Source organism: Dermacentor silvarum, chromosome 8 (genome assembly GCF_013339745.2).
Source record: "Dermacentor silvarum isolate Dsil-2018 chromosome 8, BIME_Dsil_1.4, whole genome shotgun sequence".
In the NCBI taxonomy this organism is placed as follows: Eukaryota; Metazoa; Arthropoda; class Arachnida; order Ixodida; family Ixodidae; genus Dermacentor; species Dermacentor silvarum.
This window is the reverse complement of record NC_051161.1, coordinates 149,812,929-149,877,900: the sequence shown is the minus strand read 5'-3', so window position 1 is coordinate 149,877,900 and position 64,972 is coordinate 149,812,929. Positions and strand designations below refer to the sequence as shown.

The following is a 64,972-nucleotide window of genomic DNA, read 5'->3' as shown; positions in this document are numbered from 1 at the left end:
CAATGGCAGCCCTAAAATCACTCTTATCAGCTCTGCGCCGCAGCCGACATGAACAAATGGTAGCTGAGATACGATTTCGATACCATCAAGCGGTGGACAAAGGCCACGACATTGTATTTCAGTGGCTACCTGAGCACTGCAACATTACTGGCAAGGAAGTGGCGATAGATAAACTTTAATTCAAATATAGTTTTGTCTTGCCCCAATGGGGCATCGCTAATGGTCGGGGCCCCTAGTCCAGGGCTCCGCTGGCTCTTGCCATCTTCTCTGCTCTCTGGATCAGCTTGAGCTGGTCGTCGAGGGCCGAGCTGGACAGCAGTGCCTCCCATTGCTCCCTCGTGGTGTTCGTGTCATGGTGTTCTATGTTGTGTAGCGTGCACTCCCACGTAATGTGGTATAGGGTTGGTGTGGCCCCACACCACGGGCATTCGTCCCTGTAGGCTGTGGGGTGCAGGCGATGTAATATGTGTAGGTTCGTGTAAGTGCCTGTCTGGAGCCTACGCCAGGCAGCGGCATCCTCCGTCTTTAGTATTCGATGGGGTGGGGGATATCGCAAGCGACTCCCTCTGTGGTAGTTCAGGATTGCTGAATACTCGGGGTCAACTGGGTCAGGGTCATCTGCAGTCGGCGTGATGAGTGCTCGGTTATATGCAAATTCTCGAGCTGCTCTGTCGGCATACAGGTTACCCGTGATGGCAGCGTGACCCGGTATCCAAATGATGGTTATGATGGTGTTGTCGTCAGTGTCCTCCTTAGGTATTTGGGCTAGGACTTGTGCCGCAGGTCTTGCGATTCTTCCCTGTAGGAAGTTGCGGCAGGCCTGCTGGGAGTCCGTGAGGATCGTCAGTGGTTTTTTTGCGTGTTGACCTTCGCGGATGGCTAACGCGATGGCCAGTTCTTCCGCTTCCGTGATCGTGCAGGGGCGGGTCGATGCACTGGAGGTGACGTGGCCTCGGCGGTCGCATACCACTGCCACTGCGCCCTTTTTATTCGTTCCGTACATAGCGGCGTCCGTAAAACGGGCCGTGGTATCGAACCTGAATGTTTTCTCTATGTATTGGGCCCTTGCTTTCTTCCTTCCGGAGTGTAGGTTAGGGTCCATGTTGCGTGGTATTGGGGCAATGTGATACCTGTCCTGGACGTGACGAGGTATCGTGCAGGTTTCTTGGGTTCGTGTTGTGGCTTTGAAGCCCAAAGTTTGTAGGACCTGCCGGCCCGTGTGAGTCCGCGCAAGTCTCTGTTGTTGTGAGACGTGAAGGGCTTCTGTGAGTTCGCTGAGGGTGTTGTGTAACCCCAGCGCCAATAATTTCTCAGTCGATGTACTCATCGGCAGGCGGAGAGCGGTCTTGAAAGCCATCCTCAAGAGCGTGTCGGCCTGTTTCGTCTCGGATTGTGTGAGATGGTAGTAGGGCAGGCTGTATGTGATTCTGCTCACCACCAGGCTTTTGACCAGTCGGAGTGTGTCCCCTTCCTTCATGCCTCTATTCTTCGATGTTACACGGGATATCATGCGTGATATCGCCTTGACACTGGTTTTGAGGAGCGTAAGGGTGTGTGTAGCACGCTGGTTAGACTGCAGCCACATGCCCAACACCCTGAGCAATGACGTTTCTGGTATGAGGCTCCCGTTGAGGTGTACCTCGATTTTTCGTGTTGGGTCTGTGGGGACTGTGTGGTTACCCCGGCCTCGCCAGACTCGTATGAGTTCAGATTTCTCGGGCGAGCATTGTAGTCCCCGTTGGCTGACGTATCCTTGGATGAGGTCAGCTGCAGTTTGCAGCCGTTCTTCTTTTTCAATAAGGGACCCTGTTGTGGTCCAGAGTGTTATGTCGTCTGCGTAGAAGGCGTGGCGGAGGCCTTCTACGTCCTGCAGTTTTCTTGCGAGGCCGATCATGGCGACATTGAAGAGCGTGGGTGAGATGACTGCTCCTTGTGGTGTGCCCTTGTTGGGAGGGTGGTATACTGCAGTCTGGATCTCCCCAATCTTCAGCTCTGCCGTGCGGTGGCTTAGGAAGCTCTGAACGTACTTGTACGTTCGCTCACCGCAGTTGGTGTTGGCGAGCCCTTCTAGGATTCCTTGGTGGCTGACGTTGTCGAAAGCTCCTTTGATGTCGATTGCTAGGAGGGCATGTTCGCCGCTGCGGGGAACGTTGCTGAGGACTTCTTCCTTGATTTGCAGTAAAACGTCTTGTGTGGACAAGCCTCCGCGGAAACCAAACATGGTGTCTGGCAGGTGCTTGTTGTCTTCTAAGTGTCCCTGTAGTCTCTTGTGTATGATTTTCTCGTACACCTTGCCGAGGCAGGATGTGAGCGAGATTGGTCTCAGATTTTCAATTGCCAATTTCTTCCCCGGTTTGGGTATCATGATTATGCGTGCGTGTTTCCACATCGCCGGCACCGTACCTTGTTCCCAGTGTTGGTTGAGAAAGGCCGTGAGCGCGGAGATGGACTTGTTGCTAAGGTTTCTGATCATGGCGTTCGTGATACGGTCCGTGCCCGCCGCTGTGTTACGGGTGGTGGCTGCGATGGCCGCTCTCACCTCGTTTTCTGTGATGGGTTCGTCCAAAAGTGGGTTGGGTTGTCCCATGTATGGTGTTGTACATGGTTGCGTGGGAGCTGGATCTCCATAGCACTTGTTCTTGATGGCGTCGATGAGGTCTTGTTGGCTGCCTGGGTAGGTGTGTAGTAGCCGCTCCAGGGCCTTGTGCCCCTCTCCTTTGGTTTTGGTGGGGTCCAGGATGGCTTTGAGTATGTGCCACGTTTTGGCGGTACCCAGGGTGCCACCGAAGGAGTCGCAGAATCGATACCAGTTCGCCGAGGCGAGTTGCATGGCATATTCTTCTGCTTCCGCTGTTATTTGTGCTATGCGTGTCTTCAGTTTCCTGTTGTACTTCTGTGTTTTCCAACGGCGGGTGAGACCTCGTTTGGCGTCCCACAGGTGTAGTAGGTGGGGATCCACTTCTGGGGTCTCTTCCGTTCTGGCGATTTCCTTTGTATGGTGTTGTTTCTGTCGACGGAGGTTGTCGCACCAGTCTTCCAGGTTCGTGATTGTGTCTGTGTCCTGTTCTTGGGCTTCCCTAATTTTTCGCCAGTCAGTGATTTTGGCTGTGCCGATCTGCCTGCGTAGGCGTCCGGTTTGTAGCGTTATGTTCAGTATGTAGTGATCGCTGCCTAAGTTTTCGAGTGTGTTGAGCCATTCGGCTCGCGTGGTTTGTGTGATGAAGGTGAGGTCGGGAGTGGTGTCGCGTGTTACGCTGTTCCCTTCCCTCGTCGGAGTGTTCGGGTCTGTGATCAGTGTGAGGTGACTCTGTTCCATTAGTGTTTCTAGCTGGAGACCCTTCCAGTCCTGCCTCTGATACCCCCATAGCGTGTTCTGAGCGTTGAAATCGCCCATGATTACCAGAGGGCGATCTTTGGCAAGGCGGAGAGTGTCCCTGAAGAGTTTGTCAATGTTTGCCCGCCTTTGGCTGGGGGGCAGTAGACGTTTAGATCAAAGGCACTCTTTGTCTGATTGCCTTTGTACACGAATTCTAGGAGTACATGTTGTACGTCTACGTCGTGTATATATGTGTGTTGTATAGTTGTTATGTTTTTGTCCACGAGTGTGGCTACCTTCCATTTGTCGTCTTGACTTGCGTGGTATTCCTCGTAGCCATGTAGTGTTGGTCGGGTACCGGGCTCTTGTAGGGCTATGACCCCTGGCGGCTTTGAGGATTGAGCGATCAATTGTGTCAGTAGCCCTTTTTTCCTTCGGTACCCACGGCAGTTCCATTGCCAATTTCTAAGTTTTCTTTGACTTGCTTGTGTGGTCTAGGCATTGTTGGGTGTTGTGGTCGGTGATGTTATGGTCGGTGATGGGTGTTGGTGTCGGTTATGTCCTGCCGCAGGTGTGACTTTGCAGAGGTTCTGTCGTAGTGTTTTTCGCAGTTTTATGGAGTGAAGCTGGCCCTTAAGCTTGCTGTCTACAGCGGCTTCCATGTGCTTGATTGCTGCCTCTGTGCGTTGTAGGGCAGTCTGTGTTATTTGTTCCATCTGGGCGCGTGTAGCATCCATGAAGGCTTGCATCTGGGTTTGAATGGCATCGACATTGGTTTTTAGGTCAATGATGGCCTGGTGTGGTGCCATCTCTTGTGGTTTTTGTGTGAGCTGTATCACTTGTTGTTTGAGTTGTCTGTTTTCTTGTGTTAGTGTTTGTATCTGTGCGCGCATGCTCGCGAGTTCCTGTTCGAATTTCGTGGGCGGTGGCGTCTGTGGTTTTTTATACGAGGGGGAGGCTACTGCTGCCCAGCTTACCTCTTGTTCTTTGGTGTTGGTTCTCTTGGGTGAGGCTGCCTTGGTCTTCCGTTGGTTTTGCTGGGACCCCTTATCTTTGGGCGCCGCTATGATGGGTGTACCCTGCTGCTGTTGCTTGGACGTCGACTGAGATCGCCGTCTGGGCGACCGGAAATGAGGCCGGGGCCGCGAACAGGAGCGGGACCTGGACCTCGGGCTGGAACCGGACCGGGATCTGCAGGTCATCGACAACTCCGAGTAGTCGGAGTCGGAGTCTTCCCGCTCGGAGCTGAACCACCGTGGGCGGGGATGTCGTTGGGTTTTGGGGGCGGTGGTGGAGGCTGGTTTCCCTCGGGGGCGAATGCGCTTTAGTTTATTGTTGCAGTCTTTTGCGGCCGTGAGATGGGCCCCTCCGCACAGGGCGCACTTCGGAACACAAGTGTGACCGGCTTCTGGGTTAGGGTGGTTGCAGGTATTGCACGCGCGAACCGTTGGGTTGGGGCAGACGTCTGGTCGATGTCCGGTGGTTCTGCAGATGGGGCAGAACTGCCTTGTCGGCTGGTAGTCTCGGCAAGGCATCTCCCCTCCGTAGAAGTACACAAATCTAGGCACCTGGGGTCCCTCAAAGTGGAGCAGGGCTGTCTGAGATTGACCAAGCATACGGGCCCGCACGATGCGGACTCCATGTGTGCGGACTCGAAGATTCGCCATAAGCTCTTCTTCGCTGGTACCTACGTCGATGCCGTGTACGACACCTTTAAGCAGGTCCTCGGGTGTTGATAGATACACCTTCACAGGGTGTGATCGTCCGTGGAACGTGAGGCTCATAATTTTCATGAGGGTGGCCGCCGTACCCTCGTGAGGGGTGCTCACGATGATGATAATTCGAGCCGGGTCGCAGGCGGGTGATGAAATCGTCCCCCTTGCAGGTCGGCGCCCCTCCGGTGGCTTGGACGATCGCCCTGGCCACTTGATGGGTCTGTAGTTTTCGAAGTATGAGGCCCGGGGCCGGGCGGATGATGATTTTCATGTCGGTGCACGGGAGCGGAGGCGCGCGTCGGCGAGGCCTGCTCCTTGCAGTCGCGTCTTCAGAAATGGGTGTTCGGGCTCCACGCTCCTCGCAGGTAGCTGGCGAACTGGGTTTCGCGTCGGTGGCTGACGCCTGGGTTTTCGATGCCGCGGTTTGCCCGACTGGGTCCTGCTTACCCGGGGTTTGTTGTTTTTGCAGGCGGCGTTTCCGATGAAGGGAAACGACCGTTTGCCACTGGGATTCTTGATGGTGGAGCTGCTCAGAGAGAACCGCAGACGGCCCGTGCAGGGCCTCGTCAGGCAGGTGTGTCGGGTGACTCTCCGATGCAATTTCCATAGTTTCCGTGGTGGTGGGCTGATGGGCCATGGTGCCTGGGTTTCGGGCGATCGTAGCGTTGCGGGTTGGGTCGCCTCCGCAGCTCACCGACGATGCGGCGGCTGCTTGTGGGTCCCCGGCCTCCCGCACGCCAGCGTTGGGCGTTAGGGCTAACCCTCCTGTCGGCGTGGCCGAACGAATGGGGCGCTCGTTGGTCGTAAAAACTGCGGCTCACCGAAGGTGTGGTTTCGCTGAGTCGCCTTGATGTTTACGAAGATATTCCGCTGATCCCAGCGGCGCCAGGAAATTTTGGGCGCTTGGAAAATTCCAAAAGTCACGGAGTGACAAAGCCGCCCTTCAGGCACATGGTGAATGTGAAACCACATCGATACCAGTGTCGAGAAAGGATGCGGCGCGGCACTTCAGCGATCTTGCCCATTTATTACTCTGAGAAAATGGAATACACCGGAGTTAACCAACCGGTACCTATATGCCATGGACCCACATATGAGATTACAACTTTTACCCGGTTTTAACCGACGTGAATAAACGTTACTGTGCCGCCTGTGAACAGGAGTTTCTTTCACAAACGCCTGCTCATTCCTATTGGGAATGGCGGACAGTGCCGATCGCAGCACATGTGGTGTTGAAAAACGACCAAACATCTCTTGTTTGACTGCCCCACATACGAAGATGAGAGGAGTGCCCTTCGGGCAGCTTTGGGAAACTTTGATGACAGGCCTTTCGCATAGGAGAAGATGGGCTCGTAGCCTCGTGTGTCTGCTACGTACAAGGGGCGCTGCTGCGTTTCTTGAAATATATCAGCCTGTATGGCCACCTGTGACCGAATCAGCGACGAACGCTTGTGTGTGTAACAGTGCAAAGTGTGAACTTCTCTCTTTTTGCTCCTCTTTCAATAGCCTTTCCCCCTTCCCCTTTGCAGGGTAGCCTGCCGTGCTCAGCCTGGTTAACCTCCCTGGCTTTCCCTTATGACTTCTCCCTCTCTGTCTAGCCTCTTACGCCTGCCCAGTCACCCATCTGCTTGGGCCACTAGTTAGGTATGCGCTCCTGGTTGTGATGCTGTCGTGGTGATTCCATCGTCGTCGTTCCAGCTTCGTGATCTTACTCTCGTCATGCAGTCGTCGTCACACCTATCCCAACCCAGCGACCCAAGTTGCCTAATAGCTTGGGCCACTACGTATGGCCTCGAGGTCGTGATGCCATCATGGTATTTGCATCACCGCTTTGTTATCCGACACGTGTCATGCCGTCGTCCTCACGCCGTCGTGGACATGCACTCGTGATGCATTTGTTGTCCCACTGCCAAACTAATGCCGTTGCGGTAATTTCATCTTCTTCATTATAACTTTAACATCCGGCTCAAGGCGGGACTTGAATGCCGGAGAGGGTGCTCGGAAATTCAAGAGACATTAGCATGCACTGTGCTCCAAAGAATCATGGAGCCGTTCTTGTACAGGATCGTGTAAATTTGTATGTAAAGCTTGTTTTCTCAACGTTCGGACGTCGCTTTGGACCTCTCTTTCTACCGGCACCTTGCACGGCACCAGCCCGGGAATTTTGGTCGATGGGGAGCGCTTTCCGCTTGTTCGGGTGCGGTGTGTTCTCGCACGCGTATTCGGCATTGAAGCGAGAGACTGCACGAACGGGAATTCGCTCGCCGCTGCTGCCGCTCTTCATCACGCCAGCGTTCTGACACACCCGCTGCGGTGGGATAACGCTTACGGTGTTGCTCTGCTCAGCGCGAGGTCGCGGGATCGAATTCCCAGCCGCGGCGGCCGAATTTCAATGAGGGCGAAATGCAATAACGCCCGTGCCCCGTGCATTGGGGACAAGTTAAATATCCCCAGGTGGTCAAAATTATTCCGTAGTCCCCGCTACGGCATGCCTCATAACTATACCGTGGTTTTGGCAGGTAATACCCCAGAATCTAATTCTGACAGCGAGTGTGCAAGGTCAGTGAGTAAGATGTGTTCATATTTGCCTATGCACGTGTGACACCGTACTTGTTAATTTATTTAGTAAGCGAATGCTTACACAGCTTTGTAGCTGATAAAACTGCTCACCATACTTCGTATAGATAGTTTGCTATAGCTTAATAATATTGTAATAGTTTGCTATTGCAATCAACGCTTCGCCTATCCCGCGAAGCTATGACTTTATTTTATCGGTAAATTGATTTTCATTGTCTTCTGAAGTTGCGAGAACTGGATTGAGAAAGCTCATGCAGAGAACCTTTACTGCTACACAAAGGCCCAAATTCGAAAAAGCGAATGAATCAGAATACCTTGATACTGGAATACCGGCGTGGTGGTCTCGGCGCAAGATTTAAAAGAAATAATGAAGTTGGGCTGTATTTTCTTCTCTAGCTGTGAAACCTCTAACTGCAATGTTAAGAAATATAGAGTTTTGATAGAATACTTTATTTGTAAACTAATTTAGCATTTTTTATGTCCCTTTGAAACACATTCTAAACGAGTGAATCTAGTTTTAACAGTAGTCCTGTAAGCAGTGGAGTAACGTACTTGAGCTGATACATAACACGTACTGAAACACTTCAATCCTTCTACAAGTCGATGTATTCATTAAAATTTGTTTTTCAAAATTGTAAGTATTCATTAACGCTCGTTTACCGTGCTCAATGCACTCCGCGGTCGCGGCTGCGGAGGACAGATGATGTAATCAGCGCTGGGACATCAGCAAAATAATTGCTCCTAAAAGGTCGTTCTGTCCCCAAAGCACAATTCTCCTTTACGGGAAAACTCCGCTCTTTTATAACGCTAAAATTATGCAAATTGGCAAACTGGCTCATACGGGCTTCCTGCAGTAACTGGGGCAATTGAATAGAATAATTAATGCACGTAGACCGAATACTTTTCTTCTCTTATCGTGAGAGCAATTATATGAACACTTCGAGCAAATTTTTACCATCGCCGTCGCCGTGCTGTTCCGTATAAAGTCCAAACACGATAACATCGTCGCCGCGCGCCGTACGCTGTATGTGCGAGTGAAAGCTTGCGAGGGTCAGCCGAAGATCGCGGCTCAATCTCACGTGCGTGAGGGAGAAAGGCAGTGCGGAAGCGCGCCGTCTTCTGCCGCGCGTGAGGCACGGGGGGGGGGGGAGGGGGAGGCGAGGGAGGGGGCCAGCGTTCTACCCTGGCGGCGACTGCTGCTTACGGTGTGGCCGCGCGGGTGCTGTATCTTGACAGTGTTGTGCCCAATTCGCTGGCTGCTGCTGCCGCGCTTCCTGTCTGCAGCGTTTTGACAGCGACTTTCCACGGTCATCGACCGAATGAATGAATGAATGAAATCAACTGTGTTGAAAGGTCCTGCGAGTCGTAGGCGATCGTTGACCCCTACGAAGTGGCCTTCTCCCACGACGGGGCCGGAAGCTGAAGCTCGGCGGCGGCGGCGTGGACTCTCTGGACTGCGCAGAGTTGAGGAGCGAGCTGGTCGCTCCTGGTGGCTTGATCGAAGTTGTTCTTTCCTTCCTCAATGTCGGGGTGAGCTCGCGAGCACGGCCAGAGAAGGTGGAAGACGTTTAAATGTGAGTAACAGCTATCTCAGTAAGACCTGTCGTAAAGCTCAGGTTGGTAGTAGTGACGTCTGTTTTGTGTAGGGTATGTATCTGTTTGTAACATGCGCAGAGTGACCGCTTGGACCCGATGGAGGCTGCGGCGTGGTGTGCTGTATGAGCGTCGCAGAAGACGGGAGTGTTTAGTGATTTCGTGGTATGTGGAGGGGGCGTCGTGATTCTCGGGTGGGTCACTCAGGGGCGCGCGGTTTGTAAGGGCTCACGCTGCGCGCGGATGTGTTCATGCTAACGTGTGTGCGCGGGACATGTGCTTGTTAATTTATTTAGTAAGCGAATGTTTGCAAGTTTACACGGCCGATAAAACTAATATCCTTACCTGATATAGCTGTCTAATATAGTGCTATCACAATCGATGCTTCACCTTTCGGGCGAGACTGCGACTTCTTTTGTTATACGTTGCGCGTGGTCGTGTTTTACACTCTCCTAATGCTATTCAGGATCACGTCGCTTTTTGATTTCACCAGTTAGAAGTCACCTTGGCCAACGCTAATTACCCCTTTCTTTCACGTAATTCGCATTTTGCTAATTGAGAAAACCTCCAGCTCTTTCCTCTCACTACGACGCTGCGCCGCCCTCGATAAGGCACTTAGCACAGCAGCACCTCCCTTCGAGCGCTTTTGATTGTCATCGTTCGTGTACGTTCCCACAAGTCACAATACCGTGCGAGCATACGAAACATCGGCCTGCCTTGTACAGCGGTGAGCACTGTTAGGGTGAACACGCGAGCGCGTGGCCGACGGCACTATCAGCGCCGCGTAACAGCCATCGTTGGAAACATTGCACATGCGCAGCATGTGCTTTGCGAAACACTCTTTCCACCGCGCGCATCACGTCATCGATACGCTTGTTCGTCGTCTGCTAGCCGCATTTTTTGTTCGCTGAGCTGATACCTTCTGCATTTCAAGGTCCATCTGGATTGAAGATTGGCGCGTGAAGGAAAAAAGTGAGTGTAAGAGGGATAATTATTAAACTTTTTATTCAAGAAAATTGCACTTTTGCAATTCAAGTTAAACAAGACCATGAGAACAAATATAAAAACATGAGCAAATCTAATAGCGAGTCATGTGACCACTTACAGCAACGACTGCAGCTATTCTGGACGGTAACGAGTCGTAAAGTGATCGAACATATTCCCGATCGGCTTTCAGCCTTTCCCACTCGTTGCTGACTTGCGCCCACAACTGGTCCGAAGTCGCGGAATAAAGGGGCTTCCTTGCCAAAGAAGCTTTCAGACGGCCCCACACGTTTTCTATCACATTCAGGTCCGCTCCTTTCGGAGGCCATTCCAGTAGCTGCATGTGCTGCTCCGCCTGGAACTCCTTGACAGCCCGCGCCGTGTGTATCGGTGACCGGTCCTGTTGGAACAGGTAATCACCGTCTGGGAATAAACTGCTCGCATATGGCAACAGCACATTGTTCAAAATGTTGCAGTATTGTTCCGACGATAAGTGTCCACGTATACGTTGCAGGGGCCCTAAACCTTATCTTGAAACAGCACCCCACACGTTCACACTCGATCTCCCACTGGCAGAAACACCTTGCACGTTGTCGGGGTCGTTCCTGCGTGGCATTGTGACGTTAACTAAAACAATTGCTTTTCAAAGCAGGAAGTTTGCCTCACCGTGTGCCTGGTAGTCTCCAAACACGCAATCTTTGGTCTTGTCGCGTCGAAAACGTCGACTCATCCGAAAAGATGACGCGACCCCACTCTTCTGATGTCCATGCTTCGTGCAGCTCAGCGAACTGCCGTCGTGCGTCCTTGTTTGCCGCCGTTAGTAGTGGCTTCTGCGCTGCGACGCGACTGCGAAGGCCCGCAGTACGCAGGCGACGTCGAACAGTGGTGTCCGAAACGTCCAAATCCAAGTCCTCGCGTATTGCTGGGGCTGGCAAGAAAGGGTTACGAACAGCAGCTGCAACTATGAGGGCGTCTTCATCGTCTGTGGTAGCTTTAGGGCGGGGCGCGCGGGGTGCATCCTGAATGCGACCTTCATACTTGTAGGCTTGAATTATCCTGTTCACAGTCTTCAGGGGCCTATTAACTAAAGCGCCAATATACCGCTGGGAATAACCTTTCAGGGAAAGATCGACAATTGAACGCCGTTCATCATCGGGAACCCTAGCCATAATACGATCTGGCGACAGAATGAACGGCTGCGAAAGATGTTTGGTTGTTTTATATACGGCGTTGCATGCACAACAACTTTGAAGGGAACGAATAGACACGCCCCCATAGAAATACAAGTTTTTTTGTCTTGTTCTGTTCAAGCACAGATGTTTAAAGAAATCTTAAAATGCAGGATGCATGGGCTTAGAAAACAAAAATGCGGCTAGCAGACGACGAACAAGTGCATTCATGACGTCATGCGCGCGGTGGAACAATTATTTCGCGGAAGGCGTGATGCGCATGCGCAATGTTTCCAGTGATGACCGTAACGGGGCGCTGACAGTGCCGTCGGCCACGCGCTCGCGTGTTCACCCTAACAGTGCTCACCGCTGTACATGCCAGAAAGGCCAGCACAGTCGCGCGAAGTAGCGCGCTACACAATCCCTGCGCGTAGCGACAACACGGCGAGTGCAGAGGAAGCGCCGTCTCGCGCTATCTCACCGCCCTTGTCTATTTTTGTCGTCCCTGGATAATGCGAGCAACGCCGGCCACGATCTTCAAGCAGCAGTGCGCCCTTCTCGCCTTCGTAACAGCGCTCGCCGCCCCACGAAGGCGCGCTATCAGTCACTCGACACAACCACCTCTATCTCGCTTTCGGTGTTGCGTCTGGGCCTTATTTCCGATACAGCGGGCGTCCCGGACGCACAGCCGACAGGGCGAAGACCATGGCTAGCTTTCGGGAAGGGCTCTGGGCCCTGTTCCTCGAGACATTCGTCTTCATATGGTGCAACGTGGTGCGGCTATTGTTCTGGCTTCGCTACCTGTGGTCGAAGCCTCACAGGGCGCCTCCCGTGAAGAACGAGCTGCTCCTGCGATCCGCCACTCGCCTCGCCGCTGAAATCAGAGAAGGCAAGGTGAGTTAGAACGCGATATGTGTCGACTCGTGTGTAGCGCTACGTTTTAGCGCTACATTGGGCGATGTCAGTATTAAAGGAACCGAAAAGTGGCTAGGCACACGTAGCACAATTGCATTACAGATCGAATCAAGCGCAAGTTATCTTGTCTATGTGCGCGCTTTCTTACTCGCTCATTTGTACCTGTCATTTCTGTACAATAATTTGGCAATCAGATGTGGAATAAATGGCGGGAAGAGTAGACAAAATTTGTAATATTATTTAACAAAAAAATCGCTGTATCCTCAGGATTTGGCAGAGACGACTTGCGCACAGCTTCCTTCATGTGAATGATCAATAGACAGTATGTCTACCACACCAAGAACCATTAATTATTACATATAGTTTAGCTTCTTGCCACAGGTGTGAAAGGTATGGGCCTCTCTTCTGCGCGTACTGCAAATATATAGAATAGGGTAGCAAGCCGGAGCTTTACTGCGGGATAAACCATGCAGTTCAGTCGATTTTTACGTCGATGCTAGAAATGCGAATTTTCTGTCATCTGTAGTCATATGCAGCATAGCTGTTTAATTATAGCTCTATGATTTGACACAAACGCTTTTCGTAGACTGAGCATGTGCTGCTGCTGTTATGGCTCGTACGCGATCAAAAAAAAAGGAAAAGACGTATACGAAGGTGCCTTCGTATGCAAGCGTCAACTGGATGTTAACGTGTCCTTAAATGTGAAATTCCAAGTGAATCCATAATACTAGGTTTATTTGTTATCTTCCCGTGGTGTCTTCCTGAAACGAGCAGAAAATACTATGCTACGAAATTTGTGTTTTCCGGTCCTATGAAGTCTAATACAGCCTGAAAGGTTACCAGGGTGTTGAGGGTGCTAATATTTTAACAATTTCAAAGCTGGAGCTATTTTGTTAAGTGTCCAAGCTTCCTTAGCGTGCAACAACAAGGCGTACAGACGGAGTAAGTTGCGTTCGTAGTATCGTGTGGGTGAAGGCGCTAAAAGGTCTCCTATTTATTTTGAGTGTCAACATAGATATTCGATAAAAGATGACAGGTGACGAAAGCCTCATGCATAATTATTTTGGGATATAAGAACTCAGCTGAGCTCCAACAACAAAATTGCCAGCTGCAAGTTCAAGAGTACAGTTCCCATACTGTGTCGCGGAGTGTTACGCACACAAAAACATTCAAGACGCCCACATTGGTTTTTGAGTATTTGGACGTAATACATTTTTTCGCTACACCAACACAGCGGCCCTTTTCGCTTACTATAGAGCCTGTTTAGCAACAGTTAAAGAGCGAAGCTAGTTGGTGCGATATTGCTTACACCCGCGCTTACTAGTACTTGAAAACAGCAAGACGAAGGATCGCGACTACGTCGTCTTACTGTGTTTTTCAACTCCCGATAAACACTGCTATTACGACATGGCGTATCTCAAAGGCCACTCTCGCAATCCGACAGCCATTCTTCGTGCTTCCCGAGAAGTGTTGTGCTCGCGCCCAGTATCGATCTTCTAAAAGAGGCAATTTTCAAGCCACTTATCACAGCCCTTGTTACTGTTCTTTCCTACGCTCAGCGCACGCTGAGATAAACACCCTGTTCGAGTGGTGAGGTATAAGGGGGCGTGATTCATTCTTCATGCAGCTCCAATGCATCAGCGCGGCGTTACAAGCGTGGTTGTTTGTCGGCCTGTCCTCTCGTCACTGGTCATCCTTCACGCGCCAAGTTTACTAATGGAATACCAACTATCCCTTCTTTCTTTTAACCTCACATCGCGAACAAAGATGGTCCACTTGAATGTATAGAGTGACCATGTATGTTTTACGTTTTATGTACTTAATTTTATGTTTTATGCAATTTTTTTGAAATGTTGCAGATAAGGTAACTCGAGCCCTTGAGCTCGATTACTCAGAGGTGGACATTACTTGCACGAGAAATCGAAACACGTATCAACTAATTAACAAACGTCTACTAATTAAACTTTGAATGAATTACTTCGCCGCCCATATTGCAATTTGCGAATTCTATCGGGTGAGTATGCAAGGTGCATCCCCTTGGAATGAATTTCCAGAATGACGCGAGTTTTGAGATATGCGCCATCAAACTTACCGAAAAAATGCACTGTTGTTACATTTACTTCTTTAACAAAGCGCTCTTTTTTGCATTGAAGTACAAAAGTAACTGGAACGCCCAGGTATTTCGTTACACACTTAGATAAATATCTCGAAACTGGTGTCATCCAGGAAATTAATTTCAAATGGATACGTCTTGCAAGCTCACCGGCTACAATACACAAATTGCAATATGGGCCGTAAAGGAATTATTTAAAAATTTATTTAAAAGTTGAAATAATTAAAAGCTGCATATGTGTTCCAAATTATCGTGCTAGTAATCTCCGCCTCTTGGAATAACCCAGCTCAAGGACAAGATTTTTGCTATGTGCCACAGACGATATTGAAAAATTCCATAAAATTTGAAAGTTATCTCCCTGTATATTCGCCAGCGATGCATCTTACCTAAAGATGCGATATTTATTTATTTATTTATTTATTTATTTATTTATTTATTTATTTATTTATTTATTTATTTATTTATTTATTCATTTATTTATTTATTATGTTAGCTCAACGGCCCCGCGAAGGACTACGTGAGGAGTGGGTACAATAACAGTAGATACAATAATACTCAGGATGAGCACATAGTAAATGCATGCATTGCTGTGCGTTGTCACCGGTAGACACTTCTTCAACGGCGCATTTAAAGCCAGCAGCGTTAATGATTACAACAGTATGACTGGGAAGACAATTACAGTACGTACAAAAAATAAACTGCTGGAACGTTTTGGTAAAGGCTAGTGAAGGGACGATGGTATTCGGCTGGATGGTGCAGGAGACCCAATGGATGAGTATCATGGCATTTCGATGGGGGCGAAATGCAGAAAGCACCCGTGTACTTAGATTTAGGTGCACCTTAAAGAAACCCAGGTGGTCCAAATTAATCCCGAGTTCCCCACTATGGTGTGCCTCATAATGAGATGGTGGTTTTGGCACTTAAAACCCCATAATTTTTTATGAGTATCATGAGTTCGTTGTTAAGCGGTAGCGAATTAATAAATCGTGATAAACCTGTAGTCAAGATATTCTGCAAAGATTGGCCTGAATGGGAAGACCGAGTTGCCTATTTTAGTGCCTTGACACTACGATGCTGTAAACATAATCAGCTAGGAACAATTTAGTGTAATTTGATTCTTGACTCATTCGAGTGTTTTAATCAGATTTATTTGGCCTTGGATATTCTTGTTTGGGGCAGACAAGAGTTTTGTTGGCTAAAAGCTCAACAAAGAAAAAGACTATAGAAAGGTTGCAACAGATTTAGCCTAGTACACAATTTGCAGAATTAGCAATTTGATTAGCGTGAAGGGTCCAAATGAGGTCACGGGAAATGTGAGCGCCAACATGTATGAATGAGTCAGCGAAACTTATAAGACAACTGTTATACCCGCCGGGCGGAGGTTGAAAAGTTGCAAATAGTGTAAGATGAAGTTAGTACACTCTAAAAGTTGAAACATAAACCAATTTGCCAGCGCCCTCCTCTTTGTTCAAGGTCGTACTTTGGCATACCCTTTCCACTACTCACTGTCATGAGCAGTTAATGATCTACGCAGCACTGCAATTCTCCTAAACGTCGTGAATCTCGTCTCAATAAACATATGCAAACTCATGAATCGCGCCATATGGCAGTGTAACGCCGAAACGCTATTTTCCATATAGTATACTTTTATATATATACTTGCGCAACAGCTCTTCTTGCTTAAGGTACGTCGTGTGTTAGAACGTTGCAAATATGAAGGATGTGAAAACTATTACATGTTGTCTGGGATAAAACTTAAGACAGGCTCAGTTGAAAGAGCAGTTCGTGCTGCCCAAGCGAACATGTTCGCTTCTGCTCTGCGTAATCGGCGTTTTAGTTCGCAGCTCTTTCGCATTGTAGATACATTGCTAAAAGAAAGTGCCTAGAAAAAAAAGTTTAATGGAAAGACCATGAGAGCTCCAAGACGTAGGCAGCTGTTTCATGATCTACATGACACGCATGTCATGACATTCATGTCATGACCGATCATTTATGTCCGTCACACACTCTTGTCATACCATGCCAATTTTGGTACCTACCAAGTTAACTAAACGACCATGAGAGCACCAAGACGTAGGAGGCTAGATAGATAGATAGATAGATAGATAGATAGATAGATAGATAGATAGATAGATAGATAGATAGATAGATAGATAGATAGATAGATAGATAGATAGATAGATAGATAGATAGATAGATAGATAGATAGATAGATAGATAGATAGATAGATAGATAGATAGATAGATAGATAGATAGATAGATAGATACTGTCAAAGTGGCAAATGTTCGCAAAGAAATGCTTCGCCTTTAAAAAGAGCTACGATCTGGCAGAGATATTTCTATCTCATTTAGGCGCGTTCAACACCCACCTTCGCATCGGATCGCCCGCAAAATACATGGAAAACGTGGTCAAGGAAAAGACTCACGAAAAAGTGTCATTACCCTTCCGGCCTTTCTAGCAACAGCGGCTGTCACACTTAGCTCCCGAGCACAACGTCACGATGGCGCGCCCATCTTGGCGACAGCATTATATACAAAAAAATTACCAATCAACACTGTGGCACTTATAATTAAAACTGTGTCATCCATGTTATTTCTTGAAAATCGTTTCGCAGACAGCCTAATGTGGCATCATTCGAACAAGAGGCGTATAACCTCCGCCATATGAAGCTACTGAAGGGGGGACATGGGTTGTGGAGATTATTTCCTGCATCTTATGGCCAAATCTAATGAAAATGAACAGGCTTGCTTAGTTTTTTTGTGCTGATTTCAAATATGCAATAATTTTACTTGTAGGTCCATTTGATCAGGAGCTACACAAAGCTGCCGCTCTATTGTTTGCAGGGACAATGGAAAAACCTGCTCAGCAGAAAGTGAATATTATTGCATAACTAGATACTATTATATGCAGTAACTGCAAGGCTGCAAAAAGTTTTCAAATGAAATCATAATTAGCCATTCTGCAGGTGATGAAATTTATTTCCTTGTCCTAAGGCTACCACTACAAAGGATAATAATAAAATAGAAATATACATGCTCAGAAATTTTAATTCTCCTCTAGCACTTCGTAGTATGCAGGTTAGGCTTTCTGCTAAAGGAAGAATTATTGCTCTAGCTGTGACCCGCCGTGGTTGCTCAGTGGTGTTGGGCTGCTGAGCACGACATCGCGGGATCGAATCCCGGCCACGGCGGCCGCATTTCGATGGGGGCGAAATGCGAAGACACCCGTGTACTTAGATTTAGGTGCACGTTAAAGAACCCCAGGTGGTCCAGATTTCCGGCGTCCCCCACTACGGCGTGCCTCATAATGAGATCGTGGTTCTGGCTAGAGCACTGCACGGGCCGATTTTTTCAGCCCGAGCCCGGCCCGGGCCCGTTTTTACGTTGGGCGGCCCGCCCGAACCGCAGCCGTGGCCTAGTGGTAGAGCGCCCGCCTCGGCGGCGGGAGGCTATGGGTTCGATTCCCACCGCCGCCGGGCACCCACTGGTTCAAATGGGTACAAGCGTGCCCCGGCCTGGCGTTCGGCTTTCTTCAGGGGTGATGCGCTTGGGAAAGGAGCCTGCGCCCTGAATTCCCGTCGAAACCAACGTGAGCCTGCGCCCTGAATTCCGGTCGAAACCAAAAACGGGCCCGAGCCCGGCCCGGGCCCGTTTTTACGTTGGGCGGCCCGCCCGAGCCCGATCAAAACTTTTATGGTGAGACCCGGGCCCGGAAATAATCTACGTTACCCGCCCGGCCCGGCCCGCCACCCTTTTACCTTAGGCCCGAGCCCGGCCCGAGCCCGGCTCGAAACTGGCCCGAACCCGGCCCGAGACCGAAAAATACATGTTTTTCAGAGTTGAGACGCCCGAGAATAACTCGCTGCACGTTACATGCACACCACCAGAAAGCCCGAGCCCGGCCCGGGCCCGCGTCAAGAAACCCGAGTCCGGCCCGGGCCCGGGTCAAAAAGCACACGCCGTGCCCGAGCCCGGCCCGAGCCCGTGAAAAAACTGCTCTACCCGGCCCGGGCCGGGCCCGGGCTTTCGGTTAAGCCCGAGCCCGTGCAGTGCTCTAGTTCTGGCACGTAAAACCACATAATTTAATTTCATTTTTTTAATTGCTCTAACTTTTCTAGGTCATGAGATATCACTCCGACAATCTCGTGAAGCTACCCAAAAACACGTTTTGAGAAAAATAAGAAAACTTGCAAAACCTATTTTATTTACAAATTTACAGCTGGAACAGCTCAGTAGGCGCCAAGCATATAGTCCTGTTGACTCCCAGCGCCTGTGTGCCGCTTTTTCAGGGACTGGCGCTCATGACCTACGTGACACACACGTTGATATTCATGTCATGAACTATGATTTATGTTCGTCATACACTCGTGTCATACTATACCAATTTTTGTAAATACCAAGTTAACGAAACGACGATGAGAGCTCCAAGACGTAGGCGGCTAGATAGATAGATAGATAGATAGATAGATAGATAGATAGATAGATAGATAGATAGATAGATAGATAGATAGATAGATAGATAGATAGATAGATAGATAGATAGATAGATAGATAGATAGATAGATAGATAGATAGATAGATAGGTTGCTTCGCATTTTAGAAAATCCAAAGCCTATCCAAAATCCAAAGCCCATCCACCCTGTGAAGAGGGAAGTTCAGTGAAGCTAGCGCTAGCGGCTTCACGTCGTTGTCGCGCCCATTCGCACTTCTGCACGCGTTCGCGCTCCTTCATTTCCCGTTCTTCTTCCTCCGAGCGAACGACGAGCTTCCGTCCCATAGCAAGTCCACAGCGCAACTGCTGATAACAGCGCCAGTGCGATCTCTACATCACGTGACCTATATCACATGACAAAGGGCCACGACGATTGGGCACTCCTTAAAGGGGCACCGGCGGTGGCGAGGGGTATCACAATGGGCCATCCATCATCCGTGTTGCCAACTGTGCTACGGCACTTTATATATGAACCGATATATATGCGCCCCCGCATATATATATATATATATATATATATATATTACCAGTTTTCCACGGAGGTACGGGTCATTGCGCTTGGGCCCTTTCTGCACTATCACCAGGATCGGCCCGCATTGTTGGTCTATGTCACCGGAGACCATCCGCTAGATCCTAGCCATATACAGCTTCGCTGTAACAAAGTCTACGGTATAGGATAATGTCAACAACGCTGTTTTGTTATTATTCGCCTTGCGCGAACTGGAGAACTTTTTCTGCTATAACTGACGAGGTGATTCGAATAAATTACATTCGTTATTACGTACTTGCTGATTGCTTATGCGCGGATGTCAAATAATGCGTCGCATTTGAAAACAAAATTTTTATAAGTTTCCAACTCGCTGCGCTTTCCTCGGTAATTTTTTTCCGTGTTTCGAAGTTGTGCCGCGAAACGCGAACAAGAGTGCACTGTGAGCGCGGACCCGCGCCTAGCGCGCGCTACACCACCACCCCTAAAAGTCGTGTAAGAAATCGTTTGCCATAGCAAATTAGTGGCCGTATTAGTTTTATCGGCCCTATAAACTTGTAAACATAGGCACACTAACTAAATTAACAAGCATGAAGTGACGCGCACACAAACAAAAATGAACACATCTCACTCGATGGCCGCGGAAATACGCGGCAGCAGCAACGCGAGCGAAGTGGCCTTCTTGCTGCGCCTCCCATCAACGCGAACTAAGCCGCGAAAACACAGCACACGGCGGACTGTCTGCAGGCACTCCCCCCCTCCTCACTCATTACTCTTCGGCCGGCGCCTTGCGGCCCGGAAAGCCATCTCCGCGGCTGCCCGGGCCGCCAGAAGTAGAACCCCTCCCCCCCACAACCTACCCTCCCGCCGGAGCGTTGCGCGTGACAGTAGACGTTACGCTTCCTTTCCGCTTCCCTCCCTCGCGTGCGCGAGATTGAGCCGTGATCGCCAGCTCACCCTCGCAAGCTTTCACTCACATGCAGCATACGGCGCGCGCCGACGATGTTATCGCCCTTGGACTTTATACTGTAACGGGAGCCCGGCCCCTTGAACGGTCTCCAAGCGGCACACGACACATGCAAATCTTAGCCGCCTTAAAACCAACTATTCCCCTGATCCATGCACTGCTACTCTATCCCACTGTTTGTCCTTCTCATCCTGCCCTTTCACCTGCGGCGTTCTTCGTTACCGTTGAATCTGCCACCCCCTCTCCCCTCGAGTTCGCACAGGAGTAAGACAGGAGTTCCGCACACGTTTCATCAGGGACGTAAAGCTTCATTTGGCTCACATGAGCAGGAAAAGTGCGTTTGCGACGGTTGTCATCAAGTTCTGGAATCACGGCTAAACGAAATATCACGGGACCCAGAGCTTCCACAAAGCGTAAAGGGCCAAAAAACCGGGGTAAGAATTTTCCGCAGAACCGAGATAAACGCAGTGCCCGTCGAACCATGACTAAATCGCCCGGTTGGAAGGAGCGAGCAGGACTTTACTGAGAAGACGTATTGAACGGCGCTTGGCGTTGCAGTATTGCTATAGCCGAGCTTGGAGGCGAGCCTGGCGCAGGGTCTCGCTGGAGTCCACTCTTGCGGGTGTCCTTGCAGACACGTGTCGAAGCCAAAAAGGTGTCCTTGCGGTAACCTTGACATCCTCCCGTAGAGTAGCTGAAATGGCGTGGCGCGAGTTACTTCCTGTTGGGATGTGTTTAGAGCGAAAACCGCAGAAGCGACGTAGTCATCCCAGTCGTCGTGCGTGGGACAGACGTAGGCAGAAATGATGACTTCTATGGTACGATTGGTGCGCTTGACCTATCCATTTGTGGATGTTGAGGAGACGCTGCATCGTGTCGTATACAAGTTTAGACAAACTTTTGAAGGCACGCGACATAAATCCTGTGCCACGGTCGGAAAACAACTTTATTTATTTATTTATTTATTTATTTATTTATTTATTTACAGTACCTACAGCGCCGTTGTGGGGCATTAGTGTAAGGGGGAAATATTAACATTCAAATACAAAAAATACAAATACATAGCAAAATGCAGATTGGTGACATCTCATTCGGAATTATCCACAGAACAACTATGAAATTTCATTTATAATTAACAAAGGCAAAAAAAAATAATTGCTAGGACAAATCGCACAGATTGACCTGCAAGCACAAATCAAGCCCAAATAGAAGCACAAATAGAAGCAGGCACAAATATAAGCACAAATCTCTTGAAGGAGAAGAAACTGTTAACAATAACTTTCATGTGAGTCCAGGCTGAGATGAAATGAAACTTTGAAGGACAAGTGGAAATGTTGAAAGGGGAGCGGAGACAATTTCTTGCGGGAGTTTGTTCCATTGTTGAATTGTGCGTGGGAAAAATGAATATTTGAAAGGATTTATTCTGGTAACAAACTCGCGCACTTTTAATGTGTGATCAGTACGGGCAGATGTATATGTAGGCTCCAGTATATAGTTTTGTTTTTCAATGCCCGTTAAACCATGAAATATTTTATAGAACAAAGACAAACGTAAATATTTGCGCCTGTCTTTAAGAAGAGGCCATCCCAAAGTATTTCTGATTTCAAAAGACCTTTTAGAATAGTCATAATCACCTGTGACGAAACGGACTGCTCGCGATTGCACACGCTCCAGAGCATTGATGTTAACTTTGGTAAAAGGGTCCCAAGTGCTACACGCGTATTCCAAAAGTGGGCGTACATTCGACATATACAGGGTTTCCTTCAGACAGGCCGGTGCTTGTTTAAAGTTGCGTCTCAAGAAGTTTAATGTGTTGCTAGCCTTCGATACAATGTAATCAACGTGCGCATTCCATGTTAGAGTGCTGGAAAAAATAACTCCTAGGTACTTATATTCCTTCACAAGGGACAGCTGTGTGGCGTTCATGAAATAGCTTGCCGTCAGGGGTTGTTTTTTGTTTGTGAATCTTAACAGGTTGCATTTGGATAGATTGAGGGTCATGTTCCAGGTGGAACACCAAGCCATAACATTGTTTAGGTCGCTTTTCTTCAGCGTGCCATGCTGGAATATGAGCCACTGGTTAATAAAGGTCACAATATGAGCGGCTGCAGAATCAGGGAGGCTCGAACTTCTACCCACTTAGTCATGTAGTCCGTGGCCACAATGAGAAATTTGTTACCATGCTTGCTGCGAGGAAACGGGCCCATGTGATCAACGCCCACCATATCGAACGGTTCGTTAGGAGGGGCGATTGGTTGTAAAGGCACGGGTTGTGGATTTGTGGCGACCTTACGAGGTTGACAAATGGCGCAGGATGAAACGTACAGGTAGGCACCGGCGCGCATGCCAGACCACCAAAACCTTTCCATAACGCGAGCCAGATTCTTCTGCTGACCCAGGTGACCAACGGAGGCGGCGTCGTGACGCATGAAAAGTATGGATAGTCGCATGGCCACAGGCGCCACGGGTAGGTACGATTCACTTCCTGTACGTCGATGATAAAGGATGTCATCTCGGACTGCATAAGCCGATGAAAGCCTCTCGAGGCGGCGCTTCGTTGCACTGGTATCACGAGAGAAGCGCCGGATGATGTCGCAGATTTCAGTATCCATTGTTTGTGCAACTCGAAGATCGAGTACTGCAAATGCCGGCGCGAAGTAGTTAATGACGACAGGGTTGCGTGAAGGTAGTTGGCGTCTTGGTGGGAAGAACCAATGCAATGAGCGACCCTGAAACTGTAGTCTTGAAGTTTGAGGACCCGCCGAGCAAGTTTGGCATTTAGGTCTTTTTTTTGTGTGTGTGTGTGTGTGGGGGGGGGGGGGGGGGGGGAGGCAGCTAGCGCAGTGCAACGTTGTCAGTAACCGCAGTGAAATGCTTGCCGGGGACGTAAGGCTGGAACTTCTCAAAGCGCCCGACTACTTGGAGGCACTTATGTTCTGAAGCGTGACACCGACTTTATGGTTCACTGAGGCGGCTACTGGCATAGGCAACGGGCTTCTCGTTCCCCTCGGAGTTGGATTGTTTAAGAATCGCCCCAAGGCCAAGACCACTGGCGTAAGTATGTATGATGCTAGGGGCGTCCTCTTGTTAGTGTGCGAGTCTCAGTGGAGTCGTCAGGGCCTCTTTATGTTCTGGAAGGCTGATTCCTTGTCGGGGCCCCAATGTCACTTCTGATTTTAAGCGAATCTTTATAGGCACGCAAGTGTCGGCGGCGGTGGTGGTGGGGGTGTCACGCTGAAAAGTGGGCCGATCCTGGCGATAGTGCAGAAAGGGTCCAAGCTCAATGGCACATACCCCTGTCGTGTGGGCTGATCCTGATGATAGTGCAGACAGGGTCCAAGCTCAAGGGCACATGCCAGGGACAAGAAAGAAAGAAACGAAACGAAATAAATGAAGGAAGACAGGAAGAAATACAGAAGAAAAAGAAAGAAATCACGTGCGGCGTTCACCCACATTGGATATGTTACACGCGTGACCACGTGACACGAACGCGACCCATCAGGTTCGTTTGGTGTGTCGCCAGGCCCTAGGGACATGGAAGGAAAACGCGTTGGCGTGCGCTACTCCAGGCTTCCCTCGCCTCAGGTCAGTTAAGGCCACGCGTGGTGCGCTCTGCAAAGGAGCAAGCTGCGTTTGATGAACGCCGGCGTGAACTTGCTTGGGAAAAGACTCGTCGTCGACGTGCTGATTTTAGCGTGAGGGCTTCCCTAGCCGAGGCTCGCCGTCAGCGAAGAGCCAAAGATCCCGAGACGACGGCTTCGGAATGTTACCCTGACGAAGATCAGATACACACGCGACAAGCTTTGCTTACCCCATTTCCTCGAGAGGGGAAGGACTGGTGATTTTTCTTCAGAAGTTCATTGAGCGGTGCAGCGCAAGCGGCGAAGCTAGCGACGAAACGGCGGGAAAAGGAGGCGAAGCCCCAAATACTTGTTTGGCCGTTGTAGGAGGCGGATCGCTTGCTAAAGCTTGTAGCTTCGAAGGAGGGCTGATGCCATGAGCGCTCACAACAGCACCCAAATAGGTAACTTCGGAATAGCCGAAGAAACACTTTGCAGGCTTTATGCGGAGCCCACCACTTTTCCAAACACCATCACCATCGCCATTGGTGTTTGGAAAACGTGTGAGCGTAAACGATGGCGTACGTGCATAAAAGAGCCCAAAAGGAAGGCGGTTAAAATGGTACGGGCTGTCCGGTGGGATAAAAGTAATCTTCTCTGCGTCGTTATCGTCGAGCTCAACCTGCCAGTAGCCGGAGAGGAGGTCGAGTGTAGTGAAAAATCTGGCCCCGTGAACCCGATTTAAGGCGACGTTGAGGCAGAGAAGCGGGTATACATCCAGCTTGGTAATGCTGCTTAGGCGGCGACAGTCGACGCTAAATCGCGAAGTGCCGTCCTTCTTTCTCGCGAGAACTACTGGGCACGACCAAGGACTGAACGAGCGAGATATGATGCCACGCTGTAACATATCTTCCACTTGAGTTGTAATTACAGCGCGTTGAGAAGCAGAATCATGACGAGGGCTGCGTCGTACGGGTGCATGGGAGCGAGTGTTCGTCTTATGATGAGCAAGAGTTCGCTCAGTGATAACGCCGAGCACATTCAAAATTTCGCCAGCAATGCTTGGATATTGGACTTCTCGGATGACGCTAGGTTTGGGCCGAAATGGAACACTTTCCAATCGACGGAGTCATCGCCACTCTCCGTAGAAGTACAGTGTTGCATTGTTGCGAGGACGGAGCAGGGCTGCAGGGCTACCCCGAACGCCAGCACAATTCCAGAGTGCAGGCGCTGCGGGCTTTATGATAGGTTGAACACCCGGAGAGCAAATGCCGAAGAAGGGGAACGGAGTAATGCGCGTGGGACGGCAAATTAATTGCCCGCTCGCGAACAGATCGTGCAGTCAATAAAGACATCCGCATCTAAGCATGCGTCCATGTCGCAACGTGCGGGTACCCACGCAGCAGAAGACAAGAGTGTTGTTACCGTAGATGTTGCAAGCGCAGGAAAAGAAAGCGGTGGTGCTGGGTGAACATATTCATTTTTGTGGGGCTTCGGTAGAAGCACGGACGTTGAGAGGGCGCGTGCCCTCGTACGAAAGTAAGATAAATGCTTACGCAACGACGAAGTGCCGTTGCTCAGAAAGGCACTAGCTCCTGCGGCCGCGTGGCTGGCCAACTTAAAAATAGAGTGCCCGCTCGAGGACAGCACTTTAGTTGCGACTGTGTGGGCTGCAAGGTCAGGTGCCGGATCGTGAGGGAGCATAATATGCACCCGGCGTGGTAAAAGTCCATGCGTACGCCCAGTGTTGAGCACCAGATGCAGCCCAAAATTAAGGGTGCGCAGAGCTTATGCAACACAATGAGTGGGAAACTTACACGTTTTGCGAAATTTGTCACAGTCATCAAGATTTCTCCGAGGGATGGTAGGCAAGTTCCGTCAGCTAAGAGGAGGCCGGCCGGTGCGAACGTAGCCGTCTTCAGATGGCACTGAATGGTGTGCAAATTTGGTGTCATGAAATAAAAAGCTGCACCGGTATCCACCAGGGCTTCACCATTTTCCGGTGGCTCACCTAGCTGGATTTGCAACGTGGGCATACCTGTAAGCGGGCCCGGTGACAGTAAAGGTATATGACGACTTACACGGGCTGCTGCCTTCGATGGCCCGCAGTGAAGTTTCCCGACGAAGGGGTACGACGCACACAGTCATGACTGTAATGGCCGATCTTGTTGCATTTGAGACTGGTTTAGCCTGCTGACGCTTGTGGTCTTGGAGAAGGGCGGGGGTGGGGCACCGCAGTGGAGCGTTTCACATTGTGAGCCTCCAAGGCGAGAGCTAAGGCAGCGTGAACTGTAGACGGGAGGGCGAGGCGGACGAAGCGTTGAACGTTGATGTCAGTGATGGCGTCGATGAAGGCTTTGGTAGCAACCAAGTCGGCGGTAAAGTGCGAACAGCCAGCCAGGGCCTTCCACAACAGGCGATCGACATGAGCAGCGCACTGTTGCCGGCTGTGGTGGCCCTGTTGCACGTGTTTTAATTATGTAAGATGTAATTATAAGTGCTGAACATTGGCATCACCAAAGCGGGACTCTAGTGCTGAGACGAGACTTGCGTAATTCGAACGGTCGGATTTCGGCAGAGACTCTAGAAACTCAGCGGCAGAAGAACGAAGTTGAGCCCCGAGGATTTGAGCTTTGGGGTGAGGTGACCAGGAGTGCAGAGCAGGGATGCCGGAGAAGAGGGGCCGAAACTTCTCAATGGGCCAGACTACTGCGAGGCACTCAAGTTCTGAAGCGTGATACCGACTCTCTGGTTCACTGAGGCGGCGGCTGGCATAGGCAACGGGCTTCTGAAACTGCATACGAAAAGCTGACCATGACGTGGTACCGTCGAAGGTAGGTGGACTTGGGAACGATCCCTGACATTGCTGCGTGACGGAATTCGGAAAAGGAGATTGAGGTGCCGAGACAGGTGGAGCTTGAGCAGTGGAAGCAGGCGACTTGAGGCTGGAAACACGTGTAGTGAGGTCCGCGATGCGACTCTCCGAGGAAGACATACAATTTACGCGAGCCTAAAGTGCCACATCGGCAGCTTTCGTTGACGAATGGCCCGCAATTACTACGCTATCAGTTTTTCCAAAGAACTACAATAGTGGGACGGGGAGACCCCGCATGTCGATCATCCTGCCGCCTTAGTTTGCAGGGGCTTACAGTTTGTTAGTTTTTTATTGAGCCCATGGTGTTGGGCTCTGTGGCTTTGCATGGGGTACGATTGCTATGCATTTGTAACCCTCCCTCTTGTTGCGTTTTTTTATGTTGTTTTTAGGGAGAGGATAAAAACACCGTGAAAGGTGGTAAAGGAAAGGGCGCTTGAACGAAGCTCAATGCTGGAATAGCCGGCGGACCACTCACACGACGATCCTAGTACAGGATTAGGGATTGGTGCGCCGGCGGACCACTCTCATAGCCACTGGGTGGTGATTGGGCTGTAAATGTTTGGGGCGGGGCACCGAAGGGTAGAAGCCATGGCCCCGTTGCCCCGACCAAGTGTTCTGAACTCAACTTGCGATGCTATGCACCATCGGCTCTGCCGATATAGGGTCCCACTATGTGAGCCAGTTCCACTTTGCATTTCTCTGTATATATCTTGTAAAAAGTTGTAAATAGAATTTGTCTTCAAGTTTCATATGTGTCTGCTTCAATCCATCGGAAGCCTCAAGAGAACCCATCGCCGCTATCCTTAGCGACAGTACTCCTTACTTGCGTCAACCGCCTCTGGCGGTGCGTCTCGGACGCCCACGGGGAGGAGTGATACAAGAAGAACCTTTCAAACATTACTGGCATGGTCCATTTCAGGGGCCGATGACGCTGCCGGCATAGATTGCGGCACCGATGCGAGCGAAGGCATCGTACCGGGGGTCGTCTTGCTGCGGGTTAACATGACAGCTGCCACCAAAATGTCACGGAAGCATGCAGCGCGTTTTGTCATAACTTTGAAACGCGGAAAAATAATGGCATAAATGTACCAAAGTGGAAATTTCTGAATGTTATGGTTTCGAATGCGATCTACGAGCTGGTATACGAGGTTGCGCAGTTAGGAAAGTGTTAATTTAATTACGTTATAAACTTTCATTAATTAGCTAATCATTGATAACAGGAAAAAGAGACATGGTTTGCACAAGGCGACTGCTAACAAGCCTCTGTTGGTTCTATCTTCGTATCTCCGCTAACTACCCACACCCTGGGGTAAACTCTATAACAGCTGCACCTGAAAGCATCTGCGCTCAATGTGATCGGAACTATACTCTGTCCGGTAATACAGTCGCCTAGTCACATAATAACGGCAATATGTGAGGCCGCATTTGTGACTTAAAGGCAAACTTGGTCTTTTAAATGAACACGGACGTGTGAGTTAGACTGCATCGTCGAGGCCATCGTCATCGATTACAGCCGCCATGCGCCGCCATCACGCTTGCTCAAGGCGCAGCCTTGGCCTGGGAACGCAGCCTACAACCGGCTAACGCTCGCAAACTCTCCTCTCTAACCATCAATCACCCTGGCTGGGCCGTGTGCCTTGCGTCTAAGACCTTCAAAAAGATAAGCGTCCATACGAGTTTACATCCCAAACTCACTTCTCGTTGCGCGACCGCAACGGGCGCCAGTGGAAATGCTTGGTGGGGGCCGCTGACGTCACGCGTCGCTGAAATCTGAGCTGAAAGGATAATCGAACATGTCCCCACCACCACCACCAGGGAGCAAGCTCATCTAGGCCAATGCGCCATTGGATAAGAAATTGGGAGCGTGCACGATACGCTAACCACAAAGTTATCGCGCAACTTCAGCAGTTTGTGCCGGGTTTGTAGCCTGTACGACGAAAACCCGGACAGTTGTAGCTTGTGATCTTACATAATCCGCAAGCAACAAAAGGCAATGCACAGACATAGTATAGTTAGCGCTTTGTAAAACTCGTAAAATGATAGTTGCTGATGGACAATGCAGTACATCACGATAACGAAGCTGGGAGATGAAAGAGGAAGAGAGCTTAAGGAGAATGTAAATCAAGATGTTATCACTGTGCCACTTAATGTACACTTCGTAATTGTTTCGTTTTTTTAGCCTTTCTTACCATTTGTAGCGTATTATGCGAAGTATTCCAGGGTTCAGCGGGGGCACCGCATTTTCATGAACAAGTTGCAGTTTTGCCCGGAAAGCGAAGCACTGATCGCAATAGAAAATTATCAGACCTATATACGAAGTAAGGGTCCCAGTTTTATCAGCCGTGTAAGCTGCTGTAAACAGTCCCTCGCAGCGGCGATCGAATTGCCCTTCATGCTGCCTCTTGCTTCAATGCGAACTAGGCGCGAGAGAACATGGCGCACACGAGGCCATCGGTTGTCTAGGGTTGCCTAGCCTTTGCAGCCACCACAGATTACCTCCAAGCGCGCGGTCGCGCTCAGCCACGCCACGATCTGTCTGGAGTAGAATAGGTGAGGCGTGCTAACGTGTCCCCCACCCCCCTTGGCGCGCAAAAAGACGGCGCGAATCCGCTCCACCCTTGCGCGTGCGAGATCAAGCCATCATCCTTCTCGGATCGCCCATGCATGCTTCTGCCCACAGCATAGGTCGAGCGGCCATGATCTTATCGCCCTTGGACTTTATGCGGAACCTTTCGACGATGGCGGAAGTGCGCCTGGACTGTCCATACAATTTATATCGCAATGAAAGAAAATTCAAGTGTATGATAGTGGTATCGAACCTCTGACACCGATGCTTTATTTTCTTATTTCCTGATTAATACTTCAGTATTTCACCATACACGCACGCACATAAATATAAATGCACAATGGCATATGGTGGGCCGTGCATGCCTCCGCAAGGAGAAGGTGTTCGCCTCTATACTGGACCACGATCGCACGCATAGTGCTCAAGTGCAAACGCCAACTAGCCATTCGCGAAAACTGGCGCGTACGTCACGCGACATAGTACGAGCGCGCACGCCAGTTGCCATTCGGTCACAAATCACTGTTTTTCCATTGTGCCAGTTTCCCCCATTGTCTTCGTGGCAGCTAGCGTTTTGAGGCGCTGTGTTAGACTGCAGAACCTTCGGGATTGGCCCACGTTCCCTAATTATGTCCTCGTAGCTGGTAACGCTACGAAGGCACTGTGCGGCATTGTACTGTCTTCGGGATTGGTTCAGGTCGTAACGGCGCAGGTTATAACATTTCTTTCCAAGAGTAAATAAGAACTGCCGTCATGCCGTCACCATCGACTTGCTCCTGTCGTTGCATACCGTCCCAGGTCCAACAAACACGTGCTTGCTTTAAACAAAACCGTCGGTCCATTTGGCCACGCTTCGAAGAACCGTGAACCGTGCTGGGTAGCCAGCTACCTGCAAAATACTTCTCATAACGTTGATTCCCATAGTGACTGGGATATGCATTATTTTAGTACCCTCTTAGCGACCCTTCGCCTTCGTGTGTGTGAGCCTCGTGTTGAGACCGCAGTATTGCACGGCGAACAAGAGCAAAGAAGGAAAGGCCTATCACATGACCCGGTGGTTGAAGGAAGAAAGAAATTACGGCAGAACTCACCTTACGATGAATGCCGATGGTAAAGCAATTAGCATTGGAGGAATGCAGCGACACACTATATTTCTGAAGACACGTTGTAGGGGTCACTGTGCGACGTCCGTTGCTTCCGCTAGATGCGACGTACTCCGGTATCGCCCACTTCGGTAAGTCTTGCCAAGGTAGCCAAGGATAATGGCGGCGTGACAACGACTGTACAACGCCGACACAGTGACGACGATGGGGCGAAGGAATGACGTCAATGGAACGAGATAGGCGGTATGACCACGACGACGGCATGATGACAATGACATGCCGATGTTTAAATGATGCTATAACGACAACCACGTGACGACGACGACGCCATCGTGACAATGGGACGACGACGAGTGTATGACGACGCTGCTATGACGACCACCGGATGACAAAGCTGGATTGATGACAATGGAACGACCACGATGGTATGACATCGCATGCGTGATAGCGACTCTCAGACAACGACACAGTGACGACGATGGGGTGGCAGCGTTGCATAATCACGAATGAATGACGACAGCATTATTAAACAACAGTATCAATAGGATTAATGGGATGAAGACGAATGTATGACGACAATGGCATGATGACAGCGTTATGGTGAGAGAGAGAGCCCTTCCCTCCCCATCCCCTGGCATACACCCCCTCTTCCGAAGTGATGCAACACCGTGCGGCACAAGACAAGGAATCTTCCCTTTCTACTGAATCAAGCCGAGAAAACGAAGCGTCCCTATGAAGATGAAACTTCGATCCTGACGAAAGTGCACGTGCTCAATCTGACCACAAATCAACCGCGGTTGTAAGGACCGTTTGCAGCGCTGGAGAACGGAATCCACCAACTGTACACCACCTTTTGTGAACAGATAAAGCTAAAGGGAATAGGCATTCTCGGCTGCAATAACTTTACTATGATATGTCGTTCGTTAAAACGAAAACTATCAAGGACGGTCAAAACTGCACATAAGGTAACTCCAGCCGACAAGGGCGCCCCACCGTTCTTTCGAACACTGGCAACTAGGATGAGAAGGTGTTGAGATTACCAAGCAGCCCAGAATGCGAAAAACTAAAGGACTCCACTATAACCCACACCACGTGCGTGTCGGTCGCAGTAAAATGGCCAAATAAACTATAAGCCACTATAACTATCACAATTATTTTTATTCCAGCCGTAATAGGCCTATTGGAACAAGCTACCAGAGGTAGCCGTCTCCTCTTCATCGGCTGAATATTTTAATAATAGTGCAGACATCAACTTCGGTATGTAAAATGCTCATAATGGATCATTGCACAACACACACTTTTTATTTTTATTTCATGCTTACTTAAATCTATTTTTTTTCTTTGATACTGTCGCAACGTCAAAAACAGAGGTCGCCGAGCACTGGTCAAGAGGAACAGCAGCAGGTCGCCTTCTTAATACGGCGCGCTACCGCGACTTCTTCAGTACGTCTTGATTAAAACGCTGATGCATACTCGCATGGTCCTCTTCATCGGAGTACAGGCGAGGTAAAATTGTTACCTTGTACGCTTAACACACCGGTAATTGTATTGTATGTATGCTTCACTCCTGATTGGGCCGAACCACGGTTTGCAGTTTGTATTTAAAGAATAAAAGAAGGGAAAAAACGGTCAGTCCTGAAAACACGCTGTCGAAAATATTTCTCAAGTACTGTAATTATCAGAACCCACAGGAATCGGTCAACACAAGCATTCTACACCGTACCAAACTACAACAAACTCGTGATTCATCTGCGTCTAGTTGTGGCGTTTTGTTCTCCACTGTGATCAGCATTTAACTTTCCTTCCCGGGATAATTTTTTTTCACTCATTAGAAAAAACACCACTCAGCGAATCTGAATCTGCGGGGATTAATGCAACGTGACGTCCGCAGTGCGTCTCAAAGGTCGACGACTGGTTTACTGGTTTACTTGCATGTTGTTTCTCTTTTTAATTAAGTACCCTCAAAGCTGCCATGAATGGTGCGCGAAATTCCTTGGAACCTCATGAGATACTCGAGGCAAGAGGTACCCTGAGTGTAGATGAGATATGCCGCCCTCTGGAACTCTGACTTTGCAGTACTTACTTTCTTGCTGAGTCTAGTATTAATTTCAGATTTCAAAAAAAATGCCAATGGGAGCGTCGATTTCGATTACGTTGGTGAACGCAGGAAAGAAAAATATGGAGGATCAAACGCCCAATTGGATTTAATATGAGTAAGAGCTAAGAAGTTCCATGTAGGCGTTTTCATTCTCTTCTGCCCAGAAACAAACAAAAACACCTTTAAATTACCCTCTGATAAATATTTGGTCTACCTCTTTCTGCCTGTCTATAAATAAAATTATCCTCTCCCTTTCTACTTCTTTATTAATCAGTAACCTTAATGAAAATATTGCAGCTAAAGTTGTGGGCACAGAATGCTATACGCTCAACATATATAGCTCAACAGCGCAATGCCACAGCCACTGTTATAAAATAAAGAAATGCAATAAACTCTCATTTTAGTGAAGATAATTTGATTGATTAATAATGCTTACAATGAGGGGCTTCTTGCTGACTCTTCCTGACTTGATATTTATTTATTTATTTATTTATTTATTTATTTATTTATTTATTTATTTATTTATTTATTTATTTATTTATTTATTTATTGCACCTCAAAGATGGGGTATTACATGAGGGATGGGCTTAGTTTAACAAAACAGTGATTCGAGGGCAGCCTTCAGGTGATGTGCGTCAGAGTGGTGCGTGACGTCCGCAGACCGACCGTTACAGTCCCTTGCGGTTTTCACAAAAAAAATGATCGTAGATGGGAGGTAGTCTGCGCCGGGGGAGGATACACGGATTTTCTGTGGTTAATGCGGCTGGACTGACGATAAGCTGGTACTATGGCTGAAATCTGGAGTGGTGAATCATAGAATTTGTGAAAAAGACACAGTCGAGAAATATGACGCCGCGATTCTAGATTAGTAAGACCGGCACGGGTTTTGAGTTCAGACACGCTTGCATGACAAGAATATTCAGAGTAAATAAACCAGGCTGCACGGTTTTATTATAATTTTTTTATTATTATTCGGCATTATGCGTCCACAACCTCAGTTGAAAAGATAACAAAAGGGTTGTACTTTTCAACGTTGCTACTCGTTGAATGTTTTCGATAAGTTGGCGCTTTGAAACCACATACAAGATGACATCCCACGTACAAAAGACGACCAGCGAAAGCAACCTTTACCTCTGTTTGTATTTCCCCATTCGTACGTATTTCATAGTTTCTCCACCAGCTGTCCTTTAGCTTTCGCTTGTTCATTGTGTTCCAGTTACTGCAGTTTATTGTAACTCAATTTTTAACGGCGCCACTTCTAAGAAATTGTATCTACCACGCATTAATAATGCCACAAATAACCAGACTCAAGCACCCCACTCCAAGTTATTATAAAACTGAAGTCATTGAGAGCATTGTGAGAATATTTAAGCTGATGGTGCATAACTTAGCAACCATATTTTTCATTAACGGACAGTACTATTTTATCGAAACCAAGTTCCTTTGTGCGCGAAGCTGCTGGAGGGTCCTCTGGCGTTGTCTTCTTTCGTTGTACTTCTGCAGGTCATCGCGCACAAACACTTTTAATGCGCTTGTGCGACTATATCGCGGCACTGGGAGATATGATTCTATGGACTTTGTGCTCTTCGAGTGCGCACCGGTGTGCCTGCCTCAAGTAGAATGGCAAAAGTGCAGCGTCGGCTTTATCACACTTTTACGCAATGCTGTCGTGCATCGAAGACAGGGAAGGTTGCACGTCCGCAGCGCCTCTGGTCCATCGCGATGCTCATAGAAAACATCAGCTCGGCCACTTCGGTTCAACAACCCGGCCAAAGTACGTCTTCGAGGGCGAGCAAACTCGCTCTATCTGCTCGCAAAGCGAGGAACGGCGTCCTTCCGTATAGTGGCAACGACACATTGTTGGCTGTTCAATTTTGCCTGAAAAGCACGATACTTGGCAACGCGCAACAAGTAGTTCAGATGATCACTGGAATGGTTCGCTGGTTAGTCATGTTCATTTGAATAGCTGATTATTTCGTCGTCATCAAGCTATATTTATGTCCACTGCAGGACGAAGGCCTCTCCCTGAGGTCTCTAATTACCCCTGTCTTGCGCTAGCTGATTCCAACTTGCACCTGAAAATTTCCTAACTTCATCACCCCACATAGTTTTCTGCCATCCTTCTCTTGGCATCCATTCTGTAACCCTATTGGTCGACCGGTTATCCATCCTACGCATTACATGGCTTGCCGAGCTCCATTCTTTCCGCTTAATGTCAGCTAGAATATCGGTTATCCCCATTTGTTCTCTGATCCACACCGCTGTCTTCCTGTCTCTTAACTTTAAGCCTAACATTTTAATTCCATCGCTCTTTGTGCTGATTATTTAGATCCAGCTAACCACCCAACAAGCAGGTGGATGATTTGTAAGATGCGACGCCTAGAGACTTATCCGTGGCGTTATTTGGCCAAGAAGGTGTTAGCTACATTTACATTTAGTAGCTCAGGCTATATGTTGGTGATTACCCACGCTTTTTTTTTCGAAGTGTCTAAGGCTATGTGGGACGTACGCAAGAGCAACCCAGTGTGTCGCCTTAAAGACACGGCGGGATGGTAGATCCGTCAGAAAAACGCTCTTACGCAACTGCAGTTCCGCGATGCTTCGCACTTCCTTCTGGATACAGTGGTCCAAATAGGCTCAAAGCTGCTTATCGTGCACGCATACCTTCGCGTCATCACATGTGTGAGATAGGAACGTGCACAAGCAAGTGGAAGGGGTACGTGCAGTAGCGCATTTCGACGCCAATCCGTGCTTGCGAGGCGAAGCACTCAGTAGTCTAACTGAATAGCCGTTTAGGAGCGACTCTAGGCGTTATGTACGTTATAGGATAGGAGGTTCGAGTAGAATGTACGCGAAGTACACAATAATCGGCCATCGCAACGCTGCAACCAAAATATTGCGGCGATTACTGTTAACGATTTTGAGGTAGTGGTTAAAGTGACAAATAGAAAAGCCGCTTGCTAAGTTTTAGGGGAGGCGATGAGGTGCCGTGTCTGCCTGCAATATTGTGGTCCAGGATTCGATTCGCCGTCAGAACGTGCTTTTTGCCTCATGATTTTTTTTTCTTTTCTCTTCGCTGTCTATTTCTTTTTTCAACATGTCGCAAGAACACTGGCCACTTAGAACTGAAAATGGCAATTCACAGCAAGTAACGCATCCTCGGGCCGCTCGACAGCCATGTCTAATGCACCTTTTATTCCGTTGTCTTTACATGTCTTCTGCATGGAATGTAAAAACGGCACAAGGAGCTATAATTACTTGAAAGCATGAGCCGGCGGCCTTTGCGTGTGGCACTTCGGCAGCCGTGATGACGCACTGTTTCGTGTCGTCTTGCCTTGTCAGATGTAAGTTTTCGCCCTGTCAGGCAAGCTGCCACAGGCGAAGAAGAAAAACAAAAGAAGAAATAATTTGGTGAATCGGTATTTCAACCAGGTACCCAGCGTAGCAATCAGAGATTTTGCCACAACGCTAACAAAACGATACCGACTAGAGAGTTTCCATACTTGTAATGGACCGTTTCAGAAATTCACGCGCGCCCTCTGTGGCCGGCGCTAGCCACTGTGGGAAGCCGGAGCGCCGCTTGCGTGTCGTCTGCTCGCCTCGTTTGCTGCTCGCGGGCGTGCGGGCAGACGAGTGCAGTAATTTTGCACGAACAGCGCCTTTTTGTGGCTTTGCTTCAAACTTTGCTGACAGAAGAGGCGCGCCATAGCAACATGGATGACAGCCAGCAGGCAGTAAGTGTTGTACGTTCATTGGACCGGACTGGAAAAACTTCCTGCAGATCCTGCAGGACGCGCTTAGCGCGCAGCATTGATAATATGATATTAAGTAGTGATACGTACAAAGTAAAATTCTCGTTGAATAGGAAACTTTAGGCGCCTGCGAATGCATTTGTGTGCTGTGATCATTTGGTTCCCTACGCTTTGTTTATCGCGCTTCCTGGTGTGGGCATTATTTTCTGATTCGTTTTATTGCAAACGTACGGATGCGCAGATACCTTGTGGCCCGACAAAACGCTGTACGTAAGATGTTGGTGCGCGCTAGACAAAACCGTGTTTCGCACGTCACACTGCCACTGTGAAACGCGCGCCGAGGGGTTTGAGGCCGTCTGTGTTGTGCACATCGAGCTGTCTCGAATGGTGCGTCTTAACTACTTTTCACGCGCGACGCTGGAAGTAGTAGAGGAACCCATCAACACATGCGTAGGTTGGACGTAACGCGCCTGCGGATTCGGAACGCGTAATGAAGGCGTAATCGCAAACATGCGGCGATAATATATGCCGCTGCGTTTCTTGCATTTCGTTCCAAGCAACATAAAACAAGTTTTTTTCTGTAACGCACCTTGCAAATCCGTGAACAGAAAACTTTTACAAGAATTTTGAACCTAATTTATACCGTGTTAAAATAGGAAACAACATATGTTACTGCGGGGTTTTACATGAGGCGTTGCGCTGCTGAGCACAAGATCGCGGGATCAAATCCCGGCCGGAGCGGCCACCTTTCGATGGAAGCGAAATGCAAAAACGCCCTTGTGCTTGCGTTGTAGTGCATGTTGAAGAACCCCAGGTGGTCAAAATTAATCCGGAGCCCTCCACGACGGCGTGCCTCATAATCAGAACCGGTTTTGGTACGTAAAACCCCAGAAAGAAGAAGGGGTTTTACATGCGAAAACCACCATATGATTATGAGGCGCACCGCAGTGAAACGCTCGTGAAATTTCGACCACCTTGGTTTCTTTACTGTGCACCAACATCGCGCGGAACATGGCCACTAGCGTTTCGCCTCCATCGAGGGTCGATGGTCACCATATGAAATGCGTTTCTCGTACAGTGAAAGCGCATACCACCGCTATGGAAGCAGTTGCGGCAGTTGTTACAGCAATGATGAGCTCGCCGATTTGCGCGGGCTGTGCCAAAACAGGCACGCTGCATTACCACCCACACAGAATAAACGCTGACGCTTATCTCCGAAGTTGCCTAACTTCAAACAGGGAAAAACCAACGAGAAACGCTGGACGCTCTTCCAAACAAGCACTGCGGGATCCGTCTAACGTACCTGTCAAAAAACTTCGAGGCAGACGTCGGACGTACTTTTAGCAACAACCTTTTATTTTGCAATGAAGTATTACTCGTAACGAGGTTTATCGTTGCTGTCCTTCTTGGGCGTGCCCATTCCGACTGTGTCATGTTTCTGAGACGCAGTACAATAAATTAAAAAATAATAAAGGAAGCATGCCTTGGCTGTTAGCTATCGATTCCATGTACACATGCAGACAATACGCTTGACTAACCGTATACAGATGCGAGCAATCTGTGTACGCATGTTCCATGTGTGCTACTAGTAATTAAAAAGGGAACCCTTTGTCTATGACAGTGAAAAGAAGAGAATGGTACTCGCACATTGCCTCATCTGTGTAACGATTCAAGATAAGTGCAGAGAGAATAAAAAAAAAAAAAAACTCTCAATCACCCCGCAAGACCACTTCACCTGACCAGAACATTTTGTGTTGGTATTTTTGACATATTTATTCCAGCCTGCACGCAGGATTGTGGTAGGATCAGTCAGCGCGGTCACTGAAACAACAGGGCTCTGGACACGCCTAAGAAACATCCAGCCAGTGAGCGGCTTACTGCGTGCGCTTTGAACAAAGGCAAACATTATTTATTCACCTGTTTATTTACTAGAGACAATAATACGCACCAATGCCGTTTGCCCACCAAAGGTGCTTAGCTATTTTTTCTGCTCATCGCAAGGTTTAGAAAAGGAACATTGTATCAGCTTCAATATATGCGTTACAGATGACCTTGTGTGGAAGAACTTGAGCAGTTCGTAAAATTGATGCAATACCGGAGTGACAGACGTTTTCTTTGATTTCTTGAAGCCATTCATGATTTACGAATATCATGTCAGAGTTATCGCCACCATAACTATAAAATTTTCTATAACTAAAATGACCATTTAACTGACCCAGTAATACTCTATGCAAGTAACTTCTGCGGAAACGAACTAGGGGTGGACAGTTTTGTGGAAGTGTCAACTGTCTTCCACCCGGATGCAGCATTATTGGAGAGAAGTAAATTAAAACGAGGCTTCACATCCACGCCCACAATCCTCATCTTTAAGAGGCTAAAAAATTAAAATTAAATTCTGGTGTTTTACGTGCCAGAACCACGATTTGATTATGAGGCACGCCGTAGTGGCGGACTTCTGGTTAGCTTTGGCCACCTGGGGTTCTTTGACGTGCATCTAAATGTAAGTACCCGGTTGTTCTTGCATTTAGCCTCCATCGAAATGAGGTCATCGGGGCCGGGATTCGATCCCGCGTCCTCGGGCTTAGTAGCGCCATGCCGTAGCCACTACGCCACCACAGAGGACTTTAAAGGCTACACTATAGTCGCAGTTTATTGCATGTTGTTATGATGAAATAACGTATCCGAAACATTCTAGACGTGAGAAGGGCAGCAAAGGAGTTTAGGTAGACTGAGCCGTGTGGGCCACCTTCCCTGCAAGTATCGTTCGGAATTTGATCTTGCTCGCGATCTTCACCATAGTGTCAAATTTGCAACACATTATTAAAAAAATTATAGCCATTCGATTGTACTTTTCTTTCTTCTCGCAGGCACAAATGGCATGGCACTTTGGCCGTCACACACGAACGCCCATGTTCGTCCACTCCATGCATTATAGCAAGAAAATGTGAACACGAGTAAAGCGTGAAAGAATAAGATAATTTGCACACTCTCCGGTTTGGGCAAAATAGTGACTATATCTGACCGATTGCAAGGCTCGCTTTCTTACAAAAAAAACACACATTCACTAAAGGGTATCTTTCTTTGCATATTGTGTTTAACATCCCGACTCCATCACCCCTCTTCATGCGCAGGTGAAGAGCTCCGACGTAGTGCGGGCGTACATCAACCGCATACAGGAAGTGCAGCCTCTCCTGAACGCGGTGATAGAAGACGCCTACGAAGATGCGCTGCACAAGGCGGAGGAGGTCGACAGGCTCGTGGCCTCCGGCAGCCGCACTGTGCAGCAGATGGAGAAGGAACAGCCACTGCTGGGAGTGCCCATCACCATCAAGAACTGCGTTGCCGTCAAAGGTACGCTTGCGACAATAAGATAAGGTTATTGTCGCAGATGTCGTCGAACTTGAAAGGCATAGAGCCAATATACATTAGTCCTATTAAACGTCCTACATGTTTCGTGGTTTTTCGACCATCATAAGTACAATGCAGGGTAAGTCGTTAAGGATTTTAGGATTTATATATGCAATATATTGACTGTTTTATTGAAGCGCAATGCCTCTCTTGGTTGAAAAACTGCCAGACTTTTCATGACAATAAATATTTATTTTGCCCAAAATTAAAACTGGGAATTTCACCTCAAAACAAACACATGCAAGAAACTTTTCGGGAGGCCGGTTTTGTGCAATTCGGTCGCTTCAGTGTAGAAACAATGTTGTCCGTAGATATCCGACCTTACATACACCTATTGTAATACTCATTTGAAGAACCACCTCAAGGTATAGTTTAATCCGCAGGATACTACCGCGAGGTAAGGATTAGTCAGGAAGTTTAAGCCCTCCTGTTGGCTTACCTCGGACGAAAACCTTGTACCTGTTATGCCCGAATACAACCATAAAACACCAAAATTTGGGGTTAGTGTATGAACGCGCCTAGATTATGGATGTTCGGTCATAGTGAGAGCTTCGAGCAGTACCTGTATTTGCCTGAACGTCGTTCTTTTGGCGTCTCACGACTTTTTGTGTTCTTATACAAACATTTTAAATGCTAATTTTCGGCTGCTAATTTGCTCTATGACAATGATCAGCGCCAGTTAGCGTGGAACGTTTAACTTTTCGTAAATTTAGTTGTAAATAAATTTAGTTTTAAACAGCACATTCACAAATCTTACCTACGACGAATGTTGCTTAGCAAACGTTATCTACCATAACCAATACGCACACTTGGAATTGTTGGGGATTTACATTTGATGTGCTAATAGCCTCATAACTTGATATAGATGATAACATGAACCGCCTGTCTGCTCCTAGGAAGTGCTGCGTGGTTATCATTAAACAGAATCAAAGAACAAAGAATAGCAACAATGTGCCTTCTAAATGAATCTCTTCAAAATCGTTTGAGCTTCCGTGTACTACCTACGATTCCGACGGTGATTCATAAATTTGCGACACCAGATATCGTTGTAGTAATCTTACTATGCAATATGGAATAACCTACGCGACAATACTCAGAGACGAGGACACTACGCGCGCGTCTGCCTACGCTCGATACTTCCATAGGCCTGCTTTGTGATAAGGCGCGGGTCTTTGTGTATGCTGACACTACCGTAATTTATCTTTAAAGTTTTAGAGCGGTACCTGCCGGCACCTTAAACGCCTTCCCATCTTATAAGAACATTGAATGTGATAAGAACACAACGAAGGTACCGACATCTTCAGGTTGTACGAAAGATAGGATGCGTCTGATCAGTTTGTCTCAAACCGAGTATGCCGTGCACTACCGTCGATGGGCTTGCAGTACGCTTTTCGCATCAGATATTACCTCATATTTCACTTCTCTTAACATAGAGGAAAATGTAATTGCATCACCTGTACGTAGTAGGCATTGTATTCCAAATGTGCTTATGCAAAGGCAGATTTCACACAAGAAAATTTGTTATTTTGTCTGGTGGTACGGCGTGCTAAAGGGCACACAAGACGGCGATATAACATTTTATAAAAGCGAGAGCAAACGAAAATAGGTGCATCCTACTGATAGCTGTTACTGTGGGGTGAAGTCGTCATCTTACATACTGTTCATGTTAAAGGGGGGGGGGGGGGGGAAATACACAGCTAGAACCGCTGGCCCTGGGTCACGTTTTCGAAGTGTTTCATTGCCGCTGGGGCGACTGACGTGCATAGGTTCCCTCTGGATGCTTCTATGGCAACGATTGGGAACATCACCATCTATAGACCTTGTCCCATGGTACAACCATGAAGCAAAGGGTTCTTAAAAAGTTACGCAATACGTATACTCTGCGTCATAACGAATAGGACATAAACTTAATCTGTTTACGCTGTGATTGGTGCAAGTCCGCATGACAATGCATCTCACGGCCATTTACTGTGGGGTACTCGCGCTAAACAAACCTGCACACCAGCCTCCTTTAAGCGAAGCTTTATAGACTCACTTTTGTAGGGGTCGATGTAACCGCACGCGGTATCATGATTAGCATTGGCTCGAGCGTCGTCTTCTTCCGCAGCTGGCTCGTTTGCGCCTCTCGGGTAGAGCTCATGCTCAACACGCACTCGTACCCCTACTCCCACGTTCGTCGTCGTCGTCTTCTGCCACAGGTGGCGCCATAGCCGCTCATCAATCCAGCATTCACTTCTCTTCTATCGTCGTAATGGGGAGGCCGCATTTACGGGGGTATGAGCCATTGTTAAGGCGTATGAGCCATTCATTGTGTTACATGACGGACAGATTTCATTTTTAAGCAATTTAATAATGAAGAATGGCAAGTGGCAATGGCGGGCGAATGCTGCTAACCACGCCCCCGAGCAAACGTGAGACATCAAACGCAAGCAACAGTGACTAGCAGAAAATCGTACAACGCAACGCAAGGAAAAGTAGCACGAAAGGGAAGGAAATGTAGTAGGAAAGGGAAGGGAAAATAGTACGTCAGGTACACGACAAGCATCGCTTACCCCCATTTTCTCGACAGGGGAAGGGCTGGTGAATTTTAAGTCAAGCTTTATAGGCTCACAAATGTCGGCGGTGGTGGTGGTGGTGATGTCACGCTAAAAAGTGGGCCGATCCTGGTAATAGTGCAGAAAGGGTTAAAGCTCAATGGCACATACCAGGGACAAAAAAGAAACAAAGAAAGAGACAGAAAGGGAAAGAAAGAGAGATAGAAAGATAGATAGATAAAGAAAGAGAGAGAGAAAGGGAGAAAGAGAGAGAGAGAAAGAAAGAAAGAAAGAAAGAGCGAGAGAAAGAAAGAAAGGCAATGACCACGAAGGTCAGATACACACACGACAAGCTTCGCTTACCGCCAGCTGGCTCAAGAATTGACCCATTGTAACGCAGATGTGCTTTGACTTTCGTATTGACGCACCGTCTACATATGTTTGCCGTCGCATTTGACAAGTAAGAGCCCATAGGAAATAGACAACCGCATGTTAAAAGACCTACACATGTTGAATGAGCAAAACGATTCACGACGACAGCATGCGTGTGTGCCCACTATAGCTGCCAACTTATCTGAGGTTCAAATTTGCAGGCATGCGGTACGACGTTGGCTCCGCTTTCAGCAAGGGCCGCCGGGCTAACCAGGACGCAGTCGTGGTTTCTAGAATTCGTGCTGCTGGAGCAATTCCGGTGGCGATGACCAACGTTCCGGAGCAGCTGCTCTGGTTCGACTGCGAGAATACGCTTGACGGAGCCACCCGCAACCCGTACGATACACGTCGCGTGCCCGGAGGAAGCAGCGGTGAGTATGCGTTTTACGGAGCCCAAACAACCTCGATGAGGTGACTGAACTGTGATGTGACATGCTTGTAGGCATTTAAGCAATCTCACGTGCTTACCGTGCCAGCATTGAGAAATATTGAGGATGTCGTATCAGCGCGCCAATGTTCAGGAGTGGTTATTTATTTCATTGCGATAGTAATGATATGGATATTCCAGGCGAATTTACGCCGTCGTCGTCGCCGTCGGCGTCACCATGATGTTCTGTAGAAAGTCGAAGTGCAACCGCGCGCCGTATGCTGTAGATGCGGGTGAATGCTTGCGAGGGTTAGTCCAGAAGGGTGGTGGCTTGATGCGGCAGTGTATTCTCACGCTCGCAGGGGTAAGAGCGGGAAGATGTGCGTGCGCTAGTAGGGGGGGGGGGGGGGGGGAGTAGTTTCGCTTCTCTTCTTCTACTCCAGCTGCGGTAACTGAGGAGCTCGGAGCTGGTGACTTCATATGCACTGTGTTTTCATGCGCCTAGTTTGCGTTGCCGTGAGACAAATTCGGTGGCAAATTCGCTCTCCGCTGCTGCGTCTCCTCATCACGCCAGTGTTCTGACAGTCAGTGTCCGCAGACATCGAGTGACATGCGTTCGTGTTTGTGCGCGTATAGCAAGACTCTTCTTAATTCAGTTATTAAGCGAATGTTTACAGCAGTTTATGCAGCAGATAAAACGACTAACTTCATATTGCTGTCTAATAATTTGTGATCACAATCAATGAATCGCCTTTCGGGCGAAACTGACTCTTTAATTTATTTACATATACTCCAGCCCCATTCCAGGCCATAACAGAAGTGTACCGCTTGTACACCACGAAAAAAAGCAGTATAAAAAAATTCCCGGGTTTGTACATGCACGAAATAAGTACATTGAACAACATACATACGAAAAAAATAAAATGGGCAACATATTATGGTTATTCCTGTCTAAAAACTGGTCCAATGCCATAGAACGCGTGTCACTTGATAAAGAATTTGCATTATCAATGGTTCACGGGGAAAAAGTGTACCTGAAGAAGTTCATAGGGCACGAAAAAAAAAACGAAACATGAACATGGAGAGCTCGCGGTAATCCCTCGTCCTAGAGGACCTAGCAGGTTTTAGGTGTTCTGTGTGAGACAGATGACAAGAACCACTATTTATACAATAATGATTGGTTTGAGAACAGGAACGTGAAGCCTAACGAAGGCAGTGTTACGGAAAGGAAGAAAATCACGGACATAGCGGCGACAGAAAACTCGTACTACTTTTTTGTGTACTGTCTAGATTTTGTCAATATCACACTGCTTGTTTGGACAGCAAACAACTGCATATTCAAGAATGAGGCCAGTGAGTGACTTATTTAGCAGTAACTTAGTGCACTGAGAAGGTGATTTTAGTATGCGACGGAGACACCTGATTTTTGTAGAGCTTTGTTAGTAACAGCAATATGCTCAGAACAGGACAAATTATTCGTGAGGATCACGCCAAGAGATTTATATTTCTCAACACAGTCTAATTATGAACCAATAAAACTGTATTCAATAACGAATGGCGAAGTACTTCTTGAGAAGGACAATAGAACAGTTTAGCGAAAGTTAATGTTCATATTCCATTTGATGCCTTATCTGTGGTGATTATGATGATGATGATGTGCCACATGAAGCAACTGAGTCACACAGACGTTGATGGTATGGAGGTGATTTGACTACATCATAAATTACACAGTCATCGGCATATAACGGAAATGCGATTAATTGTTACCGGGGAAATGTTTAATGTACAACAGAAAGAGGGAGATATGAGTGTTTAAAAGATGTTGACAAGAGTGCTGAGGATGCCTGATAAACTTTAATCAATAAGTATTATAACAGAGAGGCTTAGCTTGTCCGGTAATCGGGTAAACGAAGGCGGACTGGGCGTTGGAGCAGAGGCGTAAACGAGAGTGGCCTGCATGGTGCCGCCACCTGGTGGCGCAGAGCTGAAACAGACAAAAACTGCCAATATTGCAGTAAGCAAGTGTATTCTACTTCGCTGCTGGTGTAAATTTTCGACAGCAACACGATTACACCACTGCTGAAACAAACCTACGAAACAATGACATGCACTCAAGAGAAGTGGTCCGAACGAGCGCTGAACTTCACTTGTAAGTCCAGTGCTCATTCTATCCGCGCCTTCTCATGTGTATGCGACTGTCTCGCTTGTTTCCCCATTAAAATATAGGCGCTGCGTGGAGCCTACACGGCGCAAGCTACCAAGCAGAGTATGTCATCGTACAAGCACACCACACATGCATTCGAGCACAACCCGAGACCGCTGCAAGCCAGTGGCGAAATCCCTTCCTTCTAGCACGTAGCCCATGCATGCGCTACATAAACACCGCACGCAGGGACGTGCGAACGAATATACCGGGTGTTTCAGCGAACGCATTCAAACAGTTTTTCAGGACGCCTGTGGCAGATAGCGCAATTCTAGTTCATGAGCTGGTCTACTCGAAGCGGCGGACATTACTTGCACAAAAAATTGAAATGCATAATCAACCAGTTAACAAAAATTCACTAATTAAGTCTTTTACTAATTACCGTATGGTTCATATTGCAATTTAGAAAGTGTAGCTGTGGAGCACGCAAGGCGAATCCACTTGGAACGAATTCTCAGGATGACACCAAATTAGAAATAATAATTCCCTAACTTTGCGAAAACTGCATTGGCGTTTCAGATGTTTTCGTGCTTCGATGCAGAAAACTATGTTGTGTTAAGAAAGATTTAAGATTACTGAAATCTTCATGTAGGAGCACCTTACCAACCGTCGCCAACTGAAGCAAACGTACGCACGGTGTAAGACGGTTTTGAGCAGACGACGAGAGCTTATATGTTACAAGTGAAACGTTACACTCGGTGTCATTCTTACCCAGCTGGGTCAGCTATGACCCACTGAGCATTTGTAGTGCCCTCGGAAGGCATGCCACAATCAGCTAAACACTGATGCAACTGCGTACAACCTATAAGCACGACGAACATTCTGTGGGCTCTGCAACGGCCCCACCGGCGGTTCGTGCTTCTTGCCTTTAGCAAGATGGTGGTGACTGGCTTTACTTTTGGAGAGCCGCCTCCACTCCAGAATTCTAAGTATATAAACTGTTTCGATGGCTTATCCAATGTTTAATCCTATTATTTTGCGAACCTCTTTATTTTCTGACTTAATGAATTAAGCCATGCTGACTTGCTTCGCCGTGGCTTTATTATTTGTGAAGTCGAAGCAGCTGTTCGTCACTTCCACACCAGAGTGCCAGGTAATCTACACTAATGTCAGAGGCCTCGTTCTTCGAAATCAATACAACAATTTTTCTAGTTTTGATTACCAAGTTACCGTTCTTTGAGCCTGTCAATTGTCACCAGTGGCGTGGCGTTAAAAATGTTGCTGCATGGCTTGGCTAAAGCAGGCAAGAAACGTTTCGTGTGCGGGCGAAGGCGCCTTGTTTAGAATGTTCAGGAGAATACACAAGTTCAACTTCTTCAGTAAATGGTTCTTTGAGCTTTGACAATCGCCATTGGCGACGTCGATGTGTACCGAGCGCACAGCTGAGACGTAAACACTGCAAGCAGGGTCTTAGTATTCATGCAGATCATCGACGTTAATGTGCACTGTGGATTTATTTCTGTGTTATCTGTTACGCTTTCTGCCTGAACGAGTTCTGCCTGTGCAATTTTTTCCGGACAGGTGGCGAAGGCAGCCTAATAGCCGCTGCTGGATCCGTCATCGGAATCGGCACAGATATCGCCGGGAGTATACGGCTCCCCTGTGCTTACTGCGGGATCTTCGGGCACAAGCCAACGTCAGGTGGGCGTCTGTAATTGGTTTGTTGATCTGTTAACTTAGTCCTTGCCCCTGGTATTTCTACTGCTCAGAACGAAAAAATAGACATTGGCTGCTATCCCCATTAACAGTATCTGAAAAGGTCGGTGTTATTTAGCAACGTCGTAATTATCTATGAGATTTTCAAGAAAGAACGTCGTAGATTTGGAGTTCTGTACGCAATAGCGCAATAAAGTTTCACATCAGGGGGCCCTACTAAATAATATCGGGGGCTGTGTGGGCTCGTTCGTAAATCTTGAGGAAAGATGGTTGAGCTCGGAGAAACACCAGTACCATGCATCCAATATGCTTGCGTCCACGAGGAAACATGTGCGGTCAATGTGCTTTCTTTTGTCCTCGTGTTTCCCTGCGCTCTAATAAACACTATAATCCATAAACATAGCAAACGGTTGGCAAACAGCACGAAATCCTTCAACAAGGGTCCTCAAATTTTTATCAAGAAAATCTATCTCGCAAAATTTATATTTCTTACGGCAGAGATCACAAGGGGATAGGCAATAAGAGATAAGGGCGGGTTAAGGCAAGTGGAAATGTTAAATATGAAGATTGAGTTGGGGGTACTACTCAGACTGGGAGAGGGGGTGTAGCAAATCCTTCGTAGATGTCCTCAATAAGAACATTTTGCGATGGATGAGTTTTACCTCGTCTCTAGAAATAATCATCTACCTAGCCTGCATTTTCTTCCGTTAATGAAGTGCTCCCTGAAGTTTCATGTCATAAAGACGTGCCCGTATAATATGCGTGACGTAGCGTTACTGACAGGAAAGTAGCAAGCTTACAATGTCACCAGTAGCGTGGCGTTAAAAATGTTGCTGCATGGCTTGGCTAAAGCAGGGAAGAAACGTTTCGTGTGCGTGCGAAGGCGTCTTGTTTAGAATGTTCAGGAGGATACACAAGTTCAACTTCTTCAGTAAATGGTTCTTATACTGATGACAACACCAGAAGCTGTAACAGATCTAAACTTTTTTTGTGTGAAAGGGTGCCAAAAAGACAACAGAAAATATTCGTCAATGTAAAATGGCACGCTTAATCTGGCCACCTTGAAGAACCACCAGTTACGCCTTTTATATACCTTTAACAGGTGTCGTTCCTCTTGACGGACTTCTTCCCGATGTTGGAACGATGGTCAAATACAACACCGCTGGTCCGATGTGTAGGTACGCGGAAGACATGCCACTAATGCTGAGCGTGATGGCTGGACCGAAAGCTCCAGAGCTGCGCCTCGACAGCCAGGTAACCATTTAAATATGTTTCAGAAGCTCAAAAGTATTGGTTCTAGTAGCCTTTGAGATTGAAGAGATTTTCTTAAAAAGGCGTTCGTAATGCTTGCGCATCAACTCCACTGCCATGATCCTGAGTTCATAAAGTTGGGATTGTGACATAATAAAAAGTAAGCGCAAAAAGGCAAAAACACAACAGAACAAAATGTAACGGACAAGATCTCAGCTTCTTCATTTTGGTCTTCAAGCCGTGCTGGATTATCAATATTGTTACGTAAAACGGCACAAGGCGGGACTATTTACACTGTATTTACAGTATGAGAGAGACACAGTAGCCAAGATGGTGGACAGCCACCAGCACCAGAGAGAACCGTCTTCTTCGTCGTCTGCCCCAGGATGAATGTCTCTCGCGTAGCATTACCCCCGGCGGTGCAAGCGCCGTCCCGGCGCACTTCACACATTGTCGTTAGGAGGAAGGCGGTAGGCTTTCAGTCTGCTAACGTGAACTATGTCACTGGGAGCGATCGCCGGCGGTAAAGTCGGAGAGACGGGAACAATCTCGTAGGTGACGTCCGTGACCTGGCGGACGATTCGGTAAGGACCCGTGTATCGAGATAGCAACTTTTCGGATAAGCCAACACGGCGGAATGGACACCACAGGAGAACTAAGGCACCGGGTGAGAAGCGAACGTCGCGATGCCGGCTGTCATAGAAGCGCTTCTGGGTCGCTTGCGAGGCCAACAGCCTAGAGCGGGCGATCTGACGAGCGTGATCGGCACGAGCGATGGCATCACGTGCATATTCGCTAGGCGGCGCGGCAGCAGCCGGTAGTAGGGTGTCCATCGGTAACGTTGGTTCACGGCCAAAGAGCATATAAAAGGGTTAATAACCGGCGGTATCGTGACGCGAGGAATTGTACGCGAAAGTCACGTAAGGTAACGCCAGGTCCCAGTCACGGTGGTCAGATGAAACATACATTGAGAGCATGTCCGTGAGGGTGCGATTTAGTCTCTCGGTGAGGCCATTTGTTTGGGGATGGTAGGCAGTGGTCAACTTGTGCTGCGTTGAGGAGGAGCGCAAGAGATCGTCGATTACTCGTGATAAAAATGCGCGGCCTCGATCTGTGAGCAATTGGCTAGGGGCGCCATGGTGCAGAATAACATCGTGGAGCAAGAAATCGGCAACGTCAGTAGCAGTGCTGGTGGGGAGCGCTCGAGTGATTGCATACCTGGTCGCATGATCGATAGCAACGGCGACCCACTTGTTGCCGGATCGTGACTCAGGAAAAGGACCGAGAAGGTCCAAACCAACCCGGAAGAATGGTTCGGTCGGGATGGAGAGCGGCTGAAGCAGTCCAGCCGAGGGTGCGGCAGGACGTTTCCGACGTTGGCATTTGTCGCAGGAGGTCACGTAACGTCGAACAGACCGGGCGAGACCGCGCCAAAAGAAGCGGCGCCGGACACGGTCGTACGTGCGGGACACACCAAGGTGACCAGCAGTTGGTTCGTCGTGAAGCTCACGCAGTACCGTTGAACGCAGCTGTTTAGGCACAACGAGAAGCAGCTCAGGGCCATCTGATTGGACGTTACGACGGTAAAGTGTGCCATTCACGAGGGCGAACATGCGCAGTGAGGCGTCGTTAGGTGCCGATTCCAGCCGATCAATGAGCGATCGCAAAGCATCATCACGGCGTTGTTCGTCACCAATCTGGAGAAACTGAGACATAGACATAACGCAGGGGTTAGGTTCGATGTCCGGTCCCTCTGGTTGGTCAACAGGGTAGCGGGACAAGCAGTCCGCGTCCAAATGGAGGCGGCCAGACTTGTAGGTAACTGAGTAAGAGTACTCCTGAAGGCGCAGCGCCCAACGACCAAGTCGTCCAGTAGGGTCCTTCAGTGAAGAAAGCCAACAGAGAGCATGGTGATCGGTGACAACACGGAAAGGGCGGCCATACAAGTAAGGACGGAATTTCGAAACCGCTCAGACAAGGGCAAGACATTCCCGTTCCGTAATAGAGTAATTGCGTTCAGATTTCGATAGGAGACGACTTGCGTACGCAATAACACGGTCAACGCCTTGTTGGTTTTGGACTAAAACTGCACCGATGCCGTGACCACTAGCATCTGTGCGCACTTCCGTGGGAGCAGCTGGGTCAAAATGGGCAAGAATAGGTGGTGTCGTTAGGGCGGCGATGAGCTCAGAGAAGGCGTCAGCTTGTAGAGGACCCCAACAAAACGGGACGTCTTGCTTGAGAAGATCAGTGAGTGGACGTGCGAGCGCCGTAAAGTTTTTCACAAAACGGCGAAAGTAGGAACAAAGCCCCACGAAGCTACGGACGTCATGGACAGACCGTGGAACGGGGAAGTTCGTGACAGCGCTTATCTTTGCTGGGTCCGGTCGGACACCGGAAGCGTCAACGAGGTGGCCGAGGACAGTAATTTGACGAAGGGCGAAGTGGCACTTCGAGGAATTTAGCTGGAGGCCAGCTCGTCGGAAGATTGCTAGAATGGTCGAATGCCGCTCAAGGTGTGTTGCGAAAGTGGGGGAGAAAATTATCACGTCGTCCAGGTAACATAAACACGTCGACCATTTAAATCCTTGAAGCAGTGTGTCCATCATTCTCTCAAACGTGGCTGGTGCGTTGCAGAGACCGAAAGGCATGACCTTGAATTGGTAAAGGCCGTCAGGGGTCACGAAGGCGGTCTTCTCCCGATCCAGGTCGTCTACAGCGATTTGCCAGTAGCCAGATCGAAGGTCCAGGGATGAAAAGAAGGTGGCACCATGGAGGCAGTCGAGGGCGTCGTCAATACGAGGAAGAGGGTACACGTCCTTCTTGGTGATTTTGTTGAGGTGCCGATAATCAATGCAGAAACGCCAGGAACCGTCTTTCTTCTTTACTAATACGACGGGAGAGGCCCAAGGACTAGAAGATGGTTCGATGATGTCCTTCGCAAGCATTTTAGCCACTTCTTTTTGAATCATTTCGCGCTCTGATGCGGACACACGGTAAGGTCGACGGCGAATGGGCAAAGAGTCGCCAGTGTTGATACGGTGGGCGACAATCTTAGTCTGGCTCAGGGGTCGATCACGAATGTCGAAAATGTCGCTGTATGAGGCCAAAACCCGGCAAAGAGCGTCGGCCTGGTCAGGCGAAAGGTCTAATCCAATCATGTTGCGAAAATGCTGTCGTCGGAACTTGGTGACGGGGAAACTGCAGCTTCCGCAGGTGCAGTTATGGCGACAACCTCGACGTCATAGTCTGTGATCGCGGTGAGGTGGGCAAGCGACATCTTGTGGGGCAACACTTGGGGGGTCAGACCAAAGTTTAGTAGCGGGAGAAACACACAGTTATCAACTAATGTGGCGATGGTATGTGGCACAGTAACATTGCGCGTCAGGCGGACGTCTGTCATCGGAGAGACGATATAGTCGCCGTCAGGAACGGGAGGGGTCGATGACAAACACACGTACGTGACGGCTCGCGGTGGTAGGCGAACAAAATCGGTGGGGCTTAAGCGGCTGACGGGCGTATCGCAGGCATCTGATACAAGAGGAAGATCGAGGCAGAGCGTTTCAGAAGAACAATCAATTAAGGCCGAGTGTGCCGAAAGGAAGTCAAGGCCAAGGATAAGGTCATGGGGGCAGTGAGCAAGGACGGCAAAAAGGACAACAGTGTGACGACCGGCAATGCTGACACGGGCGGTGCACATTCCGATCACTTGAACAGCACCACCATCGGCAACACGTATTGTCTGTGTCGTAGACGGCGTCATAATCTTCTGCAGGCGGCGGCGTAAAGAGGCGCTCATAATAGACAAGTGTGCGCCAGTGTCGATGAGGGCGGTCACAGGAACATTGTCGACTTTGACTTCAAGAAGGCTATGGTGAGTGGGGAGCGTCAGTAGAGGATTTGCAGGGGACGATGGCATTGCAGCTTCACCTCCATAAGCTGCACTATCTAGTTTTCCTGCGGCGATCGTCCAGAGAAGGACGGCGAGGAAAAGCGGCGAGGCTGCGGCGAGCGGGATTGGCGGCGTTGCGGCGACGGGGAGCGGGAGAAGCGGCGAACAGGAGCTGTGGCGTCAGAGGGAAGAGGCTCGCGGGAGGACGACGAGTAGTAAGTAGGGGAACCAGCGGCTGGACGTCTGAAAGGAGTAGGGTACATGGAGGTCTGGTGAGATACGTAGGTCCAACGGCGACGGCAATAACGAGCAATGTGCCCGGCATCATGGCAGGAGAAGCAGATGGGCTGATCGTCGGGCGTTCTCCATTCCGCAGGATTGCGGAAGGAGCCGGGAGAGGTGTAGGAGCGTCGAGTGGGTCCAGAGGAATAAGGCCGAGCGTCAGGACGAGTCAGTGGGCACGCTGATGGAAGGCCAAGATTAGCAAACTCCTGCCTGACGACAGCTTGGATGAGGGACACCGATGGCTGCGATGGGTCACTGGCGTGGGTTGTAAACACGGGGGGTTGAATCGGTGCAGGACAGGCGGCTTCAATCTCGCGACGAACAATGCGAGTAACGTGGTCACAGGTGGGCGGCTGGCGAACGGCATCACACGATGAAGTTGCAGCCGTATTGGGCAGCCGGGTGAATTTCTGGGTAATACGGCGGCTCTTCGCGTGTTCAAACCGCCGGCACTCTTTGATGATTGTGTCGACGGTATCAACGTTGGTGTAGACGAGCAGGTTAAAAGCATCGTCGGCGATACCTTTGAGCACATGAGAAACCCTCTCGAACTCAGACATGTGCGCGTCAACCTGGCGGCAAAGAGCAATAACGTCCTGAATGTACGAGACGTATGACTCGGAGGATGTTTGTGCACGAGTTGCAAGTTCATTCCGCGCAGCAAGCTGCCGACCAGTGCTGTCACCGAAAAGGTCACGGATCTTCTCTTTGAAAGAGTCCCAGCTGGTAATTTCCGCCTCGTGCGTCTCGAACCACACCCGCGGTGGGCCATCGAGGTAAAAAAGCACGTTGGCGAGCATAAGGGTCGGGTCCCACCTGTAGCCGGCGCTGATCCGTTCGTAAAGGTTGAGCCATTTGTCGACGTCAACCCCATCCTGGCCGGAAAATACGCCAGGATCACGAGCAGGAGGCAGAACGATGTAGGTCGGAGCGACGGGAGGGGCAGGGGGTGAAGACGATGTGCCTGCACCGACTGACATGGTCGCAAGCGTGATGAGGCGGCCGTTGCGAAGCTCCGTGATCGAAACAGGGAACTACCCCGCACTTCCACCAAAAGATGTTACGTAAAACGGCACAAGGCGGGACTATTTACACTGTATTTACAGTATGAGAGAGACACAGTAGCCAAGATGGTGGACGATGATGATGATGATGATGATGATGATGATGATCCTTCACTATGGCTCGCACCCACTGAGGGGGATAGGCCAAGAATCGGGCGGCAGTAGGTAGCTAAAAAAAAAAATTCTTTTTGACAATGAGATACGCAAAGTAAAGAAGGCACAAACAAAAACAAAGAAAATTTTGTATACCTAGAGTATTGTGCCAACGAGCAGTCAGACTAACCGAAAGGTGAAAAATATAGTTATTATCAAGGTCAGAAAAAATACAATGTTACTAACGAATTTGGAGAAACAAATTTCAGTGAAATGAATACTGATCTGATAGGTAGAATAAGGTTACTATAATTAACAGGGTAATCGTCTTGTTTCTGTTAAAAATTGAAAGACTGCGCAACAAACGTCTCTGTGACAATAGCCGAGGGTGGAGGCCCCAAATGATAATAATACTGGTGTACTTAATCTTAATCCAATTTTGCAGAGTGGAGCTTCGATGGTGGACAGCCACCAGCACCAGAGAGAACCGTCTTCTTCGTCGTCTGCCCCAGGATGAATGTCTCTCGCGTAGCAATATTAACCACGAGTCCAGCTCATAAACAAAGTCGAATGAAGTTTGCAATTGGAGCGAATGTCACTAAAATCTCATATTCTCATTAGAGCCAATTGTATCACAAATTCCAATTTGCCAGAACAGCCATAACAGCTACTAAACACGTGATTAAATTCCGCCAACAGGCTTGCTTATATGCTTATTTCTTATTAGTGAATACTTATTCTCATAAAGCCTTAATGCTCTTAAATCAGAGAAAAGAAATAACTTTATATGAATGAAACAGGTTAATACTTGGATAATTTATTGCATCTTCCAGACGTATTGCGATGTTTTGATCGATGAAATTCTTTTTCAGGTTCTACTACGCAATCTCAAGGTTTTCTACATGGAGGATGAGGGTAGTGTCCTGCTGAGTAAAGTGAAATCCGAGGCTCGCAGAGCTGTCAGAAACGTGAGTAGTTACTTAAATTTGGCGAGAATGGCGGTTAGGTTGTTTACCGCAAGGTGAAATAGCGAGACGAAAGCGTTAAATCAGCCTGAGTGGTCTTCATGATTATGCACTGTACGGTGGCTCGTTGCTACTCTACGTTAGGGAGTTTTGTTTCTTGCTCAAACTAATCATGATATCGTTTTCTGCGTACTTTCGTTATCGAGACACAAATAAGTATAAGCTCTGTCTGTCAGCCCTCAGTATAATCACCCCTTGTAGCGGCTGTGTCATCGGCACTGCCCACGGTCTTGCTAAACAGTGAGTTTGTCAATGGCAATCAGAAAGCTAGCATGGAGCGCTGTGTGGGCTAGGTTGTTCACACACCTAGCAAAAGCAGGGAATGAAAGAGGCCAGTCTCTCGCCTCTCTCTGGCTTTTGTAGTCGTGTCGTTGCTTTCCCCAGCTGGACAGCCATGTGTGATTACCCAAGGTCCGCTAGCGCTTTCTGTGCACATATTGGGAACCATTTTAGATCACGTCTGACTAAATTCGGTAGCCTTTGGTTGCTTCGGGCGGGTGTAGCTATTACAACTTACAAGAAATAACGCATAAGCCAAAGGCATCAGAAGGCAACGCGATGGCAACCATTGACACCAAGTGTCTGCAAGCTGAGATGTAAGTGAAATCCTTACTGAAAGTGTGGACGTCCATAAATTTACTTCTACGCATACAGTCATGCCTCCTGAATGAATGGATAAACCTAATAGAGATTCATAGAAGTCACGTGCTCGTTGCGCGCAAGCATACGTTTCCCGCCATAGTTGCAACACTAAGAGCAAGGGAGATAGGAACCTACAGGATATAAATCGTCGATACTTTGCCATGTAGCACTCACATATTATGCATGTTTGTGGGGTTGAAATAGCCTTATCTTATTCAGAATAAACTTAGCAGATCCTTTACCATTCTTGACGGCTTCACTGCATTATACATGTGTAGGAGGTATCATGTATTCAGTGTGCTTGAGCTAGAAATATTGCATAAATATGAAGCAGGCGCTAAGAACTGGCACCCCATAACGTAAAACTATTTCAATATGTTTTCGTCCAAATCACCTGACGTCAAAATTAGAGTAACCACCGAAGCAAGCATTGGGCAGTTACCCACAGCGTTGTTTGAAGAGCCCAATGAAACATCCTCCTCGTTTATGGGAGGTCGGTTCGCTTTCCAAGCGAATGACATTGCCTACACTAAGTTGTTTTTCATATATAATTGGCTCAAAAGAGGCAACGAACATGGTTAACTGGAGAGGGTATCGTTGGGGCCGAGCCACCGCAGCGAAAGTACATAATCGGACGAGGAGGGTGATGCCGGCGTCTGCGATTGGCTTGCTCCACCTTGCTTAGCTTGCAGTGGCTGGCTTGAAATCGCGGCGGCGTGCAATGGAAGGTTAAAAATGCCGCTAAAACGGATCCTCAGGAAATACCTGTTGGCCCAGCGATGTCGTATACGTGCCAAAAGGGCTCGATAACGTTACACTGCCACACAGTGTTGTCATAGCAATTATATTGAAACGTGCAAGCGGAGTTTGGGGGAAGAGGAGAAGGAAGCTGGGCTGGCTCGCGTGCGGCGCCGTGAACTGCTTTCGCTTTGCGATACCTTTCATCTTGTAAATAAACGCGATCCATCGTCACAGTATGGACACTCCAGGCGAATTTCAGCCATCTCCGTCGCCGTCGCTGTTGTCGTCACCGTGAGGTCCGACGGCGATAAAATCATCGCCGCGCGCCGTATGAGCTGTACTTGCGAGTGAAAGCACGTGAGGGTGCGCCGGCGATCGCAGCTCAATCTCGCGCACGCAAGGGAAGGAAGCGCGCCGTCTTCGGTCGCGCGCAACGCTCCGGGGGGAGGGTAGGGAGGGGGGGGGGGCACGTTTTATTTTGGGCGGCCGCGAAAACAGCGCACAGCCGACTGGGTCCCCGATGCAGATGGCTTTCATGATACAAGAGAGCATTAGCAAAGGTCTAATGGCGAAAAGGGGATCGAAAGAGAAATAATTTGTCATTTGTTCGGTTTAATAATGCACAATCAGTCTTCGCGGTTTTCGTGACGTCACGTGACGGGGTAGCCCTAAAATTTTCACCAGTCGTAGAGGGCTGATTGAAGAATTGAAATAGAAACAGTTTGGAATAGCTTTACGTTATTGCGTCCCTGGAGAAATAACTGGCAACTGTTATGTATCACCTATTTTTGTTGTCGATGGGTGTGATTTGTTCTACATTTCACGCTGCAAGTAAATGGAATCTTAAGCAACACGCACAGCCACCGGCCTTGATAAAATATATTACATATCCGAGATACATAATTCGGCACATTTTATATGCAAAGCTTCTTTACTGCAATTGTTTAGTGCGCATGATATTTGTTAAAATGAGCCTTCATTTCAATAATTGTTGCTGCTCGTATTATTTTCGAGCTAGCTGCAATTTATTCATTACCCTCATTGTCAGGAAAGTGTTCTTTCTTTAACTCTATGCAAGAACATGCATGCATGCATGTTAGACGGTGCCGGCTACCCTTCTTAATTCATAGATGAGCTCAAAAAAAAAAAAAGCGTGGAAAACCATGCTTTGTTATATTATTGTGAACTATGCTTATTGTCAACCCACTCCCCTCTATAATGCTTCAGCCCTGCGGTTCAATAAATAAATACATAAAAACAGTGAAAACAGTTCTAAAGTTCACATAAACAAAAGAAAAACAATTGTTTCTGACCAGTTCACAAGCGTTCGAGTGTGCATGCTGCTGTATACATGGCGACACTCGTTGGTGGAAAACACAATGCCCAGAAACAGCTGCAGAAGAACCACAAGAACCCTATATAGGAGCCAACAAAGGAAACAAGTATACATGAATATGCTGAAAAAAGAATCACTTCGACAAATACAGTGTCGTGATCGAAGTTACAACAATAAATGTTACTCACTTATAGATATTCCCGATTTTTCAAGAACTTGTAGTAATGCGCATGCTGCACAGTATTGCAAGTGTTCTGATGGTCATGTATTCAGGATTTTATCAGTGGTATTGACCTCCTAGGGTTCTTCATTTCCGTTTGACGAAGCACCCTAGTAGCCACCATTCGTCACCATAACAACCACCACCTTTCGTTGCCATAACAACGAATATACAACTTCGGATTCGCAGGTGGTTGACTTCATTCGCAACACCCACGGCGTTGAACCAAGCCGCCTGGATGCGCCGGAGATCCGATACAGCATCCCGCAGTGGTTGCTGGCCTACAACGAGTCCAAGTCGCGCCCTCTGCACGAAGTCTTCCGACCGGGCTCCAATGGTATCAGCTTCACTGCCGAGCTCCTCCGCTTGCTGACGGGCACTTGCCCCAACACGGCCGCCGCCATGTTGGTTTGCTGGGCCTCCACGCTTTCGCGGTTCAGCTCCGAAAGCGCGCTCGCCGCTTTCCGCGGAACTCTGGACCTTTTGCGAGATCGCCTAGAAACCCTGCTCGGAGACGATGGCGTGTTCATCTTGCCAGCAACCTCGGCACCCGCGGTATACCCCCACCAGGACCTGTTCTTTCCCGATAGCTTCAACTTCTTGTCCGTCTTCAACGTTCTCGAAGTTCCGGTCAGCGCCTGCCCCGTCCTGAGGACGTCCGATGGTCTACCCATGGCCGTCCAAGTGGTGGCCCGCAGAGGAAACGATCGCCTCTGCTTGGCTGTTGCCAAAGAAATCGAAAGGCAGTTCGGCGGCTGGGTAGAACCCGCTAAGGCGAAGCTGCGAGTGCGGGGATAGGAGCTCCTTTATTTAAACTAGTTAGGATGCACTGCCCACTAACCGCAATTTGTTTTCCATACTGTGACCCGAGTATTAGCTGTCAGGATAGCTAAAATATATGAATGTTCGCTGTCGTTGGCGCGTTTCTCTTAGCATGTCCAAAGCGCATTAGCTTTTAATGCTGCACCAATGCTAGGTTGTTTTCTATACGGCCCCTTGCAACATGATTTACGTAAACGCTGCGTTGCAGCTATTTCAGTGCACGGCGCATGGGTGGAAGTTCGTGGCAGATTTAAAATTACCTATCTCTAACAAGGAAGCACGAGATGTTTATTGCGATTGCCTTAATCCCCTTATAATACCTCCTGGGAATTTTTTTTCTTTCAAAGAATGCTGATTGTGTCTGCTTTTTGGTGACAAGACTCTGCTGATAATATTGCTAATACGGTATTCTAATAATGACATCTATTCTGTTTATAGTAACTCCATTTCAATGAATGCGTTAAGCATGATTTTAATCTAGCGTGATGATCACCGCCGCGTCATAGTGACTTAGGATTGAAAGCGAACACGTGTGTGCAGTATCAATGTGAAGATTGATGTTTGTGATTGTGGCTAATAAATTCCCACTAAACACGTTTTGTTGCGCATAGACGCATAACAACGAATTATCCGAAAGGTATCTTTTTTTTTGTATGTGACCGTTGATGCGTCTGGCACTTCCCAAACAAATCATATTTGTGCATATATACGTATTCCTCCGAATGCATTGTCAAATGGCAGTTTTTGATTTCATTAATATGAAAATTCTAGGGCTGTTAGGCGTAACGAGCAAGTGAAGTTAGCGTAGCCGAAGTGCTTTGGGATTCGGTTTAGCCAAAGCTTTCATGTTTGCGGTAAACCTTATCGACCATTTGCAATCATTGAGCAGACAACGAAGTTCGATACGTTGGCACTAGGAAACGCCTCGATTAATATGATGTTGTAGATCTCCAGCAGCTGTGGCGCGTGCCACAAAAACTAAGGTCTATCTCATAGTCTACACGCAAAATAGCTCGCCTTATATAGGGTGTTTCTAAAAGTGGTTGCGCTGTCTTGAAACTAGGTCACCAACGTACCGCTAACCAAACTACCATTGTCGCATAGCCATGAAAATTGTTGATAGTTTGAACCCTCACTCTTTGTGACCCATCGTGCAAGACAGCAGCTAGCACTCGGAAAGTAGCGTGCGAAGGCAAAAAAAAGCTTTGCATTAACAAGTAGGTGAAACTGCCTCCGCGATAGCTCATTGTATCATTATTGCAATAAGGGTAGCTGTTGCAACATTATTGCCATAAGCTTATTGCAACATTATTGCAATAAGTTATCTCATTGCAACTACATTGCAAGTTTGTGCTCCAGGTCACTCATCCTTGTTGACTCAGCCGGCATGCTTTAGGCGGCGTCGGCACGCATTAACCATTCTAAACGCACGAAGCAATGTACCAGAGCTCGCATGGTGCGCTGCGCAGGTGCTCTTCTTGGCTAAGGTTCATAATATGAATGGGATGAATAATTTTCGGTAATTCGCAGCCTTGCAAGATCAGAAGCCCATAAAAGATGCCATTCGGGTGTCTATGTCATGATGGATTCGGCAAGGCGTGTATCAGTATGCGTATGTGCGACAAATTTCGCATTAAACGTTATGGAGTTTTACGTGCCAAAACAATGAGTTATGAGGCACGCCATAGCGAGGGACCCCGGAATAACTTGGATCACCCGAGGTCTTTAAATTGCATCTAAATCCAAGTTCATGGGTGTTTTCGAAATGCGACCGCCATGGCCGGGATTCGATCCTGCGAACTCATGCTTAGCAGCCCAACACCATAGCCACTAATCAACCACGGCGGATTCAAGTTTCGTATTTGTTAAGTCCTAAGACCATAAAGCCAAGTACATAACATTAATGAAAGCTTACTGAAAGACTACTATTTTGTTTCCGATAATTCTAATTGCCAAAAACGATCGGCAATATGAAAAATGCACAACATTACATAGGTTGGCAAACTGATCAGTCGACTCACTAAGACTGAGACCGACCCGTGAGTTTTAGTAGAATTTTGGTGAGTGCGAGTCTAAGTGAGTCCGGCTGATAAATGTTTTTTTTATCTGAATAACTTATGTTTATCTTGCTTACAAATATGACTTCATGCACTTTCAATATATCGAATGTTTTCAAATGTGCGGTGCCAGGTTATTTTATAAATTGTGTAAATCTACTGTTGTGAAAAATAAGCTATAGTTAAGGTTATTGCTTCTAAGATGGTTGAATTGCGAGTGCTCCCTATAAGGTTGCGTTCAGCTTTTGTAGCATAGTCATAGATTGGCGAACTCCTCATGAAACACCTACTCATACTCGCTCCATAGGTGTCGGTGCGAGTGTAAGTGACAAAAGTACGCGAGAGGGAGAGAGTAGAAACAGCAGTGAGCCGGTGAATGAGGTGGACGTATGAACTCCAACGACTAAGCAAGCCTGAATGGACGCGAGTGATGGTCACTGAATAATATCCGAGACTAAGAGTACTAGTGAGTGTCGGTGAGATTGACTTGACACATGAACTTCTGTGAGTGCTAGTGACTGAGTACTGCGGTGTTTGAACGGCTTACCTCTGTTACATCTGGAACATTTGTAAAATAATATCATGACATTAGGTATATTCTTAGACTTCAGCAAGGCCTTTGATCGAGTCAACCATCAAATACTATTAAATAAATTAGGTATAATGATTATAAACAATGATAAAGTGCCTCAGAAAGGCTGGCCAACGTTTAGATAGGAAGACCTATCTTCGCCGAAGGCGACCTCGTCGTCTTCGACAGGTTAGTTTAACGGGTTAGTAGAGTGACGTCATGTGCCGTCGTTGTCGGTGGCGGCTGGCTGTAAAGGAAGAAACTGAAAAGCGTAATCAGGTGGCAACATAATATAACACATTGCGCAGGCCATTTTAGTGGAGAATATCTTAGCACAGGTGCGCCCTGCTGCACTTGAAACAGCTAACGATTCACAGTTTATTCAACGTGTTCCCCGCTAATCACACCTAGTTCGTATGAAGGTTCAGCTACCCACGCTCGGCAGTTTGCAAGCCACCAAGCTTTTGCTCACTCGGCATCGAAAACATCAATTCGCACAAATTTGTAAATTTCTTACTGCGGCCACAAAGCCGCTGCAACAATTATTACAGGGAAGCTGTTTATGGCTAGGGTCCCATGAAATGTTCGTGTTTGCGAACAAAAGCTTTGGTGTCGTGGACTGATCCCGGAGAAAGTGCAGAAAGGGTCCAAGCACAATGCCGCACACCCCTGTGGACTCGGGCTGGTGGGCTCCGGGATCTGTAAGCCGCCCTTGAACTACCCTTGTCAAATCTGGGACCCAAGGAGGTCCCAGGCACAAGCGTGAGAACACAGCTTTCTATTCAAATGTTCTAGAAGAAATAGAAAGAGTGAGAAAAATCCCAAGAAAGAAAACGAACAGTATATGGAGGATGCACAAGAACTCCATACAGAGTACACCAATATGAGACGAAACAAGGCAGGGGAAGTCACAAAGAAAAAACACAAAGTTCCATTGCTGGGTCCACTCAGTCAGCAAAGGCTAGCGAGGAGCCACGTGATGGTGATATATTTAACGTAACGCGGTGATGATCTCGCTTCCGACCAACTTCTTAAACAATTTAAGACGCGATCGTGAGCAAATCTTGCGCATGACTGAGTGATTCTGGGTCCCCAGAGCCCACAGCACCAACGATGATGGCGTCGACCGTTACGTGTTGGTAGCGTTGTGCAAGATGTCGTCGCACGGGCTCGTACTTGGAGATCTTGGCGTCTGGTCGGTTGTCGAAAGCACAGCATACGTCGATGACAGTCGCCTCCTCACCACGCGTCATGACGAGGTCTTGGCAGAGATTGGTGTTGCCGACAGGCAGGTTCTCATAGGTGGCGGAGAAGTGGTTTTGGCACGCAGTGCGTAGTCGACCACGATGTTGTTCTGGCGAGCCGTATACATGGCGCTCTTGGACAGCACGTGAGGCAGGGTCTCCTTTTTGTACCCACAAACTCTGCTCCACCATTCACTACCAGTCATCCACGTGCAGGCTTCGTCAAAGGTAGGAGTTGAGCCTGGTTTTGTGGATGAACCGCCAGTCCGCAAACGGGGTGAAAGACCCGGTGTGCATAAAATGGCAGCTGGTGGGATCGCCGGCCATGCACTGTAACACCTTGCTCTGGTTGGGTTTGTTGTGAAGAGCTGCATCGCTGTCAGCCGATCGAATGGCAAAGACCAGATGACCTTCCCGCGGTGGGTTGGGGTGAGTGTGTGGTCACGGCAGGTTGTCCGCACGCCATCAGGGTGCAGCTCCCATAGAACATCCAAGTAGCGGGACGCCTTCCCGGGCTAGCACCAGGCGGATCGAAGCTGCGACACAGGCACCTGAAATCGTCCCCCGTGGATCCGCTGAGGTAGTCCTCGACGGGCCGTTGCATCGCCGGCCGGTGAAGACGCTTGGACACCACCTCAAACAGGCAACCGTGAAAGCGGAAGGTCTGGTCCCTACCGGGTGGACGCGGCTCAGATGGAGAGAGCGGCACTTGGTGGGGTTGAGTGACAGACATAGCTCGGATGAAAGGGCTTTGATCTGGTTGATACGGTCCTGCAAGGGCGTGGGACTTGCCAATATAGGGATGAAATTGTCAGCGTATGCTAAGATGTTTTGGTGAGCCACCCTGGATGTCGCAAATTGTAGGTTTTACCAGAAGGTTGAAGCGAATCCCGCTAAGAGGACAGCCCTGCCGGATCCCGGCCAAGATGGGAATAACCTCGGTGGTGCCGTCTGCAGCAATGGTCCTTGTAAAGTTGTCAGTGTAAAAGTCGGTAATGATCCCAACGAATTGGCTGGCTGCTCCAGCTCCTGGATGGGCGTTCAGCAATGCCTGATGAGGGATATACCCGTAGGCGTTGGTGAAGTCGAGTAACGCGACGCAGGCATCCTCGCTACCGCTACGGGCCTTGTCCAGGCTCTCCTGGAGGACGAAGTTGTGCTCAAAGACGCCATCGTGCGGGAGGAACCGTTTCTGGCAATAGGGGAGGATGTAGTCACTTCTGCAACCGCCCGCTGAGGCACTTGGCATATAGCTTGGCATGCGTATTGCCAAGACCAATAGGCCGCCAGTTGTGAGGGTCGGCTGCGTTTCCCTTCTTGTAGATGAGAACCGTCCGGGAAATTCTCCAGTCGTCTGGGGTGCGGTGTGGTGCAGGGAGATGTTGAAATATTCCGAGAGTAATTTACGGTCGGGGTCGACCGCCTTCCAATGATGGTGAGTGAGGCGGTCGTGACCCGGTGCTGTGTTCTCTGAACGCCTGAGCGGGAAGGCAACTTCTTCAGCCGTAAATGGATCGAGGTTTATCTCGTCGGGAGCAGGGGCCCACTCGAGGAGGATAGAGGTGTTGGCAGATCCCTGAGCCGAGGTAACCTCGAAGTGGTCCTCCAGTGCATGGAGCGTGATCTGACAGCGTTGGGAAGAGGCCTCCAAAGATGAGCCGGACGACTCACCTGCGGTTGCCCCTGTACAGCCTCTGGATATCCCGCGCGTTGGGAGGGTTTATGGAACGTGCGGATGGTCCCCAGCGACCTGAGGCAGCTTTACCGTCGTGGTCATGATGTTCATGGCTCTCTCCCAAGCCTCAGGAGAAGGGGGTTCCCGCTGCGTTCCCTGAGGAGGAAACGCAGCGTAGCGGCCTCATCGCGAAGCAGGCTGGTGGTGTACTAGACCTCAAGACTTGTCCAGCCGTCATTGACATCATCTGGGACAGGCTGGTCGGGGTCGTCTTTCTCCGCACTGTCAGATGGTCCGGATACATTCTCAGCTGTAGAGCCAGGGGTGTCAGGGAGTGGGTACGGAGATGTACCGTTCGACGGCGTAACAGAGCGCTCCCTAGACGAAGCGCCTGGTTCACTGGACGCCAGGAACCTGGTAGGGTTCTCTCCCTGCTCCCCAGATGAGGAAGCCCGGTCACCCCTAGCGACAGGCAGGGCAGGAGTAGGTTGTGGGACTCACCGAGATGCTGCCCGTGCCATGACATCCTTCTTCTCGTGCAATTTGACATGGTTGGCATAGCCCCGGATAGATGGGAAAGAGTTAGGACACAGTTAGGACACTGCTGGCGCGCCCGGGTGGCAGGAGCCTACAGGCTACCACCTGCAAAGCAGTCGTGGCCTCGGAGGCGCAGTTAGAGCACTGCACGGGCCGATTTTTTTTCGCTCACTTTTACGTTGGGCTGCCCGCCCGAGCCCGACCAAAAGTTTTATGGCGAAACCCTGGCCCGGCCCGGACCCGGAAATAATCTACGCTACCCGCCCTGCCCGCCACACCTTTACCTTCGGCCCGAGACCGAAAAAAGATCACCGAGTGGCATTAAAAAATAAAATCAAAAAGGGAATGAAAGGAATTTATTCTTAAGGCAAAAATACATGTCATATGCAATTACGCAGAATATACGCAGAATTGCCGCGCGACTGGCCGCTCGAGGCACTTTAGCGCGCATTTGCGCGCTTCTTTCACGCTTGGAAAAACACTTTTATGTAGCACGTATTGAGCAACAGAAAGCTGTATCGGTAGTTTTTCATGTTGCCCTACAACTTTCTCATTGACACTTTGATAATTAGGACAGCGCTTCTCAAGTTAGACATTTACAATTACCTAATGAAATCTCAGTAACGAAAAAATTACT

General features: G+C 48.5%; 1 protein-coding gene across 1 annotated transcript; it reads left to right on the top strand.

Annotated features, from left to right (window-relative positions):
• Window positions 1-11,891: 11,891 nt before the first annotated feature.
• LOC119461766 (fatty-acid amide hydrolase 2-A) lies at window positions 11,892-58,843 on the top strand. The gene is made up of 7 exons (XM_037723145.2): window positions 11,892-12,248; window positions 39,412-39,631; window positions 42,816-43,025; window positions 46,746-46,865; window positions 47,983-48,134; window positions 54,338-54,433; window positions 57,619-58,843. Exons 1-7 carry the CDS (start codon window positions 12,060-12,062, stop codon window positions 58,225-58,227), a joined length of 1,596 nt encoding a protein of 531 aa, XP_037579073.1. The 5' UTR covers window positions 11,892-12,059; the 3' UTR covers window positions 58,228-58,843.
• The last annotated feature ends 6,129 nt before the right edge of the window (window positions 58,844-64,972 follow it).

Coding starts and splice junctions, on each gene's coding strand:
- LOC119461766 (XM_037723145.2), top strand. CDS start 12,060: ATGGCTAGCTTTCGGGAAGGGCTCTGGGCCCTGTTCCTCGAGACATTC. Junction 46,866..47,982: donor CGGGCACAAGCCAACGTCAG/GTGGGCGTCTGT, acceptor TACCTTTAACAG/GTGTCGTTCCTCTTGACGGA. Junction 48,135..54,337: donor AGCTGCGCCTCGACAGCCAG/GTAACCATTTAA, acceptor ATTCTTTTTCAG/GTTCTACTACGCAATCTCAA.